At 42.5% G+C, this 72,089-nt stretch overlaps 1 non-coding gene across 1 annotated transcript; it reads left to right on the forward strand.

Moving 5' to 3' along the window:
- The first annotated feature begins 33,906 nt into the window (after window positions 1-33,906).
- Window positions 33,907-34,025, forward strand: LOC145408871 (5S ribosomal RNA). The gene has a single exon (XR_013898989.1). It is a non-coding gene; the product is annotated as a 5S ribosomal RNA (ribosomal RNA).
- The last annotated feature ends 38,064 nt before the right edge of the window (window positions 34,026-72,089 follow it).

Below are 72,089 nucleotides of genomic sequence, written 5' to 3' on the forward strand. Positions count from 1 at the left end.
ACGCCCTTGTGGCAAACTGCACATGGCCACTCTCCCTCGTCTTAGACAGTACCGCCACCAGCCCTAGATATAATCACTTTTGTTTTATCTGCATTTACCCTTAAGCCCTTGTGCCCCTTACCATCTCTCCACTTCCTAAATCTTTCCTCCTCCTCCCTTTCGTTTTCTGCAGTCAGCACCAAATAATTATCATACAACATCTCCCACGGGAGTCCGTTTCTGAAGTCATGTTAGAGGGCTTCAAGTACCATGATAAACATTATGGGACTCAAAACTGACCCCTGATGCACACCAACGTTCACGGAAAACTCATCACTCAAATCTCCATTCACTCTTACCTAGGTGCGAGCACCCACAAACATAGCCATAACCACCCTAACCAGCCAATCCTCCAAGCCAAGCTTTCTCATTGCCCACTTCACCACCTCTCAAGGGACTCTGTCAAAGACCTTTTCCAAATCAACAAAAACAAAATACAGATCTCTTTTCTTACCAATATAATTTTCCTGAAGCTGTCGAACAATGAATATGGTATCAGAAACTGCATCTCATCAATATTCACTCTTTCTCTAATCATACCGTCTAAGAATCTCTTCATTACCTTCATTATCTGATCTAAAAGCTTTATACCTCTATAATTTCCTTTTTCCAGAGCATCGCCCTTCCCTTTATACACACATACAATTACACTCTTCAGCCAATCATGTGGGACAACACACTCATAAATAATCATATTTATCAGGTCAGTGACTAACCTCACCCCTATATCTCCTGAGGCCTTCAACATTTCGGCAGTCAACCCAGACACACCTGCTGCCCTCCCCACCTTCATCCTGCCTATTGCCTCACTCACAGTAGCAGCATCAAAAGCCAAGGGCCAAACACTGGATCTGCTGGCTCCAAACCTACCCTGTCCTAGTCAATCCTCTCATTCAATAACTGGTTATAATGCTTTCTCCATGCATCTTTAATATCCTCACTGTTCACCATTACCCTTCTTTCATCATTCCTCACAGACTGCTCACCTACAATATCCCGATTATCCCTCTTCATCTGATTTGCTACCTTAAATAACATATTTTTCCTTTCCCCATGATTTAGGTTATCAAATAAAAGTCTCTGTGACTCAAACTTAGCCCTGCATACCTCTCTGATAGCCCTACGCTTGGCAGCCAAGTATTCCTCCTTGCTACCACCCTTCTTCAATTCTCGGAAAAGCCTTCTTTTCTCCTTAAATGCAGCTTCTACACCCTCATCCCACCACCAAGTTACTTTGTCTTGGTGGGCCTCTTGTCCAACCGCATATTACATCAGTAACTCTCAAGAGATTTTCTTTAGGGCTCTGGACTGTTCATTAACGCTTCTGTCTATGGCTCCCTGTTCAGCCATCACTCTCCTCATCTCGCTATGGAAGGCTCTCCTTACTACTTGGTTTTCCATCTTCCATACACTAATTCCTCCTAGGTACATAAGTCCTCTTTTTCATCGCTTGTTCTTTAAGCACCATATCACAAATCAATAGTTTGTGCTCCTGCACACACTCCTCACTTCCTATAACTTTAACATCCCTCACTAACCTCCTGTCAGCCCTGCTAACCAGAAAATAATCTGTCTGACTGCCATTTCCCCCAGACTCATACGTAATTAACCTACTCTCTTTTCCAAAAATGTGTGTTGCACACAGTCATGTCCTTTGCCCCCCTCCCCCCCAAACTCGAGTATCTTTTCCTCTTCTGCATTCCTTACATATACAGTATATATATATATATATATATATATGTGTGTGTGTGTGTGTGTGTGTGTGTGTATCTCATCTCTCATCTAATCTCATCAGCCGTTTGAGTGTCCACTGCAGGACCGGCCTATCCCGACCGAAGTGGGGACGATACAGCCAATGTATCTCTACCAAGTGGCTTAGGCTGTCTGGTAGAGGCTGTATTAGGGTGAGAAGTGCTTGTAAGTGTAATTGTTGTGTTGGATTGGCTTTGGATGTGTGTGTAGTCTGTGAACCAAGTGTAATCGGCCCACCCAAGCCGACTGGGTGCAAACATACTTTACAGTATGTGACACTGGTTCAACCACAGCACCCCTTGTGTCCGCCAATGCAGTACGTGGCATGAAGAATGCTCCCAAAGTTTATTACCCTGGTGGGGCGCGAACCCTCGTTCTTCAGTGTATGAACATGTACACTTTACCACTGTACTACAGAGGCTATGCATACAATCTCTTGGTGTCCAGTCTGTCAACCTCTTGCTTCATCGGTTATCCCTTATTCTTGCTACATGGCCTGCCCACCTCCATTTCTATTCTTTTATAACTTCTATAATATCTTTGACTTTAGTTTGCTCTCTCACCCAAGTTGATCTTTTCATGTCTCCTAAAGATATTCACAACACTGACCTTTCCATTGCTCTCTGAGAACGAATTAGTTTATTTTCCATCGATTTTGTCAGTTTCAAAGTCTCACAACCATAGTTCATAGCTGGAATTATACATTCGTTATTTACTTTTCGTTTCATACAAACTGGCAAGCTACTTTTCATCATGTCTCTCTGTTTACCGAAAGCTTTCTGTCTAATTATTGTAATGCGTCTTTTTATTTCGCTATCTTTATCTTTCGTTAATTTTAGTATTTGTCCCAGGTAATTGTATTCCTCGACTTCTTCAAGAATTTCTCCACTTATGCTTATGACGCTGTTTGGTGTTTGAAGATTAAACATTACTTTAGTTTTACTCCGGTTCATCTTTAGCCCTACTTTCAGACTTTCTCTGTACAGGTCATTTAACATTTCTTGCAATGTCTCTGCTGTGTCTGGGATTAGGACAATGCCATCTGCAAATCTTAAATGGTTTAGCTTTTCTCTATTTATGTTCACTCCTTTGTTTTCTCAGTCTGACTTTCTGAAAATACTTTCTAGGCATGCTGTAAATAACTTTGGTGAAACTGTATCTTCCTGACGCACATCCTTCTCAGTCTTAATTTTCTCTGAGTCCTTATGTAATTTAACTGTAGCAGTTCCCTGTTTATATATGTTTTCGAGCAGTTTTACAATGTTCTCATTCACTCCTTGTTCTCGCAATGAATATATAATTGCTATGTGCTCCACTGAGTCGAAAGCCCTTATGTAATCAACAAAAGCTAAGCACAATGGTTTGTTATATTCTGTAGTTTTCTCAATTAGCTGATTCATTGCGTGTAGATTATCAGTAGTCGAGTACCCGCTTCGGAATCCTGCCTGTTCATGAGGTTGGTTTTCCTCCAGTTATATATATATATATATATATATATATATATATATATATATATATATATATATATATATATATTATATATATATATATATATATATATATATATATATATATATATATCAGATTAGCAAGTGATCTGACATGAGAGGTCCAGCTGAGGGCATTGTTAAGTGAGACGCCAAGAATTTCAATACTTTTCGAGATGGGAATACTAGTACCGTAGTATTGAAGGTAATATACAAATCTGGCAATATCTGTCTGTTAGTAAATTGTATATACTTGGTTTTACCAGCATCCAATAAGACAAGGTTGTTTTGTCCCCCTGCATTGATCGTAGATAAGTCTTGATTTACGGAGATGGCTGTACTGAGAGTTAGAGATATTAGACTTTGTAAATGGATGTTTGAGTGTGAATGAACTATGAAGTGTTGAGTCATCTGCATATGAATGGATGGGATTGTGGGTGAAAGATAAGAGATCATTAATATGAACCAGGAACAGGGTTGGCGCCAGAACTGATCCCTGCAGCGCGCTGGCGTTAATTGAGTGGAAATTAGAATATACATCATTACTCTTATTTTTCTGTCCCTGAAATATGAGGAAATCAAGGGGACAAAAGACGTTATTCCATAGCAAGGGAATTTGGAAAGCAGGGAACGGTGCCATAGTCTGTCAAAAGCTTTAGAAATATCAAGGGTTACTAAGTGGAACAATTTTGGGAAAGTCAAGTTCTAGTACTGGGACATTCTGGCTGATTTTCTCTGTGACAGAATTTCTGGCAAATGTACTGGCAAAGATATCTGTTTCCCATGCAGGTCATTTGTAATGTTGCCACCTGAAGATTTTAGTGGGGGAATCGATGATGACTTGTTAAAGTTGTTATTCAAAGAACTGAGAGTTGACCAGAATATTCTGTTGTCATTAAAGTTGTTAAGTAGTTTTGATGCCTTATTTTGAAGAAAGTTTGATTTAGCAAGATTTATTACAGCTTTTGCATGGTTTCTAGCAATTTTAAATTGAGAGAGTGATTCAGATATTTTTTATTTTAAGTTAGAGTTATATGCTAATGACTTTTGGGCTGTTGCTCTGGCACAGTTGCTATCAAACCATTTTGGAGATTTCGATCTTTTAGTAAATTGTTGACTTGGTATGAATAAATCCATACCACCTAGTATTAAGTCTCAAATGTGGGACTGGGTAGAACTGGCATCACTAAAGAAAGACTGCCATAGAATGTCAGCAAGATAATTTCAAATTCCATCCCAGTTTGCCGTATCAAAGTGCCATCGGGTCACCCTGACAGGTTCAGAACAGGGAGGTTTGGGGGGGCTACCTAATGAGGCTTTGATGAGATTGTGGTCAGAGGATCCAAGTGGTGTCAGTACCTCTGTCCTGTATTGGTCTGGATTGTCAGGAATAGATCCAAGAGATGGGCATTATGGTCAGGATTATCTGGTATTCTGGTTGTTTGCTTTACCAGCTGCATGAGATTAAACGATTCTGCAAACAGCTCGCACTCTAGACCAGCATCGTCAGTCCTGGCAGAATGCAATAACCATTCAACATTATGTACGTTAAACTCACCCAAAATAGTAATTTTGGTGCTAAGGGCAAGGTTAAGGTTACTCAACTGTGCGGATATGGAATTGAATACACTGGGTTCCAAAGAAGCATTGGGGGAGCGATAGACTACACAGATATATTTGGTAATATTTTGACATTTTAGTTTATACAATGTGTAACCAAAACTGGGTGAACTGAAGTTTAAAATAGTGTCAACTGCATATTGAGATTTGATATGACAACAGGTGCCACCCTTGTTACGGAAGTTTGTGAGATGGTAACCGGGAAAACAAAATGGGGATATTTCAACAGAGAGTGAGATTTGTGGTTCTGTGAGGAATAGGGCCAGAAGGGATATGGACTGTAGGAAGAAATGAGCTGAACTTAAATTGGTGCTAAGACCACGGATGCGGGTAAAGAATAAGGCCGCACCTCCACTTCTCCGCTGACGAGCATGACTGGAAATTGCAATAGTTGCTGTCGGCACAGTTGCTTTATGGCGACTGGGAGGACCCTGTGCCGCCAGCCCTACCCTGCCGGTGGTGGCAATCCGAGGTGCTACCTCATTTGATAGTAATAATGCAGCGGCCATTGCTAAAGGGAGTGTGAATAGAAGGTGTGATATCTAATGTGCATCTAGTGTGGTCTAGACAGTTGAAGGTAGAGGTATTAAGAGAGTATGATGGCCTACTCTCTGTGTAAATGAAAGCACTGAAAATGTTCTGCAAAGGGAGATGGTCAGGATCAAGTCCTGAGGGCTGGTGAAACGGAAGCTCCATCTCTCCCTAACACCTGCTTGCCATCCACCTCGGGAGTACTGCCCTGATCGACTGGTGTTACAGTTTATCTATCTATCTATCTATATATACAGTATATACTGAATATATATATAATATATGTATATATGAAAAAACGAAAGGAAATGAAAGACAAAGAAAGACGAAATAGAACGAGCAGAATTAAATAAGCTTATCAACAAAAGACAAAGAGAAGAAAAAGAAAGAGAAACATGGTTCAGATCAAAGAAACCATCAAAAATGACTGGGGTCACAGAGTATATGTTATAGAACAAAATATACTCAAAATTGCATGATAGATCACTGGTGTAAGTTTTTGCCATATGTCGCGTTACACGCTGTATATATATATATATATATATATATATATATATATATATATATATATATATATATATATATATATGTATATATATATATATATATATATATATATATATATATATATATATAGTTTATATATATATATATATATATATATATATATATATATAGTTATATATATATATATATATATATATATATATATATATATATATATAGTTTATATATATATATATAGTTTCATCGTTTCATTTTTAAAGGCTCCAACATGCTTGCATGTGTCGGCCTTGGTCACCTAATGGCGGTTTTCCACGCTGCACGATCTATTGCAGCCTCCCTGTTCAGTCCCTTAACTCTGAGGTTACACTTAATGACCTCGCCCCATGTCTTTTTATATCTGCCCCTCATAACCCCACCCCCAATATTAACACTTCTCTTCTCACCTTCCTCACCCAGTTATCATCCCCCATCCTCTCCACGTGTCCAAACCATCTCAATCTAGCTCTCCTCATCACAACACCAATACACTCCAGTCCCATCTTACCTCTCAACTCTTCCATCATAAACCCAGCCCCCCCAGACGTTGCACGCAGGGATGCACTACACATCCACCTAATCTTTGTCATTTCTGTACGTCTGATCCGGCGAATATCCTCCTCCTTTACTGCCCAGGTCTCACTACCAAACAGCATTACACTCCTAACACATGCTGCATACAAAGACCCCTTAGCACGTAGGGAGAGCCCTCTTGATGTCAGGGGAGGCAAGAGCTCCCTGAACTTCCAACCACTTCCCACCCTAGCCCCTCCTCCAGCACACATTTCTCCCAAATAACAAAAGTCTTCCACACAAGAGATTCACCAGCAAGCTCAATCCTTTCACACCTGACAATCTCCACCTGCTGTCCCCGACACGTCGTACACATAAAATCAGCATTATCTCGCAGTCTACCTCTGATACCACTACATCTCTAGTGCACCCATTTATCACAAACACCGCACAAGATAGAATTACTTCCTACGCTCTTGTGGCAAACTGCACATGGCCACTCTCCCTCGTCTTTGACAGTACCCCCACCAGCCCTAGATATCATAACTTTTGTTTTATCTGCATTTACCCTTAAGCCCTTGTGCCCCATACCATCTCTCCACATACAGATAAGGGCTTTGATGTTAGTGGGGTGAGGGGGGAGGGATCACTTTTATACTGTATGTATAGTTTCACTGGTTGTTTACCAGATTTACTCTGCTTGGTAAGGTATTCTTTTGTACCTACCTGTGGGGGCTCTGATAGGTGTTAATATGTTGTGGTGTCGGGTGGCTGAGGGTGGTGGTGGGGGAGGGGGTGACCTCGGGATGAAAGAGGGAACGGTACCGAGGGTGAATGAGTGACTCTACATCAAAGCTTGTGAGTAACTGTTTTTACAGGTCATCCAGACTGGGAGTGTTTAATGTGGTCAGGGCGTGTTGGTAAATCATACGGTATATGTGTGTCATAGTATAATTTTGGAAGCTCTTTTAATCACTTTTCACTCAGTTCTGTCTGTGTATTTGTGTGGGAGGATGACTAGGACTGGCAGGAGTAATGATTGTTTAGAGTACTTTGAAGGTGTTGTATATGTTCTTCGGTTCGTTTAGGGTTCTTGCTGGTGAGGCTGTTGTCTATGGCGATGCCAAGGAGCATGACATCTTTCACTTGTTGGAGGACATGACGGCCCAGTGTGATGTCAGAAGGCACGATGTTGTTTGCCCCAGGTTGATGTATATGAGCACTGTCGTGGTATGGTTTGCTGTGACATCATTTTTGGTGGTCCAGTCTCTCAGTTGTTCATGATATCCTGCAGTGCTCCAAAGTCAGGGGATGTGTTGTCAGTAGTGACACCAAATGTGGTCATTATCATAACGATGGTTTATGTCCCTAAGAGCGCCAATAATGATCATGAGAAAGCACAGAGGACCCATCTTGGTGCCCTGTGGTACACCGCAAGAGGGGAAGGCAGTCCCCCTAAAACTTACAAGTCTATTTGGGGGGAGGGAGGTTGTTGGGGGTGTTCGGGATGGTGGTTCAAAATATATAGTTAGTGACTGAGTAGTTGTGGTGGTGAATGAGATTGCACGCGTAGTTGTATTGATATCTGAGTTTTTGTTTACGATGGAGCATGAGTGTTTGATTGTATTTTTTTGTTTGTTTGTATGTGTGCCTGTATTGTCAACAAAGTGTACGTGTGGTTGTGGTGGTGGAGGAATACTGTATGCGGTTATATGTGTGGTTGTGAGCTTAGTTGTTTGTGTAACAATGACGACGTTTCAGCGTGCAGTTGTGTTAATAATTCAATGTGTAGTAGTGAGTGTGGCGGCTCTGGTGACTGAGTGTAATGTGAATATGTTATGACTATGTATCGTCGTTCGTACCACAACGTTGCGTGACTGAGCGATATATAGGCATTATTATGAAATGACAATATGTAAAAATTATAGACATTAAAATATAGGTGTTGACATGAATAACACTTACTCTATGAGTCATGTCTGATGTACTCTGTAAGTCATGTCTGATGTACAAGGAAAGTCGAACACATAATCAAGCTAAGATGTCTATGTATCACAAACTCTTTAAGCCAGACAATACAGGTATGTCATGAGCATGTAATATAACCAACTTGAGCCAGTTATCTGATGTCATGGAAAACTACCTGTGGGAAGGTACCAGACAGACATACCTATGCACTGGTCGGTATATACAGGCTGGGAAACCGGAGACGAGAGCAGAGAAGGAGAGAAGGGGTTGGAGGAGGATAGCTAGGTGGCTCACCGTCTTGCTACGTTACGTTACCGTACATTACGTTACACTAGCAAGTCATCTTACACTTTTGTACAATGAAACCCCGTAATCCTAAGGAGTGACTGTAACTCACCTCACTTAAGGTAAAAGAATACATCAGAGCGGGAGGGTGAGATAGAGAGAGCTCCCTTTTACCCTACCTGACGACGCACCATTTACTCGCAGCGGCCCACACACTTCAGTGGTGATGCAGGTGCAGTCATTCATCACGATACACCTACAGTCTCTCTCCATCCAATCTAACCCCTCGGCTACGTTCATCGATATGTAGTTCAGTGTGGTGGCTCTGGTGACTGAGAATGTGGTGATGGCAGAATGTGTGGTGATGGTGACCGAGTGTGGTGGTGGATGAAAGTATGGTGAAGGCTGAGGGTGTGGTGGCGTTGGTGGCTGAGTGTAGTGGTGGTGACTGAGAGTGAGATGATGGATGAGAATGTGGTGGTGGCGGTGGCTGGGAGTGGTTGTGCTGGTGGCTGGGAGTTGTGGTGATGATGGTGGTGACTGAAAGTTATGGTGCTGGCGGTGGTTGGGAATGGTGGTGGTGGTGGTGGTGGTGGTGGTCGTGGCTGGGAGTGGTGGTGGTGGTGGTGGTGGTGGCTGGGAGTAGTGTTGGTGGTGGTGGCTGGGAGTGGTCGTGGTCGTGGTGTTGGCAGGGAGTGGTGGTTCTGGCGGCAGGGAGAGGTGGTGGTGGTGGTGGTGGCAGGGAGTGGTGGTAGTGGTGGCAGGGAGTGGTGGTTTTGGTGGCAGGGAGTGGTGGCAGTGGTGGCAGGGAGCGGTGGTAGTGGTGGCAGGGAGCGGTGGTAGTGGTGGCAGGGAGTGGTGGTTTTGGCGGCAGGGAGTGGTGGTGGTGGTGGTGGTAGCAGGGAGTGGTGGTGGTGGTGGTGGCAGGGAGTGGTAGTGGTGGTATTGGTGGTGGTGGTGGCAGGGAGTGGTGGTGATGGTGGAGGTGCCAGGGAGTGGTGATGGTGGTGGTGGTGCCAGGGAGTGGTAGTGGTGGTGATGGTGGTGGCAGGGAGTGGTGGTAGTGGTGGCAGGGAGTAGTGGTGGTGGCAGGGAGTGGTAGTGGTGGTATTGGTGGTGGTGGTGGCAGGGAGTGGTAGTGGTGGTATTGGTGGTGGTGGTGGCAGGGAGTGGTGGTGATGGTGGAGGTGCCAGGGAGTGGTGATGGTGGTGGTGGTGCCAGGGAGTGGTAGTGGTGGTGATGGTGGTGGCAGGGAGTGGTGGTAGTGGTGGCAGGGAGTAGTGGTGGTGGCGGTGGTGGTGGCAGGGAGTGGTAGTGGTGATGGTGGCAGGGATTGGTGGTGGTGGTGGTGGTGATGGTGGCAGGGAGTGGTGGTGGTGATGGTGGTAGGGAGTGGTGGTGGTGGTGATGGTGGCAGGGAGTGGTGGTGGTGGTGATGGTGGCAGGGAGTGGTGGTGGTGGTGATGGCAGGGAGTGGTATTGGTGGTGGTGGTGGCAGGGAGTGGTATTGGTGGTGGTGATGGCAGGGAGTGGTATTGGTGGTGGTGATGGCAGGGAGTGGTAGTGGTGGTGGCAGGGAGTGGGGGTGGTAGTGGTGGTGGTGGCAGAGAGTGGGGGTGGTAGTGTAGTGGTGGTGGTGGCAGGGAGTGGTAGTGATGGCGGCAGGGAGTGGTAGTGATGATGGTGGTGGTAGTGGTGGCAGGGAGTGAGGGTGGTACTGTAGTGGTGATGGTGGCAGGGAGTGGTAGTGGTGGTGGTGCTGGTGGTAGGGAGTGGTTTGGTGGCTGGCAGTATGTAGATGAACCTTCTCCCGTTAATCCCCTCTCCACAAAACACAGACACGGCTGGTGAAACAGGGAGGGGTTGGCGGGGTGACCGGTGTTATGGTGGTAGCGGTGGGTATTGTAGTGGCAGTGATGGGTGTTATGGTGGTAGCGGTGGGTATTGTAGTGGCAGTGATGGGTGTTATGGTGGTAGCGGTGGGTATTGTAGTGGCAGTGATGGGTGTTATGGTGGTAGCGGTGGGTATTGTAGTGGCAGTGATGGGTGTTATGGTGGTAGCGGTGGGTATTGTAGTGGCAGTGATGGGTGTTATGGTGGTAGCGGTGGGTATTGTAGTGGCAGTGATGGGTGTTATGGTGGTAGCGGTGGGTATTGTAGTGGCAGTGATGGGTGTTATGGTGGTAGCGGTGGGTATTGTAGTGGCAGTGATGGGTGTTATGGTGGTAGCGGTGGGTATTGTAATGGCAGTGATGGGTGTTATGGTGGTAGCGGTGGGTATTGTAGTGGCAGTGATGGGTGTTATGGTGGTAGCGGTGGGTACTGTAGTGGCAGTGATGGGTGTTATGGTGGTAGCGGTGGGTACTGTAGTGGCAGTGATGGGTGTTATGGTGGTAGTGAGTGATGCAGCGGTAGTGAGTAGTGCTGTAGTGGTAGTGAGTGGTGTTGTAGTGGTAGTGAGTGTTGTTGTTGTGGTAGTGATTGGTATTGTTCTGGTAGTGAGGGGTGTTGTTGTGGTAGTGATTGGTGTTGTGATAGAGAGTGGTATTGTTGTGGTAGTGAGTGGTGTTGTTGTGGTGTGGTAGTGAGGGGTGTTGTTGAGGTAGTGAGGGATGTTGTTGTGCTAGTGAGGGGTGTTGTAGTGCTAGTGAGTGGTGTTGTAGTGGTAGTGAGTGGTGTTGTAGTGGTAGTGAGTGGTGTTGTAGTGGTAGTGAGGGGTGTTGTAGTGATACTGAATGGTGTTGTAGTGGTAGTGAGTGGTGTTGTGGTAGTGAGTGGTGTATTGGTAGTGAATGGTGTTGTAGTGGTAGTGAATGGTGTTGTTGTGGTAGTGAGTGGTGGTGGTGTGGTAGCGAGGGGTGTTGTTGTGATAGTGAGGGGTGTTGTTGTGGTAGTGAGGAGTGTTGTGGTAGTGAGGGGTGTTGTATCAGTGGTTCGTTTAGTAGTTAGCTTCTTAGCCGTGGTTGTGGTTGGGTGTGGTGACGGTGGGATAACTGTGTAAGGGGTGTGTGGGAGGCTTGTATCGCAGTGTGTGGAGTGTGGCCAGTGAGTTTTGAAGGTGCTTAACAGTAGGCGTGGTGTTGAGAGTCCGTTGTATAGGTGGCGTTGCAGTGAGTGTAGTGTGAGCAGTGTTTAGTACAGCATTTGATGTAGGCTTCTGTGTCCAGTGACTGTTAGGTATGTAGCAGTAAGTATAGTGTGGCCAGTGAGAGGTATGGGAGAGGTGTGGAATGGCGTGTGAAGGTGATACAGATGTTATAACAGGGAGCGTAATGTTGGCATTAAGTCGTAGAAGTGGTGTATGATTTAGTAATAGACAGTGAAGGGTACAGGTAGTGTTGTAGTGGTGTGTATTGGCGCTGTTTGAGAGTTGTGTATGTGAAGTAGCAGTGGTGTAGTATGGCGTAGGTGATGTACAGGTGTGTGTGAACTGGTGTAAGGAAGTCGTGCGACAGTGTTAGGGGATGATGTAGGCAGTGTAGTAGTGAGTGTGGTGTGGTTTAAGAGGGTTGTGGGACAGTGTGGGGGCGTGGGGTCAGGGAGTGAAGGAGAGAAAGTGATGGTGGGAGGTCACTCAAGGTCAGCCAGAGAGGTGGAGGGGACTGACAGATACCGTGGCGAAGTAAGCAAGATGAAGTGACAAGCGAGATATAATGGAATTCAGACGTCACAAGTACCTGTAACGGACCTTGTCACTCCCAAGGCTGTATTCTCACTTCTTTGGAGGCTTACTTCACTGACACTTATTCCTTACGGGTTTATTTTTACGTGTAGTTTCTTCATATTTCAGTGTATTTCATTTGTTAAAACAGTGTCCGGAAGAGAAAGCTACGAATATGATAAAAGATAACTGTGTCGTAACTGAATAATAAATATCTATGGAAGAAGTGTAAGAAAGGTTTCGAAGCTCAAGGGAATATAGCCCAAGGAGAACCGGTTGTGCGATACGAAAGTGGGAACATAATAAAACAGCGCGGGATATGCATGGAGGATCTCTGTCATTATCATTATCGCCATCATCACCATCATCATCATAATCACCATCAGGAAGTATGGTAGTATTAGATGTCACTATAAAATGACCACCGTCAGTATCATGCCTATATTAAGTTAGTTACCCATCAGCTTCATTCACTGAGTAGTGGTTATTACTGTGGTGAGATCCCACTTGGACGATTCTCATTCAGACGATCGTCTGGTTTCAATCGATTTTGACATCGCACTTGACGATTCCAAAACGATTCCCATACGGATGGCTGAAGTTAATAATAATTATATACCGTACCTCTACGAAATGCTGTCAGTATATATAATTTTTTTTTTTGCGTGTTTGTATAGCTACATAAAATTATAAGTAGAAATAAATATACTGTTTATGTCAAATAGCAGAGCCAGTGATGAGAGGAATATCCTGCACGTGTTTGGTTAAAACTAGTGTTTACGGACACACGATCATCACGTATAGATACATATATATGCACCCGTTTATTATATAATATATATATTATACATAAATATTGTATATATTATAACTGAAACTAATTTTCTTGTAGGGAGATACATATAGAACCGGAATGGCACTCAGTAGAGCGTAAACTTCTGCCAAGGCCCAACATGCAGTTCTTTTTAATTCAGTCATGTCTAATCCAGTATGGAAAAAGACAACTCCCCTATAAAAGCATATTTAATTCCGCTAGATCCGGAATTTTATATGGATCCGCGCCAAACTGTACACATTCGTAGATACCAACATCCTAAATATGCCTGATTTTTTTTTTTTTTTTTTTTTCATCAAGATCCATGCAATATTCACTGAAAAATTTACGAGAATGTCGAAAAATGCCCAATCTCGCGATGTTAAAGAAAGTTAAAAAATAAATAAATAAATCTGGATCCGCACCTTTACACGGATCCGCACCAAAATTTAATGGAGTCTATTCTGGTCCAAGGCCCATTCTTCTACCAAGTTTCGTGGAAATACGTCCAGTAGTTTTTATGTAATCTTGCCCACAGACCAACCAACCAACAAACAAACAGACAGGGGTGAAAACACCCTCCTTGGCGAAGGTAATAAAAATACCGTATATGCAAATGGCAGTGCTGCACACGGAAAACGACATGCGCACTTTAAAAAAAAAAAAAAAAAAAAAAAAAAGGATACATAAGTACTGTATCAGAATCAAGTATTTATCAGTCGAAGATAATAGTCACTTAAAAGTATGGTAAAATATGAAATCCTGTATTTACATTTCATTAAGAAGCATTTTCCACAATGGAAAGGAGCCTCACGAAGAAATTAATAAAAACCTCTTCACTGTAGCCACTTAGCAGTATTATGTAACTGCTGATCCAGATACTGGAAAAATGAATTTTAACTAAAATAAAAGATTTTATATTTTACCTTAATTTTAGGAACCATTATCTCTAACTGATGAATACTAATATTTAATATAGTACACGTGTCTACTTTTTTTGTGAGTATTTTGCTTTTTGTCTCAAGCACTGCAATTTTCACGCATGTTTAAACACACACACACACACACACACACACACATATATATATATATATATATATATATATATATATATATATATATATATATATTACAGTTACTTCAACAAACAAGGGATGAGGTTATGGCACACCTAATGTCTGACTTGGCTCGTATCTCTGACTGGGGTAATAATAAACTTGTTGTTTTTAATGCATCAAAGACTCAATCCTTACACCTATCAACCCGACAAAATCTTCCACAGGTGTACCCACTAATACTCAGCTTAATCCTGCATCATCCTTGAACATGCTTGGGGTTTCATTCACTTGGGACTTATCTTGGAAAGATCATATTACATCTCTGGTAAAATCTGCTTCCAAGAGTTAAGATGTGCTAAGCCGACTCCGCTCCTTCTTTACCCCTACACAATTGTTGACTGTATGCACGGGTTTTATCCGCCCCTGTGTAGAGTACAACTCTCATGTGTGGGGAGGCTCCCCACATACAGCTATTCTCAATAGGGTGGAGTCAAAGGATTTTCGTCTGATTAACTCTCCTCCTCTTACTGGCACCCTTCAACCTCTGTCTCTTCGCCGCACTGTTGCATCTTTATCTCTTTTCTATCGCTACTTCAATGGTCACTCCTCCTCTGAACTGTCTGCTTGCATTCCTCCACCTCTACGACGGGCGCGTAGCACCCGTCTAGCAGCAAACTGTCATCCCTTTTCTGTCCAACTCTCTAATGCAAGAGTTAACCGTTACTCCCAGTCCTTCATCTGTGCAACAAGTCAGCTCTGGAACTGTCTCTCTCTCTCTGTATTTTCTGCTAGCTATAATCTCCAGTCTTTCAAACGCAGTGTGTCCAGGCATCTCGAAATTATCGGATCTTGAATTTGGCTCTTGTATTTTGTTTTTCTCTTGGAAGGAACAGTTATTGCGGGCTCGTGGCCTTTGGTTCCTTCTTCCTAGCATATATATATATATATATATATATATATATATATGTATATATACATACAGTGCACATATAGATTGATAGATAGGTAGATATACATATATACACGCATTTTGATGTATCCTATTGAAGAGGCTCCACAACCACCCAGGATGACAGGGCTTCCCAAAATACACAAGCCCTGAGTTCCAGGGCGACCAATCACGTCAGGTATTGGCAGTGCACCCCAGAATCTAGCGAAACAATTAGCAAAATCATTATCTTGCAAGTTGGTTTCTATAGGTAACACACATCAGAAAAACTCAGATCTCATTAACAGACAACATAAAAATAGATTTCAAAGACAAAGTATTAGTGAGCTTCGATGTGACGGCATTATTTACTAGTGTTCCTCTAGACGGACCACTGGAAGCCATGAAGAAAGTGGTACATACAATGAGCAGTGAAGAAATTTTCCTACTGAAACAAGACTGCATAGAACTATTATCATTCTGTGTCAGGTTCAGTTAATTTACATTTGATAATCTGGTGTACCAGCAGCATATCGGCCTTCCCATCGGCAGCTTTTGAACCCAGTGTTATCCTTTATGTTTATGGAAATGTTGGAGAAAGATAAGCCACCAAATGTCATAAAGACTTTGTAGTTACTTGTAGAGAAGTATATTTTAGACTTGTGGTCGAGCGGCTTTTATATCTTGTAGTAGCTTCCCCACCAAATGTCATGTAGTGACAGGAGAGGTAAAGAATAGTATGGGACTATTTTTATTTGTCTTGGAAATATTAACAAGTCTCTCACACGGAACGAGTATAGTCCCGGGTAGCTACCTCCCTGTCTCGCTATCTGTCTCTCTCTCTCAAATCGCTAAGCCCTTCTCCCGTGACCTGTCTCTAGGGTCGCTTGTCTCCTTCTGAGGCCTGTCTCCCTCTCGACCTCTCTGTTCTAAGGCTAATCTCCGTCTGAGCTCTCTTTCCTAAATTCTGGTGTAGCAGGGGTGTGTCACGTGTGTTCCTCGTGGATGGACTAGGTCTTTGTTCACGAGAGGACTGCTGACAGCTAACTGCATCATCTCCTTACTGGCCGCTGTCGTCAGCTTTCCTCAGTGTTAAGAGTGTGTAAGCATGTTTAGCACTGCTCGATTCTCGCAGACACAACACCTTCTCATCATCTGACTCCCTGCTTCTATCTATCTATTTATCTATCTATCTATTATGTAGTCCTACAGTCTAAGATGTGGTGGCGTTCTAGCAATCCTGCCAAAGAATACTAACGTTAAAATGCCTGAAGAGATTAAACGAGGCTCATGATACGATCGAATTCACAGATGAAAAAGAAGAGGAAGGACGTATTCCGTTGTTAGATGTGATTAAAAGGAGAACAGATCAATGACACGGACACTCAGTATATATAAAGAAAACATACTAACAAGATTTTACACATGTCTTGTCTGATCACAAAAGCAGAATCAGATAAGGTGTCATCATTGGATTTTGTCTCAGAGCCCTCAGGATCTGCAGCCCGGAATACCGGAAGATGAATTTAAATAATTGTATTAGACAGTGTCCTGAAACATGGTTACAACAGAGTTTTGTTCATAAAACTGAAAAGAAAGACACAACAAATAATGGAAAAGAGGGATAACATTAGTGAAGCTAAATGGATTATTCCCCCGAGCTACACCTAGATAGAGCATATAGCCCTGGTAGGGTTACAGGAGAGCGCTACCCTTCCCAGCAAAGACAGCTACCCGGGCGCGGCGCAAACTCTCGAACTCGCGATCTCGAGTCACACGCTTTGCCTCTGAGCCACCCCGCTCCCCAAAAGTGGAGCTACAGAAATAATTAAAAAATATATAACAATGCCTGATTCTAAAGAAGCTCAAATAATTCAGAGGTTTTTATACAACGAAGTCCAAGTTGTGATACCGTCGGGTCAGAAGTGAGGGAGGTCATGGGTAGGAAGAGAATCTGGATAAAAGTGACCTGAGTGTAGTGTACTAGATCCCATTCAGCCAATGCCCGAAGATATGCATCAGCGAGACGTCCAAAGATGTACACGTGTACAACAACACAGAGCTTCAGTAAGAAGACATGATACATCAAATGCAGTAGTACAACACACTGATGAAAACGATCATCTTCCACAGTGGAAAGGATGGTGTATAGTTCACGAGGGAATGAATAAATACTCAAGAAAATAAGTGGAAGTAGTCCATATAATAGTTCATGTAATAGTACAGACTACAGTCAACAAATGCGCAGGATTTGTAACCTGGAGGAAACAGTAGCAGATGCAGCCAATAAAGAATGAACTAGTCGACGAAAACATTGAAGAGAAAAGGGGAGGTAACAACCAGCGTCATGTGGGATGACCGTGACGGGAATGACTGGCCATGATTAGATGGGACGATGAAGGAGTACGAGCCATTCGCAGGAAAGGGAGCAACCGCTGTGTACAAAAAGCTTGAACGTTGTCAAATGTGTTTGTTATTTCCTTGATAAAAGTACAATACCGAAGCGTATAAATAGATACATGCTGATGACTTTCCATATGCTCCATTTTCTCATATTTATATGTATATACTCGTATAATGATATTCCCGATTCGCCTGCTGCGCCCTCCAAGCAACCAGCCACCAGTACATATACCCGTGTGTGTGCATATGCAATATATGGATAAACAGATAAATATAAGATGATTTCTATGACTAACAATACCCAGGAAATCCTCGGTTGTCATATTAGAGTGTTGCTTGTCACCAACTATCTTATCTTTTTTTGTATGTTTGTCCCTCAAATATAAGGCAAGTCCCACGATCTTCAGTAACAGTCTCCGTCAGTATGACCCGGTCTGGGGACTAAGCGTGTGTATTAACTAGGAGAAATCCTTGGTGTAACATACAATACATCAATGTCATTTAAACAACACATCACAAACATTAAAAATAAAATAACACCAAGACTCAATGCTTTGAGGTCACTTGCCCAAACAACATTTGAACACAACAAAGAAACCACCACCAGAGTATACAAACAATACATACGTTCAGTGATGAATTATGCAAGCCCTGCCTGGGCTTCTAACCTGACCAAAACACGTTACAACACTCTACAGACCATACAGAACAAGGCCCTAAAAATAATCACAGGCTGCACAGCTACTACACCCACAGACCACCTACATCAAGAAACCAAAGTCCTCAAAGTCAAGGATCACCTAGACATGAAAGGCACCCAGTTTCTTGCTGCAGCCTCCACAAACCCACAACATCCACTACAGTACATGGCAGCACATCCACCCACATCAAGGAACATCAAAACAACACCCAGCACATGATACCATACACAAATACTGTCATCTCTCCCCCCTCGCCCACCTCAGATGAGCTTCCAGAAGCATATCCACACTCAGATCACTCGCCGCTCCATTCAGTCACTTAAAGACAACACACAGCTGCATGCACGGCCTCCTGACATCCACCCTTCTGAATCCTATCTTCCTCGTGAGGACAGGGTCCACCTGGCCAGGCTGAGATGTGGGCACCATCCAGCCCTCTTAAGTTACCAGAAGAGGCTGGAAGACTCCGTCGCTGATGCCTGTCCAGGATGCAACACAGCACCCCATACTATTAAACACATTATGGAAGACTGCATCGCACACAATCACCTACGCCAACAATACAACATACACTCTTTGAGAGCTCTGTGGGAAAGCCCGGTCTCGGCCATGGCCTTCCTAAGGGACTCGGGGCTGTTCGGCCAGACTGCCTAGGGAACAACTACTACTACTACTACTAGGAGGAAGAGTGGAGCTAAGGAACATCCTATTTCAGTCACCAGCCAAAGTTACCTGCCTTCTGTTTACACTATGACGGTCAGCCACCAAACTGCCTAGTTTGCTTAAACTGCCTTTTTAGATCGAAGAGGCGAAACACTGAACTAGTGGCTTTGGCACTTAAGCAGTGGGCATTGTGGTATCTCTGTTATGCAGACATTTACTGGTTAAAGGAAACATTTCATACAACTAGAAAATAATGAAAGCAAGAGAAATTAATATAAAAATAACTTATGATACTAAACTGATCAAACAATATATAATAGATGACAGACCTTTACCTGTACTCCTCATCCTCATTCCTCTGTCCTTTGTCGTCTTAGCCTTCCACCGCCTCACAACCACCCGCCTCTTTCTTTATCAGACATAGTTTACCAATCTATTTTTTGGTATGAAGAAAAATCACCCCTCGGTAGATTTCATTATCGTTCAGTCATTATTCTTATTTTTTGTTATGGAAATATCAGGTATTGCTTAAGCACTTATTTTTTCCGTATACATGTGTTTCGAGTAACCTCAAGAGCTTAAACAATACAGATACACATGTCATCCTCTTCATAAATCTACGTATGAGAGAGAGAATAATATAAAGAACGTACTGATTGTGGTGGTGGAGAGATTACGTTAATAGAGAGGTGGCCAGGTGTGTGGGCAGACGGTGAGTGACTCCGGCAGGATAAGAACAAAGTCATGGCACAGTACCATTTCAGGGACTAGGTAGAGTATTCTCTTACTCTGTCTGTTTGGTCTAACTTCAGAGATGGGCAGGACTGTTTCAGATTAGATGTATTCGTATATGTTAGGAGTATCTAGAGAAAGGAAAGAAAGTATATGCTGCCTTCATGGACTTGGAGAAAGCATATGACTGAGCAAATAGGCAAGGTATGTGGAAGGTAATAAGAATATATGGAGTGGATGGGAAATTGTTGAGTGCAGTGAAGAGTATGTATGAGGTAGCTAGTGGTGAGCTAAGTGAGTTCTTTGATCTAAATGTGGGACTGAAACTGGGATGTGTGATGCCTCTATGGTTGTTTAATATATACATGGATTGGGTTGTAAAGGAGGTACAAGGTAGGGCAGTGGATGTGGGGGTGGGTCTAATGAATGAGGGTGAGGTGTGGAAGATTCCGGTGTTGCTGTTTGCTGATGAGACAATATTGTTGAGTGAAGATAAATGAGAGTTGCAAGGTTTGGTGAATGAATTTGGGACAGTGTGTATGAAGAGGAATCTGAAAGTTAATGTAAACAAGAGTAAAGTTATGGTGTTTGAGAGGAATGAAGTCACAGAATGCACAGTGAGGTTGGATGGTGAGGATATGGAGAGTGTGAGTGCGTCCAAGTACTTGGGTAGTGTGATGAGTAAGGATGGAAGTTTTGGGGATGATGTGCTTGAAAGGGTACAGCAGGGAAGGAACGTTCTTGTTCACTGAAAGCGGTGATGAGAAATAGTGAGGTGAGTATGGAAGTTAAGAAGTCACTGCATGATAGTATTGTGATCCCTACCCTGATGTATTGAAGCGAGGCGTGGACCTTGTTAGAGGGGAACAAGTTAAGAGTGAGAGCAGTGGAATGAATTACCTGAGAGGAGCATGTGGAGTGACATGGAGGGACAGGCTGACGAATGAAGAAGTGAAAGAACGTTGTGGGGTGGATGTTGATGTGGATGTGATTGAGAAAATTAGGAGAAATACACTGGAATCGTTTGGGCATGTGGAGAGCATGGAGAATGAAAGACTGACTAGGAGGGTGTATGTAGATGAAGTGGAGGGAGGGAGAGGGAGGGGGAGACCGAGGATGAGGTGGAGGGATTGAGTTGAGAAATATATGAGGGAGGGGAGAGTGAGTTGGGGGAGGGCAGTCAAATGGTGGGTGATAGAGCGAAGTGGAGGCGTTTTGTCTGCAGCCACCCATTGCGGGATTAGGGCGTCGGGCATTAGATAGATAGATAGTATGTTAGGCATGGACTTTTCCACATTTCAGCACAGGATAAAAAGTACATAAAATATTGAAGGTGGTATATGTCCTCTCAGTTTTATTGAAACTGTCGAACATGCTGCCGTTTTGTACTCTAATAAAGAGAAGTATGAAAGCTTAGTACTGTACCCATGAATGGTGTATATATATATATATATATATATCACCATCATTGCGCCCGGCAAGCCTAACCTAACCTCCTCAGTTCTCAAATCCCAGTCCCACCTGCCTTCGCATTTTCCCATGCATTGCCATGGTTCCCCTGCTTCATCTGTCATGCATTGCCCCCTGTGGTGCTGGCAGAAGCCTGCACGCATGGCTTGACTGACACCATGCAAATTAATGCCTTGGATGGGTGGGTCACGACTCAGGCTCACCGGAGGAAATGGGAAGAGAGACAGTGGTGTTTACTTTTGCATTACAATTTATTTTCACTGGCGGTTGTTTGTGGAGATTTATGTAGCAAGACAGGGTCCGGAAACTCGTGGGTACGAGGCCCTGACACACCCTTTACACTGTAGGGGGAATAAAAAAAACGCTGAACTGTAATTTGGGTCTCGTACTGCCCCACCGCTCAGCCGGAACAACTTCACATTGGTAACAAGAATTTGTGCTCGGCTGGTTGATCACACGAGTGTTTGTACCTCATCCACAGACACCACCTTGCATCTCTCCCGTGTTATTATTGTTATTTGGTTGCAGTATTGTAGCTGTTATAATTAACACTTTTAAAAACCTAAATAGTTAATGCAGCTCTTAACATTTACTGCTGTAGTAGCTTTTGATGAATTCATCATGGATCTGGACTGATACTGATACTTGTTAATGTAGCTGTTTCTAGTGAAAGTCTCATACGTCTTCTTGATAGCAGTATAATTTTTAGCTTTTGGAAGACCAGGATATTCTGATTATCAAGGTTCACGTAGCTCTACTGATACGTATACAGCTTTTGTACACTTGTGATTATTAGAAAATCTTAGAATGGGATGATTCAGTTTTTCAGTCTGTTGATCCCTTCGTCATTAGGTCTTCCTTTGAAAGTTTCATCCAGGTATTTATCGCCATTATCAGTCAGGGAGAGGTTGAAATCACTTGCCTGCAATAGGAAAAATCTTAAATTATGACTGTGACTTCTCTTCTTGTCACTCTGCAACTGACTGTCCCGGCTAGCAGACGCTGTGCCTCCACCTGGACGGGTGCACCGCAGTGTTGTTCCTGAGAATGGAATTACAATCATGTTTGGTCACTGCTTTGCTCTGGGAGACCCGGACTTATCTTCTTTGCTCGCCTATTGTTTGTACTTCAGTGTGGCTGATGGTTTTATGAGACATTTTGTTAACGATAATAGTGTAAATCACTGCCAGAGTAGGCTGCATCTCCAAACCCTTCACTAACCCCTTCAATAAGACCATCTTTTATTTTGCTCTTGTTATAACTGAAAGACTAAATTCACCGTAAGTGAAACTTTTCGAACCGGAGAGGCTAGTTACGAGTTACGGCGAAGCTCTCGCGAGTCTCTCGTCAAGTACAGTAGTAGCAGTTTCTCACATATGAGCTGCCCAACCTGGCCCGGCTCAACCCGGCCTGGCCCGATCGTAGCGCTGTTGAGTAGGTTATATCTTTGCAATCACAGGGCGATCACTGCATGGTTTGCACCATATGATAGCACCATTCTTTAAGATTTGTTTTGACAGGTTTATCACACCCTGGCAGTGCACGTGGCACGTAACACGCGCCAAGTGCAACATGTTGAAAATCTTCAAAAGAGGGCCACAGGCCAGACAGTTTGCCGTAAAGGCATGAAACTTGCCAGGTAGGTAGCCATCACTATACTCTAGGCATCCTCATGGTGTAAGGCGACATATCAATGCTTTTGGATTGAAATGGTCTCGCTCGTACCTGACAAAGGCGTTGTACTGTTTATAACTTTTGTTATTTCTTTTCTATGAGGATGCTTTCCTAAACGGAATGAAATCGCGTGGTATTAACAAGAATACCTTTAAAGGGGGGTCACTGCGGTGATGGGGCTAACTCTGCAGACAACAAGATTACAGGAACCAAGCCCCAGAAGCCCGCAAAATTGTTCCAAGAAAAAATCAAGAACAAGAAAATAGATAGCTAAATCCAGTGATTACGGCAAAAATTATAAGTAACGAATTGTTTTATGAGGGTAAATAATGGTTCCGACATCAGTTATACACGTCTAGAGCAAGTTCAGGTCTTTATCTTCAAACGATTATACTGGATAGGATTCATATGAATATGTTAAAATATTTGTTCGGCAGAGGTCAGACACTTAAATCCAGTGACGTATTTTTCGGTTTATTCTTGCTGCCTCCAGACGATTTCATTCAGCTAAACAAAACGTCCTGATAGTGAAAGGGTCAGTGGAGATTATATCACATTCTTTCCAGTTCCAAGTATCTGTTCTGAGCTAATATCGTCTGGAGATAGCAACAGTAAATGATAAGACATGTCATCCGACTGAAGGGGTTAGGGAAAAGTAAGCCAGAAGTCAGGACCAAACATCTAGGATGCTTTAGCTTTTTGAAAGACATTAATGTTACTTATTGTACGGTACTTTTTATGCAGTTCATGTTACCGGTATATCAGGGTTGTTCAGAGTTTTTTTCAAGTTTTTTGTAACTCTTGGCTTACAGCCACTTAAATGCCACTGTCCAATTCCACCTGTTTCCTCGTATTCCCAAGTTGACGGCAGATATAGTGATCACACCTGACTCCTCCCTCCCTCAATTAGTGTCAGATTAGTTCTGGAGCATGTAATGTTGACAGCAACTAGTGCGGTCGGTGACTGCGTCTGCTGGACTTCTCAGAAAAGTACAACTAATCACATGAAAAAATTGGCTACGCTTGATAGCCTTCGGGTTTGTGCAAGCTGACTACGTTAGACGACTCTCAGGATGGTGGAAGAGGGCTGAGTCCAGCAGAATTTTTGATAAACCTGATTATGTCAGATAAAAAAAAAAAAAAAGTGCATCCTAGAGCAAAATTGAGGGGTGCTGACCCTTTTGAGAAACGGTAATCGGACTTAGATCTCCTCTAAACATTCGCAAAAGCTAAACACCACCACCTTAAAATTTCAAGACTTACCTAACCTCGTAACAGAGGAAGATTCCCGCAATATGTCTGGATAGGTTGGCATGTGATGCTGGGTGCCTGGCTGGCTGATGTAGGGTAATAGCTCCCTCAGTAATGTAGGGACTCAGTAACTCACTGACATAGGCACATCTTGGCCAGTCACCTGAAAGGGTCCGGCAAATAGAAAGCTGACAACAGCAACAACTGTGATTCTGCACACACACTATGCCCTCAAGCCTTGCTGTGGGCATGGCTGACCACCAGTCATGGCAGTATCAGGCCAGGAGGTGTCCTCAGTATGGCTCAGGCTAAACAGCCTCATTTTCCGAGAAGGGATACAAAGGTCACAACTCTTCGTCCTCGGGACACTCCTGGCGGCTCTTGACAGTCACTAGTTTTTAGGAGGGGAGTGGGGAATGTGATCTACGTCATGTGTTCTGGGGTCTGGCTCCATGGAATCAAGGTCGGCGAGAATCATTAATAGCTGTGTTCGCAGAAGGTGATAGGCTGTTGACAGGACGAGCTCAGCTGCACAAGGCTTTGGCGGGCTATATAGATCCAGCCTAAACTGAACTAGGTTTAACTGCAATACTTGACAGTAGATTAGATTACCAAAGAATGAAATATTAATAAGTTTTCACGAGGAGACGTTAATTCGGAAAAGCCATACTACATTATTCTAGAGCAAGTATTCAGAGGAATAATGGATCTAGAATAGATATGATTCGTCTAGCTAAGCTTGTGTAGTCAGGTTGGAAGAGTATAATATATACTGTATGTTATAGGTACACTCTGCCTGCGGTACATACATGCAAAGGTCAACCTGTCCTTATCAGGTTACCGTAGGGCAGGTCTGTTAATTAGGAGTTACGAATGAGCCATAGCTCTTTTAGATGACTTCATTCTTCACTCTTTGGTTTCACAGTCACAGATTGCTCGTTTGGGTGAATTACAGTATAAGTCCGAGTGACCTAATGAGGGTATGAGTGGTGAGCTCGCTCCTCCCCGGAGGAGCTAAGGGCGGGTGCTCACTCACTAGTGATCTCTTGCGGCAGCCGTAATGATGAATGCGGGGGGGGGGGGAGGTAGGAGCGAAGAACATTAAAAAAACAGTGCCGGAATGAGATTTGTGAGGAAAGTAACCGAGAGGGAAGGTATGAAGAAAGATGAAGAAAAGAAACCGGGAAGGAAAGAGGTGTGGAGCCAGAGAGAGAGAGAGAGAGAGAGAGAGAAATATATATGAAAATGTATGGGCCAGAAGAGGAAGGTTGAAGGTAGGTTGAGATAACGGAGCTGGATGAAACGACGAGGATGAATGGAATTAACACTGATGACAGGACAGTCACCGGCGCTGATATATGTATAATGAAGAAAAACTATGAATCATGGTTAGGATTCCAAGCTTAATCAAGATGAGGTAAGCGATGTGTAAAAAGTTCATGCAAAAGTGCACGGGAATGTAAATAAAAGAAAGAAAGAAAGAAAAAAAAAAAAGATCAGAGCATAACGGATCCCTGCACCACGATGCTCACACGATCATCCACTGTTTGGTTGTGTTCACCAGCTTTATTTACGGAAAATCCCACGCTCCCCGCTACGCTGGCCTCCCATTGGCTCTTTCTCACGTCTCCTGCCCTTTCTTGCCGCTCGTCTTCCACGCGTGAGTTGGTTGCTGTCTCTCATTTTTCACACTCGGACGTGGAGTAAATTAGATAGATATTAGGTATGGGAAAAGACATGGTTACCAGTATGGCGAAACATGTACACAAAATCAACCATATCACTAGGGAAAGAACCAGCTAGCTCAAAGTAACATTTTGTTTATAAGTTTTCTTTAATATTATGACTGGAGCAACTCTTGCCATAACTAAAGTAATTACGGCCTCCGTCCACTATACAAAACACCATCCTTGCCTTTCTGGTGTATAATCAAGGAAAATATATACATAAGGTGGGTTTGTGAGCGTCGTGATCCTCACCGTCTTGTTTAGGGGGCTTGGTGGACGGAGTCAGCTGAGGGATCAAGTGCCTCCTTCATGAGCCTCGATTGTGTGTTTATGATTTCTGTCCGGCTCTCGCTGGGAGAATTCACTCTAGGGGAGACGATGATAAGAATGAACATGGGAAACGGTTACAAGGATGTTAAGTTATATCATAGCCATTTTAGGTTGTGTATCTCCCCATTTTGTGTATAGTTTGACCTCAAACTTTCGTCCGTCCCGATTTACACGAATTTTTGTTGTGTAATAAATTTTGGGCAAATAACCAAACTTGAAGCTACAGCATTCATTGTATTATGCTTTATTACGAAACAGCAGCTGTAGTAGTTGGTGTACTAGTATGTGGCGGATTCACTTTCATTATAGAAAATGGCACGAAAGATTTCGTATCTACCCATGATTGCAATCCATCAGTGACAGTGCAGGAGAGACCTCAGGATAGCATTACCTGAGCACCACCATCCACGCTATTGTCACTGTGACAAATTCAACCTCATTTTTCGATTGAGGGCTCTCTGGCCACGCTCCTGGTCAGATATCTAGCAACGGAAAGTATGAATTAAGAAATAAAAAGCCGTGCCAAGACACAGCAAACCCGTCCCCGGTAGTCATTTTAGTGCTGACGTACAGACACAACAGGATATCTAATCGAATATGTCACATATCAGATTAAGTGTAAATCGGGCGAAAATTGACAATTTTATGCCCATTTGAAATTTTAGGCCTGACCAACCTGACACTGACCCTCCTCCTTCTAACTGGGGGATGACCCCCCTGATGTAATGAGGCTAGGATGCAGATTTGAAAGATGCACATTTAGGTTTTGGTTTCATGTCAAAATGACGAATTTGAAATGAGTCATGGCGAAAAACTTTTTTTTTTTTTTTTTTTTTTTTTCTTTTTTTGCCTACAGCCTGGGCCTTGGCTCAGCTTAGCCCAAAATTTAATCAGGCGATCAGAAGGTCATCTCTGTAATTTTAGTCAAAATCACACCAATAGTTTTCGCGTAAAGTTGTTAACAGAGACAGACAGACAAACAAACAGACAGACAGACAAACCAAGTGAAAACAATACCCGTCCCCGAGCCCCTCCGGGGCGGGGACGGGTAATAATACCGAACACTATCAAATGCATTATATCTTGGAGGCCAAAAGAAAGTATGGGTTAATAGTGGTAGTAGCTGCAACCTCAGGTTCATCTTAGCGTGAACCCGGTGGATTTCAGGACAAAGCTGCCTTTCTGCCGTCCATCATCCTCCTGCCGGCGGATAGGAAGGAGACTGAGGGACGCTTGTACAACTGGACAGATCCACTGCTCAGTTAAATCGATGCCATCATGTGATGGCGTCCCTCTCCATCATCAACGTATGGGTTAAAGGAAAGTTTTGTAGGAGAGAAAGTGACTGGTTGACGGAAGCTCAGTCATCCTATGGTTTGGGTAGGAAAGAAAAGTGCTGTTGTGGGGACCTTTTCTTGAGTGTGACTTGAGATGGTGTCACCATCAGCAACTGGTGACGTGACCTCGCTGCCGCAGCACAGCAGCGTGTAGGCTATATAATACTTGATGGTGTGGTTTCTTGTTTTGACGTCACAGTGGGTTGCATCATTTAGCAGGAGTTGCCTATTGTTGTTGGTGTTACTCTCCCGTGGAGCCTGCCGCCTAGTTGACTGCGTGGCGTTGTACTGATGCCTTGCTGATGCCGAGGGACTCTCCCTACCGGTGTTTTTGTGTATCATTGTCTACTGTGGGTTGTTCAGATATTAAGTTTTCGTAGTAAGCTTAATCGATCATAGATTTATCGGTATTACTCTATCAGCACTATTGTTTGGTCGAGCATCATTAGGCTACCAGTGTAGACCTTAAGCAATATCCTTGTCACAAATTTCAATGTTTCCTCCTCCGAAGAAAGGAGGAATTGTGGTGTGGAATTTTTTTTTTTCTCCGACAAGGAGAGTATGTTTTCACTCCTGTTTGTGTGTTTGTTAGTTTGTTTGTTTGTTATCAGGATTACTCAAAAACTAAAAGAGAGATTTGGAGCGCATCTCTCCGACATGGGCAAAGTAATTTCCAGACCACTCTTCATGATGAGTTAGGTTTTCTCATCACTGATTAAGGTTTCGCTAAAAGTGTTTTCCGGATCAAGAATCTGTAATACGATCCGGATCGGTCCCAAAAGTTAATCAATTGCTCCCTAGGGCATGGGCTATCTAACCACCAAATTTAGTCCAGATCTCTCTTTTAGTTTTTGAGTAATCCTGCTAACAGACAAGCAAACAAACAGGGGCAAAAACATACTCTCCTTGTCGGAGAGAACAATACATGAAAGTGGCGCAGCCAATAAATATTGGTGCTACATCAGTCCTTCTTACACTTCTCATAAATTCCGTTTTACAACCTTGATCGAACATATCACCTTGTTTCCCCCAAGATTGGAGGATTATGTTGTCATTGGGTCTGTGTGTGTGTGTGTGTGTGTGTGTGTGTGTAGTGATGAAAGTGTGAGGCTGTGGTGATAATGTGCATCGTTGGCGACGATGGTGTGTTGTTGTTAAATAGTAAATAATTTGTTGATGAGGTGTGGGTCATTAAAGCAGCCACCCTACGTCTAGCATTCGGTCCTTCGCGAGTAATAAAGTGGTGGCGTCAGTTTTATGATATACAAATTAGTTTAGCCCTCAGAGTAAGTGTGTCAAGGCTCCCCTCCCCTTCCTCCTTCCTCTCCTCTCCTCCACTCTCGCCCACCTCAGTGGTATGTGTTGTGTTGTAGTGTGTTTGCATGTCATGTGTTTGTGTTGTATGTTGTACTGAGTGCGTGTGTTAGTGAATTGTATGTTACTGTGTTTTGTTGTGTACCGTTTCGTTGGCGTGTTGTGTGGTACTGAGTTATGACGTGTGCTGTTGTGTTGTGCCTTGTACTGCTGAATTGATGTGTTCTGTGCTCCTGTGTTGTCGTTTTGCTTGCTGCTGTGTTGTATGCCATTGTATCGTTCTGTGTTGTGTTGTTTGCTGTTATATTGTGTTGTGTGCTGCTTTGTTGTGTTGCTGTGTTGTGTGCTGCTTTGTTGTGTTGCGTGTTGCTGTGTTGTGTGCTGTTGTTTTAGTGTGTTGTGTGCTGTTGCTTTTTTGTGATGTGTGCTGCTATGTAGTGTGTTGCATACTGCTGTATTGGCTTGTGTGCTGCTGTGCCGAGTTGTTTGCTTTTGTCTTGCGTATTGCATGTTGGTGTGTTGTGTGTTGCTGTCTTTTTATGTGTAGCTTTCTGTTGTGTTCTTCGCCGCTGTGTTGTTGTGTTGTCCAGTGCTCTGTTATAGTGTTGTATGCTGCAGTTTTGGTCTGCTTAGCTTTTTTGTTGTGTTGTGTGTTGCCATGTTATTTGCTGTTCTGGTGTAGTGTATAGTGTGCTGCTTTGTTGTTGTGTTGTGTGTTGTTGCTATTGTGCTGTGTGTTGCTGAATTCTGTGCTGCTGTTTTGCCCAGTTGTCGTGTTCTTACGTTTTGTTGCACTCTTGATATGTGCTGCTTCTACTGCTGCGCGCTAACGTGCATGTGTGTGTGTGTGTGTGTGTGTGTGTGTGTGTGTGTGTGTGTGTGTGTGTGTGTGTGTGTGTGTGTGTGTGTTCTTGGTCAGCGTCGGTGGATGTAGTATGATAAATCAGGATCCTGTTTCGTCAACGTGGAAGGCTTCTTTGCTGCTATTGTTCTCGCATGTATTGAGACATATAGAACGTTAATATTTTTGTGCATTTTATAGAACTGAAGTCAGTGTAGGAAAAACAAAGAGCAAATGATTTATGTAAAATATATCGCTAGACAGACATGCAAGAAGGCCCTCCAAGTCCAGGAGAATACGACCAACAGTCGGGTAGGAGGCGTACAGTATTTGCTATTATTTGGATAGGGTTGTTGCTATGTAATTGATTAATTACCTAAATGAGCATCATAAGCACACCCTACAGTATATTTTAAGCACATATATTCGAATTAACTTGTACGTGTAATGCTTTTTTTTTTCTTATATTATTGCCACACTTGCCCAAAACAATTTCATACAATGAAGAACGCAGAGAGTGTAACGCCCACGCTCAACAGCTGGTTTAGCGGCCGAATACATGACTTTTGTCAGTGACCTTGACCTTCGATAGATTACTCTTATAACTGAATCTATTCATTCTTGTCTAACCCATAAACGTTCCACATACTTTGGTGTAATGTCTACAAAAAACAAAGCAAAAATTCTAATGCACGAACAGATTTTTATTGTAACAACACGTAATGTGAAAGTGATGCTGAGTTGTGTTTATACGTTATTTCTCTGTGACGAGTCTCGCCGAGCAGTCTTCCTGTGCGCATACCTTTTTTTGTCACCGTTTGGTCACTGATACCATATTGTCAAGACTGCATACTTGCTAGGATTATAGGATTCAGTACTGGTAAGCTGGTATTAGCTGGGAGTGCAAATTGTTCGTACATGTTGGCGGGTCTACAACCAATTGTGACTGCTATAGCCAAATTCAAATCCCAGCTTCACACAGGGATTTAGATCGCCTCTACCTAACCGTTTGACTACCTCATCCCCGTATAGCTTTACGTCATTATGTCTATACTAAACAACAGTAATGCGACAGATACTGTTTACGAGTCTTTCCTTGCCCTGTGTGCAATTATCTGTGATGTAACAAATATTGCTTAAGGAATAAGAAACGTTCTTCTCTTACATCGACGAGTTGAGGTTGATAGCTCATGCTTACTTGTAAGTTTTATCTTACAAAGATGACGGATGTTACAACTGGAACAGAATGTGCATTGTCGTTAAGTTTATATATGTACAGTATAATCATAGACATATACGGTAATAAGTAAGTACAGTATGCTTATAATGCAAATTACGTGAAAGAATGACATAGGACTTTTGCGTAACGGCCCTTGCTATTAGTCATCACATCAGCCCGACAAAACTGAATAAGAATACGACAAGAAGATTAATGCTTTGAATATTTACTTCATGTATTAAATATGTGAGCATGTAGGTAAGTAACTCGTTCCTTCTTGTGCTTCATCTTCAAAACACGCACTATCGCTGAAATCCGGTACTGTGTGTCGTACTTCACTGCATTATTTACTATCCTGTCATCCATTAAAATAATATAACAAAGGCATCAGTCCTGAGTTTTTACTCACCCAGAATTATCAGACTGAACCATATGGACAAAACATTAGCCAGATTCAGCTTCATCGACCTAATGACTAATGATACACCTCTTGTTGATTGCACGTACACCATTGCGTTATTGTGCATAAAGTAATGTGTGTGTGTGTGTGTGTGTGTGTGTGTGTGTGTGTGTGTGTGTGTGTGTGTGTGTGTGTGCTCGCGCGCCCAACCTGCGGTGCAGTAACGAGGTGTGGCGGCAGTTAAAATTCTGGATCTGATTACTGTTTGTTTGTCATGGTCACAGTGTGTGTGTGTGTGTGTGTGTGTGTGTGTGTGTGTGTGTGTGTGTGTGTGTGTGTGTGTGTGTGTGTGTGTGTGAGAGAGAGAGAGAGAGAGAGAGAGATTGCTGCTCTTGTATTGTCTGTGTGCGTGTTTTATAAAGAGGTATAACTTTTACCTTCCTTCCAATGTCTTCCTCTTTTCCAGCTTCAACCACTCTCCCCAGCCCTTCTTTCAGTTAACCATACTTAACATCTTTTCAATTCATATTCTCGCTGTATTTCCTTCTTTACCTCTTCCATTTCTCTTCCAGTCTCTTGTTTTGTTACTTTGTTACCTTTCTGTCTCATTACCTTTTGTTCTCTTTCATCGTTACTTCTCGTTCTTTCCACTGCTTGTTCTGTTCTTTCGTTGCCTCATCTTACCACCACGTGTTGTTCCTTCGTTACCTGTTTCCTCCCCTCTCTCTACCTCTTATTCTATTCCTTCATACTTAATCCTCTCTCTCCACCTCTTGTTCTATTCCTTCCTTACCCATCCTTCGTTGCCTAGTTCTTTCTACTCACCCTTTATTCTCATCCTTTGAGTTTTTCTTTTTTGTACCTTCACCTGCGCCTCTCCGTCTCCTCCCTGGTGTGTAGTGAGGGCAGTGGGTCGGCCTGAAAGTCCAGCTCACTGCAAGACCCTCACCTCTCCCCACACCTCCCCCTCCCTCCCTCGCTGCTTCATCCACATCCTTTCACTTTCTCCATTTTCGACCCCTTCTCTCCCACTTTCCTTCTTCTTTAGAGTTCTGTTTCTTCTTCTTTTCGATATATTAGAAAAGGATATAAATGCCTGACACTTAAGAAAACATATAGTAATTTAAGAGAAAACATTTTATTTGCATTATTATACTGTATGTACTTTAATTAGTAATAAAGCCTTACCGGTATGTACTAATTTGGTAAAAGTTGGAAGGAACGGATACAGGATAGGAAGGCAAGAGAAATGTGAGTGAAAGGTTGGAAGATGAGGATGCAGTTGCGGGAGGGTGGACGGGGGGGTAAAGGTTAAGTAGCAAAGAAAAACTGAAGGCGAGATATGAAGAGGGTGATGCAACGCAGATGGTGGTGGTGGGGATGGGGAGGCTGAGATGGCCTGTGTAACCGTTTATATAAGTTAGAAATATTTTAGTGCTTCTGAAGTTTATTGATGACAGTTGGTTGCTTAAGAACATTTTTTTTTTTAACAACCCATAAGGTAATGTTTGGCATCAGCTCTCTCTCTCTCTCTCTCTCTCTCTCTCTCTCTCTCTCTCTCTCTCTCTCTCTCTCTCTCTCTCTCTTTCCTTTCAACTGCTTTGAAAGTAATGCCAGTAGGTGTACAGCAGATACTCTCCACCACGCGTTGTTTCAACAAGTACAGAACTACGAGATAGATGCGGGACCATATGGGGCTGCGTTATGGTAAATACACTGAATGTGGCCTCTCTACAGCGAAACACCTTCACTGGACAGCAGAATGAAGCACTCCATAGAGTTTTGCAAGAATGAAGCACAATGCGTGTGAAAACCCATGAGATATGACTTACTGGCTACGCCGCTCTTAAAGATGGTTGGATATTTGGATGGCTAACCTGCAGGAGGCGTTAGGGTCTGTTAATACTGAAATAGGAATCACACATACCCTGATGCAAACTGTCCAGTCGTGTAGGGCAGGGAAAAATTTGAATGTTAACAACTGTTTTGGTTAGATCACCTGGACATTTCGTTTCTTTGCCTGAAATGATGCATATAGCAGTGAGAAACGTTATTACCAGTATGCGGCCCAAGAAACGGGATATTATTCCAACTTTAAACTACACAGTTGAACATTTTGCGCCAAAATATGAATTATTTGTAAATGGTTTTGAAGGCTTCATAACACCTATTCCCTAGCGATTTATTCCTCATACGTCCCTGTTAAAACGATAAAAAAAAACAATGAAAGCTCATTTGCAATATACAAAATACAGTGGCAAGGACGAGGTGTTACGATGCCTCCCATGTCAACTACAATACGACCTCATGTCCTATTTTGACTTCAGTGTGATGTGGCCCCTATCCTTTGGCGTCAGTTGCTGTAGTATTCTTTGACACATTGGGTCTGCCGCGAATGATGTAGATTTGTGTGTGCACAATGAGGATAGAATGGCGTCTAGATTCATAGCCTGTGTGAGCTGCTATAACATATCATTTTATTTTTCCAATGATCAGTCTAATGTGTCGCGATTATTCTCATGCACCACCGGTTGCTCTTACCACCGACGCTTTATAAGTAAGACTAAAAATGTGTCATTTAACTACTACAGTTTGATGACAGTCGTTATTTCATTCTTGATATATCTAGAAAGGCCATACCAATGCCAACGGCCATACCACGTTGAGTACACCGCTTCCCGTCCGATCAGCGAAGTTAAGCAACTTTGGGTCTGGTTAGTACTTGGATGGGTGACCGCCTGGGAACACCAGATGCTGTTGGCATAACGTTCTCCCTACGTGTCAAGTGGGGTTGGTGGAGGATTAGTGCCCCTCCCTGTAAAACAATTAACTCTAAACCTTGCCCCCCCCCCCTGTTTGGGATACATGCCGTCTGGCAGTGAATGAATGAATATATCTAGACGATTTTATTTAGAGTACAAGAGACTTTTCGACCTGGGGGTTAGATATATATAATTTAGGTTTCACTGACCACCGCGGTACAGAAGGTTTCTCTTAAGAAAAAAAATAATCCATTATAATACGTCACTGACGACGGGTTAAAGCCAAAACTGCAAAGAGTAACTAATCCTTAACATAACCGACCACTCATATGCATCAGAAGATATAAAAGGACGCAAAACCTTGCATTTCCGTTCAGATATGCCAGTTAGAACAAAAATCAGATTTGCCTTGAGCCATATCTGCCCATTATTTTCTAACAAAAACAAGTCAGTCGTCAGACAGGTACAGAAAACTTTACTTCAGTTCGCCATGAAAAAGTATCATTTACAAGTAAGCTAGGTTTATATAGGGCGAAAATTACAGAGATGAATAGTCCTTGGTAGAAATGGCCACCTGTGCTGATACTGTAAAAGTTAATAATTTATACAACACCAAAAATACATTCCAGTTTCATTCATCAAGACCCAGTGTCGTAAAAGTTGCATGCAGAAACGGGTTTATGGTATGGATGCTTACGCCTAATGATATGAATAAGGGAATGACTACATTCATATTACAGCAGGATTTATCCCGTCTTCTACACAGTTCATTTTGAAGTCGATCTAAGCCCCCATTCCCACTCTCAACCTCCCCCCTCCCCTCCAGTATTATCACACGAGTCCTGAAAGTAATAAACCGAGCATTACACAATGTATATTATTATTAGCGTTCTAGTGGTACTGTGTGGAGTAGATCCCTCATAGAGTCTGACATGCGAGATATTTTGGGGAACTGTCAGTTAATAATATTGGCTGACTACAAAACCTCCGGCACAGCCTTAGCAGCTCAGCGTATCTGAAAGGTGTGATTGATTAGACGGGGGAGACAGACAGACTGACAGACAGATAAACAGACAGACAGACAGAGGGAAGGGGAAGGGGGAGAGGAGGGGAGGGAGAGGGAGGGAACGGGAGTAGTGGAAAACAAGAAAGGTAAGGAGAGAAGTGAGAGACAACTGAGCAGCGGCCACCCACCACTCACGGTGAGTCACCACAAGGACACACGCACAGCCAGTCACTCATTTGTACATACACAGACATACTTAACGCATACCTAAGTCAACACACGCACACACACATATACACGCAGATAACTGTGCAAAGTAGAAGGACTAGCGCAGAATCGCTTCCACTTGGGATTGTTATAAAGAAACACCGTGTAGGATTTCAACTGAAGTAAAATTTAGGCTCGATGGAAGTCAGTGACAACGGTAAAACACTCAAATGAATCAGAGTGGATTTTGGTCTTCATCTGCAGAAAAGGTGCTTGAACTTAGAGCAACTGATCGTAATTAAACGCCTTTTTCATACACTAAAGCAGCTACACACTCCCTCTTCTTGTTGTTGTTTACCTGAAGGGTACAGGTGGATCCCAAGGAGATATTCTTAATTAGCGTATGAAGGGAGTTGGAATATTTGAACCACCTCTTCAGATCCTTTGAAAACTGCGGACTATCAAAACTTCCAAGCTTCCCTTGAACTTTCAAGAAACAAGCTTCATTTCCGGCTTTAGACTGATGCAGGAATCCTGGACCTGAGTCATGACTTGGGCAAGTTAAATTTAGTCTCTCCTTTTTAATGTACATACAAGAGTGATGAATATTATTATTGGCCTCCCACACTAGACTTGATAGTGTGTGTGTGTGTGTGTGTGTGTGTGTGTGTGTGTGTGTGTGTGTGTGTGTGTGTGTGTGTGTGTGTGTGTGTGTGTGTGTGTGTGTGTGTGTGTGTGTGTGTGTGTGTGTGTGTGCGCCCTTTCCATCTCACCATCGCCCCTCTACACTCGTACATTCTCCAACCTCCTCCTCCTCACCATCCCCTCCCTACCTCTGAAACCTCCTCTGGCCTGGTGGGTGGAAGAATCGACCACCCACATCGGGGCTTCCACCACCACAAGTAGGTATTGTATCACTGCCACCATTACCACTGCCACCTCCACTTCAGCTGACAATGTATCTGTCTCAAACACTACCACTACTGCTACCACCACCACAACCACCGTCATCACCACCACCACCACAACTACCGTCAATATCACCACCATCATCACAACCACTGTCATTATCACCACCACCACCATAACCAGTCATTATTGCTGCCACCAGCACAACCACCATCACTGTCACCACCACCACCACAACCGCTACCGTTATCACCACCACAACCACTGTCATAATCACCACCACCACTACAACCAGTCATTGTCACCACCACAACCAGTCATTATCACCACCACCACATAACCAGTCATTATTACTACCACCACCACAACCACTCATTATTGCCACCACCACCACAATCAGTCATTATCACCACTGCAACCATTGTCATCATCACCACCACCATCACCACAACAACCAATCATTATCACCACCACCACCACAACCACTGTCATAATCACCACCATCACAATCACTGTCACTTTCACCATCACCACCACAACCATTGGGATCATCACAACCACCGTCATAATCACCACCTCCACCACAACCACTGTCATTTTGCCTATCACCACAACAACCACTGTCATAATCATCATCACCACCACCACAGCCAGTCACTATCACCACCACCACAGCCAGTCACTATCACCACCACCACCAAAACCACTGTCATTATCACCACTACCACCACCATCATCAAAACCACTGTCACCAAATTATACCGCCAGCCATCACAACTGTCATTCCCTCCTCCAGCGGAGCTGGAGGTGGTTATGTATTCACCCCTGTTTGTTTGTCTGTTTATCCGCAAGACTTCTCAAAAAGTTATTGATGGAGTTCAGTGAAATTTTGTGGATATGTAGGTAATGAGCTATGTTAGAGTTGATTATATCTTTTTTGTAACTGAGTTCGACTCCCAATTCAGAATTTTTTTTTCCCTTTGTCCTGAAGACTTCTCAAAAAGTTATTGATGGATTTCAGTGGAAGTTTGTGTGTAATAACTAAAATGAAAGTTCGCAAATTAATCACTAGTCTGGCCTGGATTCGAAACTCGCGCACGTTACTAAGCCAAACAGAAGAAGCGATTTTATAGACCCCATTACACCCCGCTCTCATCTCTTTGGAGGTTAATTTGGTGAGTTTCGAACGCACATGGTAGCGTAGCATTGGAAGCCACCACTGGGGACGCTGCGAACCACACTGAACAGCTCATCCCCGGGATGTAAGGACAAAGACGCTGTCAGCTAACCAAGGAACAACATCAAATTGTCAACCAATCCTCGGATCACACCCCACACCTCTGCCAACCAATGTACAGTAATAACTGAAATGAAACTTAATAGATTAATCACTAGTCTGGTCGAGATTCTATCTCCGGCCCCTGCGCTCCAAAAGCGCTCAGGTTTGAAGCGTGGGGGCCTGAAATCGAATCCCGGCCAGACTAGTGATTAACTTGTTCTTACGTCTCTGGGGATGAGCGGTGTAATGCGGTGTATAAATGACCGCGTTGCCCGTGGCCGAAAGAGGGGATACTCTTTTTGAGTCAGTGGTAATGTGCGTACATGTGAAGCGCTATGGCCTGAGTTCGAATCCCGGGCAGTACAGCGTCCTTAACTATGGCCTGAGTTCGAATCCCGGTCAGTACAGCGTCCTTAATTTGTTAAGTTTCATTTCAGTTATTATATTGGCTGACAATGATTTGAAATGTGAGGCAAGGCTTGGTTGGCAGTTTGATGTTCCTTGGTTAGCTGAAAACGTCCTTGTCCTTACATCCCAGGGTTGAGTTGCCTGATATGGTCTGCAGCTTCCCCAATGGTGGCCTCCAATGCTACGCTACCATGTGTTCGAAATTCACTAAATTAAGCACCAAGGGGAGAAAAGAGGGGTGTAATGGGGTCCATAAATGCCCCTGTTGCCAATCGATGAAGAGGGGATTCTATGTTTGACCCAGTGGTATCGTGCGCGTGTTTGGAGCACGGGGGCCTGAGTTCGAATCCCGGCCAGACTAATGATTAATTTATGTTTCATTTTGGTTATTACAAGAGCATGTGTGGATCATGGACCAAGGAAGATTTTATTAAATTTTGGTGATGATCTGAGTTGCATGGTATAACCGCTTTGGCGTAGGTATGCCTCTCTCAGTGTGCCTAACTTGTCACTGTTACAATCACCGTTCCTACTTCTGTTACCTCTACCGCCAATGCCATTGGCACTACCACCATCATCATTGCTTCTACTACAGCTTCTACTACTGCCACTACTGCTGCTGCTACTGCTATTACTGACGCTGCTGCTGCCCTCGAAGTCGCCGCCACCACAATCACTCATGATCACGAGTAATACTATCACTGTCACCGCTACCACCATCACCACCACCACTGCCGCCACACTATTCCCACTAACATAGCCATAATCATGCCACAGCCAATTATACTATTGATATATATATATATATATATATATATATATATATATATATATATATATATATATATATATATATATTGTTACGGAACAGAGAAAGATAATGAACACTTCAAGTGAGAATACTAAAAATCACTACTGTCCCGCAAAGTTCCAGGTTCAAAATAAAAGAGTTAGGTAAAATTACAAGTTAAAGTTTAATGCTCAAACTAACAACAAAACATTCAGGACTCATAAGGATAATGTAATGGCAAAAAACAGGTTAAATATATGGGTAACTACAATAGCCTCTATTAACACGAAATTAGCAAGTGTAAATTTATCTAAGTCAGCCCTGATAAAATGAGAAAACCGGATAATGCTCAGTGAATGCAAGATAAATTATTACAGATACAAAATATTATTAATGATGACTGACATAAAGAACCCTACATGAATTACAAAAACTTCACTAGGCCTACAAATTAAACTTATGCTATACAGTACAAGAACAAAATGCAACAACACTTATACTCAAATTACACAGCTGCTAGATGGTTGGAGACTTCCTGAGCACTCAATAATAACTGTACAGGGGAGGACAGAGATGTGAACAAAATGAGGAGCAGATCTAAGTGGCAATTAATGTAGAGACTGAGCTCATTATATAGGGGCCGGCAGAGCTTGATACAACTTGTAAGAAGGACGCGCAAATGAAGCCATGAGGACAAAGAGTTGACAATCCCGCTCTGAACAACAGAAAGGACGACTTACTCTACTATAACGGTAGAAGGGGGGGACTGAGGCAGAACACGCTCGTGATCAAACATGCAGCATACTGTGCATTAAAATTACACAAAGGATGATGAAATCATAGGCTATGTAATAATATATACATATATATATATATATACATATATATATATATATATATATATATATATATATATATATATATATATACACACACACACACACACACACACTCACGCACACAGATAGATAGATATTTTATTGACCACAGTTACATTTGTCTTTACATTAAGAAAAAATTATATCAACACATATAGTAAATAAAATGTGAACTATTAAAACGGAAATTCATTCTGCAGTCCACAAACTAACTTGAACAAGAAACGAAGAAAATGAAAATGGTCGGTCATCATCATGCCAGGAACCAACAAATATACGTATGCTCTATGGGTATAATTAAGAATGTCGTAAACAAATTTACATGCAACATCATTTGCGTACTTGCCACTGAAGAGCTCTTGTACGCAAGTCAAGCCTGCATTTTGCCTAATATCGCTCGTGACAGGACAACTCTCCACAACGTGCCTTTCTGTCTGAACCTCTCCACATACTCACAAACGCTCTTCCAGTGGTAAACGACCCCGTCCCCGCCTATTCCATCGTCCAGTCTCAATACACAGTCTATGACCCGACACACGGAAACGGGTGAAAGCCATTCTAAAGCGATCGTTCACCGTATGACGGTCCTTGTATTTACTGTGGAGCGTAAAGTTGGGGTTCAAGCTACGGTACACTGCACACCTTGAACCACTGGATGCTGTTATACGTGCATACACATTCTGCATGCGAGCACTCATATCTTACACGTTCGTATCTATGAACCCTCTAATTGTCCTGCTCATCCCAGAATTACCTCTAGTGACAATATCAATAGCAAAAATCAAGGGATCGTCTGTCAGACTGGATCTCTCTGATACCATTTTGGAGTAAAATTTATGTTGCCTAAATCTAACCAAGTCGGTTAACGAAGGGTATCCTACCTTGGCATAACAAACATCATTCGAGGTAGCCTTTCTCACTCCCAAGAGTTGCTTAAGGGCCCAATTATAAAGCTTAATGATAGGTTTTAGGTCGGCTCCCACCCATGACTCGCAGCCATAAAGTAACGAAGACATCAACGCCGCATCGAATACCCTTTGCTTCACCACAAAAGGCACGTCATTGTTCTTTTTAACAAACGATACGAACTTGAGCACGTGACATAATTTGCTCTTTGCATGTAACTTGAGCGCGGACGAGGCAGATCCGTTGCTGGTGAAGGGCGACTCCAGGTACACGTATGAAGTGCAGGGGGCAATAACTAGCCCATCCACCCGCAACGGCTCTGCCTCCTCCTCTGTGCCGCCTATGACAAAAAACTTCGTCCTTGATTCATTGATAATCATGCCATGATCTTTACAAAAGGTATGCAGTATTCTAAGTTTGTTCATCATGCCCCCCGTGGTCATGGATAACAATACTGTATCATCCATTAAAACTAGAGTATGGAGCCAGCCCAGGAACCCGTCAGGTGCGCACCCCTGCTTGAGCATCCTAATGAGCTCATTCATAAACACTATGAAGAGAAGGCAAGACGTGGGTGAGCCCTGCCGGACCCCAAGCGTGGCAGTCATGACGGCTCCCCCTATCACCGACTCCGTGACACCATACATAGCCACCAATGCAGCCAACATTACCAACCAACAACCCATACACTTTAAAATCATAAATAGTTTGTTACGAGGGACCAGATCATAAGCTTTACTAAAATCAACAAAGGTTATAAATAGTTTACACTTTTTCCGGCGCACCATGTCCGTGAGAAGACGTAATGCGACGATGTGCTCAATACACCTGCGCTTGCTCTGGGCTCCCGCCTGCTCACGGAATGGGCGGAACCACAGATTTAGTCTGTTGCAAAGAACCATATCAAATAACTTAGCAAGAGAATTAATGACGCTAATACTCCTGTAATTATTAACATCAGATCTGCTTCCTCTTTTAAAAACAGTAAAAATCATAGCCCTCACCCACGACACAGGGTACATGCCAGACATAAAGACCGCATTAAATAATGTGGTAATGGTTAACAGCCACTGGGCTGGCAAGATCGTGAGGACACCAGGGGTGAGCCCATCTGGCCCGAAAGCTTTGTCCACTTTCATTCTCTTAACCTGACATTCCACCTCTGCAGATGAGATGGGGCCATCCAGCACCGGCATCGTCATGTCGGTGCTGATGTGCAGGGACAGTGGGGCGGGGTTGGGGTTCAGCAGCGCTCAAAATGAAACTTAAAATCCTCATCGCTGGGGAGATTTGCCATATTACACCTGGACATCTCTAAGTCTCCTTTCCAGCTAATGGCTTTCCACACCCTAGCATCATCAGCATCACGCAACAGCCTCTCCCATCTACTCAAGTGTGTATCACCCCGACTTACACTCGCCACAACCGTACTCCTGCTGCTCTCAGCGCACTCATATAGTGTGTCTGACACGTTCTTAGCAAAGGCATTGATATCATTACCCACGTTAGGAATATCCGTACGTGCAATGTTAACAGCAAACTTCTGCCTATCCATGTTAGCAAACCTCACAGGTTTCCTTGCCACACCATACCTCGCGGCACTGCCATACAGCACTGCGTGGTCCCCCAGTTATTCAGCCCTGGCCAAAACGTTGTCCAAATGCGTCCCTGGATTGCTCATAGATATATTGATGGGGGCTTGGTCGGAGGGAAGATCTACCCACTTAATGACCACAAAGTCGTGAATATGTTCTACTAAACAGGGAGATGCAATACATGTGTCTAACTCTGACACCCATGTGTCACGTTTCCGATGTCTTACTACTGATATAATGTCTATGTTGAGTTTTAAGGTTATTCAGCACAAGTAGCTCATTGTCCAGACATACTGATGATAAAAATCCTGCATTATCGTTCATTGGACCCACGTCATCTTCAATGATGGGGTAAGAAATATTCATACCTGGCAACTCATACATCGTTGCCAAGTCTCTCACAGCCTTCCCAAACCTGGCATTCGTGTCTCTCATAATCACATAGCCATTCCTCATGTGATTAGACATCTTTTCCTGGATTGAAGCAAAAGCATCAAGGGAGTAGTACTGGGAGTCACACGGGGGGACATAGCAGAAACCAAACATGACATGCTCAAAAATGCTAAGCTGCAACCATACTTGATCACCTATACTTAAATCAATGTTATGAACAAAACTGCTTAAATGGTTTTTGACTAGCACCACAATACCAGCTCGGTCCATAGTGCCCACTGTTTTCCCACGGTAGGACACGAACCCAGGCAGATGGACGGGTAGGGTGGTTTTAACTTCGATGAGTGCAATTATATCATAAACACGCAACATACGAACCACGTTGACTTTTTCTAGCTTTGTGTATACACCATTAACGTTCCATGATACTATCTTATTACTTTCAGCACACTGTGATCTCTTTACAAAAACTGCGGGTTCCAAGTGTCTATGACTTCACCATCGCAGTAGAGCTTGCGCTGCCGCGTGTCCAGCCTGATATCGCACCCTACATTATTCGGCCGTTCCTTTTCCCTCGCCTCCGTCTCGTGTAGTCGCTGCCACTCCCTCCTCACGCCCGGATGGACGTCCTTCTTAACGTAAATCTTAGAGTATTTCTCTCCGGCAGTCTTGAGATTTTTGGCATTAGCGAGGATCCGCGACCGCATCTCCTTGTCCCGAACTGTAAGCAGCAGGGGTCTGTTACGCCTCCTTCCGTCAGCCTCCGCACCCAGCCTCCGGTGTTGACACTCCACGCCAGCCACGCCCACCTTCTCCCACACTCGCTCCAACTTGTCTGTGTCCGTGACCGCACCGTCCAGCGCCTCACCCTCGTCCGGCAGTCCCAGCACCACGACGTTCATCTCCCGCTCCTTCCGATCCAGCATCTCTAAAAAACGTTGTTGCTTCGAGATTATCTCTGCCTGCCTGTCAGTTCTGTCATGCAGTTCGGCGAACTTCTTGGCGACGAAACTCTCAGGTGATGTTATCACTTTCTTGAGCTCAGCCACGTGTTCTATTTGTATTATTTATATTACGGCATATGACATTACCATGATTCACAATTTCACACAAGTGTAAATATTTAACAAATAAAATTATGCTTTTTAAACAGCGCGGGAATGTGTTTACTGCTACAGTGGAGCCATCTGACGGAATACTAGGCTTTTCAGAAGCACCCCATTGCATTCAACTTCTCATCAAGCGTCCTCAGTACGGGTGTTTCATCCCCCTCTTGAGTAGCTAATATCGTCTCTATCAGCTCTTCTTTATTAATTCTTGCCAGCTGATTCCGCTGCATCTTCATCAGCTCGGCCAAACTCCTCGCCATATCGGCGGTAAAATAGCTGTTTGGTGTTTGGGGCCGAGGTGGGGAGGTGAGGTGAGCAGGGGGGGATGGGACGCGCAGCGAGTACCAGACAGCTGTGACGTCACGGCGCCCTACTGCGCATGCGCAGAAGCCAGGATCAGGGTCGAAGGGAGGGTATAGCCTGAGTATTTCACTTTTATGAGGCTACAGCGACTAAGTCCAGCTATACCCAAGACCCCAAAACTTGACTACTTAATCCTGCACAACTCACGGAGTTTTAAGACCACCTCAGGGTTTTGTACGAGGTTCCTGGTCACTGTAGGCGCTTGAAAATAACGGAGCTCCTCTGCACAGCTTGTTTATAGCACACACACATCCAACAAAACTCCGAATCCTGACAGGCAACCAGTGTGAGTTCAACAGCTCACATTCTGTGTTTGGTTCAGTTTTCTTTTCTCCGAGGGGCTGTTATGACCACGTTTATTCTTACCCAATTATTTTCAGTGAAATGTAGTATTGCGCTCTGAGTTAGCGTGTGTGTGTGTGTGTGTGTGTGTGTGTGTGAGAGAGAGAGAGAGAGAGATTAATATCATATGAGGGGGTATTTGGCCAGTATTTTAGCCCTGCAGTGCAAGACCTAACAAGACAGTCGCTTATAACTAATATTGCTTCCCCAACCACCATTACTACCGCCCCTACCATTGTCACTCTCACCACCGCCACCTTTGCTACTATTATTAGTAGTGATTGTAATACTAATACAACAACAACGTCAGCAATAACAAACAACAACAACATATAATCATAATTATTGGTATAATAATAATAATAATAATAATAATAACGTAGGAAATCGCCTATTGTATTACGGAAAATTATTTAGCCTGTCACTCAGTTAAGAGTTACATAAGTGAAACACTACATTTAGTGGGTGGATAGTGGGTACCGTCACTGACTTACAGTCTTGATATAATATGTATATATAGCAGTAATGTTCAGTGTATTTAAGATTCCGACAGAGGATATCTATCTATCTATCTATAGCCCGACGCCCTAATCCCGCAAAGGGTGGCCGCAGACAAAACGCCTCCAAGTCACTCTGTCACCCACCATTTGACTCCCCTCCCCCCAACTCACCCCCCCCTCCCTCATATACCTCTCAACTCCATCCCTCCACCTCATCCTCGGTCTACCCCTCCCTCTCCCTCCCTCCACCTCACCTACATACACCCTCTTAGTCAGTCTTTCATTCTCCATTCTCTCCACATGTCCAAACCACCTCAGTGTATTTCTCCTAATCTTTTCAACCACATCCACATCTACCCCACAACGTTCCTTCACTTCTTCATTCGTCAACCTGTCCCTCCACGTCACTCCACATGCTCCTCTCAAGTAACTCATTTCCACTGCTCTCACTCTTGACTTGTTCCCCTCTTGCAAGGTCCACGCCTCGCTTCCATACGTCAGGGTAGGGATCACAATACCATCATGCAGTGCCTTCTTACCTTCCATACTCACCTCCCTATTTCTCATCACTGCTTTCAGTGTACCAACAACCTTTCTTCCCTGCTGTACCCTTTCACGTACTTCATCCCCCAAAGTTCCATCCTTACTCATCACACTACCCAAGTACTTGAATGCACTCACATTCTCCATATCCTCACCATCCAACCTCACTGCACACTCTGTGACTTCATTCCTCTCAAACACCATAACTTTACTTTTGTTTACATTAACTTTCAGCTTCCTCCTCCTACACACTGTCCCAAATTCATTCACCAAACCTTGCAACTCCCATTCATCTTCACTCAACAATACTGTATCATCAGCAAACAGCAACACCGGAAGCTTCCAAATCTCACCCTCATTCATTAGGGCCACCCCCACATCCACTGCCCTACCCTGCACCTCCTTTACAACCCCATCCATATATATATTAAACAGCCATGGAGACATCACACACCCCTGTTTCAGTCCCACATTGAGATCAAAGAACTCACTCAGCTCACCATCCACTCGCACCGTAACCCTAGCTCCCTCATACATACTCTTCACAGCACTCAACAATTTCCCCTCCACCCCATATATTCTTAATACCTTCCACATACCTTGCCTATCTATTCTGTCATAAGCTTTCTCCAAGTCCATGAAGGCAGCATACACTTTCCTTCCCTTCTCTAGATACTTCTCCACTAAACATCTTAGAACAAATATCTGATCTACACACCCTTTTCCCTTCCTAAATCCCCCTTGTTCTTCTCCAACTAGCTCCTCTGTCATATGCCTAACCCTATCAATGAGTATTCTACCATATATTTTACCCGTCACACTAAGAAGGCAAATACCCCTATGGTTACCACATACTTCTTTCTCCCCTTTTCCTTTGTACAGAGGAACAATTATACCTGATTTCCAGTCCTCTGGAACCCTTCCCTCTTCCCAAGCCAATCTACACAACTTCCATATCCACTCCACAACAATCTCACCCCCATACCTAAGCATTTCACCACACACTCCATCAATTCCTAGGGCCTTTCCCAGCTTAATCTTCTTCATCGCTCCACTACTTCCGACCTACTGATCTCTTCCTCCCTCCTCTCATCTCTTCTTCTCCCAGCCATTCCCCAACCACTTATACTCACACTGCTCTCACTCTCTACATTCAACAAATCCTCAAAGTGCTCCTTCCATCTCCTCAATTTCTCTCTCTTCTCCACCAACAATCTATTATTCCTATCTTTCACTCCCCTACTATTTCCCCTTTCACACTGCCTTACTTTCTTTACCTCCTTCCAAAACAATTTCTTACTCTCCCTCCATTTCATACTCAGATTCCTCCCAAACTCTTCATCCACTTTCTTCTTACTCTCCTTCACCAGTCTCTTAACCTCCATTCTCCTGCTCACATATACCTCTCTCTTCTCTCTCTCATCTTCTTCCCTACCTCTACTCGCCAACCATTCACCATATGCCTTCTTCTTTTGTTCCACAGCTCGTTTCACCTCATCATTCCACCATGCTGTCCCTTGCACACCCTTGCATCTACTCCTCACTCCACAAACCGCCTCACACGCTGCGCTTATCTCTTCCGTGAATATCTTACATACGTCTTCCACCCCTTCCATCTGCTCTAGCTCATACCTTCCCAATCTTTCTTCCACTATGCTCTTATACTTTGTCCTTTTCTCACTATCTTGCAATTTCTCCACTCTTCTCACAGGAGCTGCTTCCTCCTGTCTTCCCCTTCGTCTCCTCAACCACTTTCTTTGCAGCTCTACCTTGGCCATCACTAAGTGATGGTCCGAGACTCCATTCCCCCACCCTCTCCACACCCTTGCATCCAACACTTGTCTTCAACAACATTGCCTTTCGTTCAACAAGTTCACCATCCATCCTCCTCATTACTCTCCATGTATACCGGTGGATCATCTTATGACGAAAGTACAGTAGGTGTTGGCTATTGCCAACCCCTTACCAGCACAGATGTCCACCAAAGCACTACCATTCCCATCTACTTCAGCTGGCACACCCCACTGACCAACCACTCCATCCACTCGTACATTCCCAACTTTGCCATTCATGTCTCCAATCAACAGCACTCTCTCGCTCCTCTCAAACTTGTCCATACATGCTTCTACTCTCGCCCAAAACTCATCTTTCACTCTTGCCACCCGATCCTCGGTTGGAGCATACACACATACAATCGCCCATGCTTGTATACCTACTTTCATCCTCACCCATACAATCCTTGCACCCACTGTTCCATACTCTCTTATATTCTCCTTCCACTTCTTGCTTATCATCAGACATACTCCCTCTCTTGCCCTCTCATTCTCACTGACTCCCGCACATATACCTACACCGTATTCCCATTCTCTCATCCTTTCACCTTCCATTTAGTTTCAGTCAATCCACATATATCCACTTTTGCATCCTCAAGCACCTGGACAATCTCTCTCTCTTTCACTTCATCATTCACTCCTCTCACATTCCACGTTCCTACCCTCAGAATGTCCTTTGTCCGTTCCTTAGTCTATATAAATCAATTCGAAGTTATTAAGCATTGCAAATATTTGGGCCCAAACGATGATTATTACGTTTATCTATCAATCTATTTATTTATCTGTCTATCTATATAGGTAGATAGATAGATAGTGGTGGATGAGGGTGCCCATCATCCACTCACCCGATGTAGGGCTACCCTTAAGAAAGTCAATGCGGGGTGAAAAAATCGGTTGGTTTCCTGTAAAACAGGAAAACATTTACTACGCTGCTTGGGAACCATATAACCAAATGTACTTGTTTTCTACGTGTCAAGTTAATGACAGTGTGGGATGGTGGAGGGCTAATGCCACGCCCTGTAAAATTACAAACCAAAAAATCATCCACAAAATCTTGGACCCGGACAAACCAACTGTTGACGACAATGGATGGACAAGGGACATTCCAAGGGTGGTAACGTGGAGGATGAGAGGTGCGAATGATGCTGTGAAAGAAAGGGGGATTGTGCAGGTACTTGAGAATTCAAAAGTAGATATATGTAGACTGACAGACATCAAATGGAAAGGTGCGTGTGTGAGAGAGTGGGAGTATGGATTTGGTGTACTGTATATGCTGAAACAGATGGGAAAGAGAGGGCAAAGAAGGGTGTATGCATTGCTGTATGCAAGAGATGTAAGGAGAGCTTATGAGAATATGGATAACTGCCTCAAAGATTGTTACAGGTAAGAATGAAAGTAGGAATACATGCGTGGGCGACTGTCTGCATGTACGCTCCGACAGAGGACTGAGAGGCAGGAATAATAGATAAGTTTTGGGTAGATGTGGAAGCATGCTTGGAGTATCAGAAAAATTTAAAGTGTTTCTGCCTGGAGATATGAAAGGAAAAGCAGGGATGATAAAGTAGATAAAATAGTTGATCGGTGAGGTGTACCCACTGAAGTGGATGGAAATGATAGTGCTGTGGTGAACATTTGTGCAGGGAAGGGCTTGGCAATAACTAATACCTTTATCAGGAACAAGATCATAAGCAAGTACACAAGGAAAGTAATATGAAGGATGGGAGATGATTTGGATCAAAATTAAGGCAATGAATGAAAATGTCTGTCAGATGGAGGCGGTGGAAGAAATTGTAAGGTATTCGCAGAAGAAATCTGCGCAGCATGTGAGCTAGTGTGCAGGGTGAAGAGAAGACCTAAGGATATGAAAGAAACAGCGTAGTACACACTTCACCCCAGAAATAAACAACAATACGTTATAGCTTATTGTATTGTAATATTTGTCTAGACGAATTTTAAACGTATCAATAGATTTTGCAGTAACTACTGTTGCTGGTAGCGTATTCCATTGTTCCACTACACGAATATTCGAGTAAATTTTCCCTGTATTAGTGTTGCATCTCTTGTTTGTGAGTTTCATTCCATTAAATTATCTAGTCACAGTATCATTCTGTTACGAACAAACTATCATATCTAACATCACCAACTTTGTTTTGTCTATCTATCTCTCATATCTATTGCCAGACGCCTTAATCCCTTACGGGGTGGCCACAAACAAGTCACCTCCACGTCGCCCTGACCCCCACCATTTCACTGCCCTGCTTCCAACTCACCCCCCTCTCTCATATACCTCTCCACTCCATCCCTCCACCTCTTTGTTAATAATTTAAATTGCGTTAGGTCTCTGAGTCGTCGCTTTGTGTCTGTGTGTGTGTGAAAACATATTTAGCTTCTTTAGTCGCTCTTTGTTGGGTAAATTTCGCAGCGATGGGATCATTTTTTTTTTTTTTACTGCATTTCATCTCTCGAGTTTGTCTTCATCCTTAAAGTTTGGGGACCAGTGCTGCACACAGTATTTCCGGTGTGGTCTGACTAATAGCGTAGAAAACTCTGGGATAACATGGGCATTTTATAATAGAAGTTCCATGCAATGAAGCCGAAGTTTGTTTTGCTTGTACACGCTTTTGAGTTTTTGAGGTCAATACTTATGATAACTCCTAAATCTTTCTCGCCTTTTACTTCCTTCAGGGGTATCGAACATGTGGAATTCATATTTAATGTTTTTTTTGTCGTCGAAGTGAATTACCTTATATTTATCTACATTAAATTTCAGTTGCTATATTTCTCTCCAATTTATTAACGTGTCCAGGTTGTTTTGTATAGATTCACAGTCCACACTCGTAATTACTCTTCCTCTAGTCTTCGCTAAGCTGCAAATTTCGCAACCTTGGAAACGAGTCAGTGTTGTCGATCACTGATATAAATATGAAATGACCGTGGAGGAACTCCGTTAGTTACTTTTAGCCACTGCTTATTCGCCATTTATCACTACACGCTTCTTTCGATTCGTTAACTAGTCACCAGTCCATGAACTTTATTTGTTACAGAGGCCGTGACCTTATGATTTTTCTAGTAGTCTCAGAGGGAGGACCTCATTCAACGCTCTCTGGAAATCTAAGTAGATGACTTCCGACGGTATTTGTGCTTCCCAGTTATTATATTTTTTTTTATTTTTTTATTTTTTTTAAAGGCAGATTTGCACAGTAAGTCATGATCTGTTATTGTGAAACCTGTACTGATTTTCAAATATTGGCGCTCACCATCCACTCACTCGATGTATTGCTGCTGTCAGGTGTCTGCCCTTTCCTCTCCTCCATCCTTCTTTCCTTCCATCCTCTTCTGTCTTCCTTTCCTTCATTCTTTCCTTGTCCTTCTGCCTACGGGTAACTTTACACTCCCTCTTCTGTCTTTCTTTCCTTCATTCTTTTGTTTTCCTTCTGCCTGTGGGTGACTCTGCTCTGAGTGACAAGCCAAATGGTTTCCTGTACACCAGGAAACCATTTACTACGCTGGGTGGTAACCATATAACCAAATTTTGGCGCCTGGTGGTTTAGTGGATAATTATTGCGCTCTAATTGGATCGAGTCGGTGAAGGTTTATATCCAAGGTGTGGTTGGGGTTGATTGCTCATATAATGCCACTCAGGGATGAGTGACGCTGGTCACTCTCTTCTTAAATGTCGGGACCAACTGCCTAGCCCCGGGCTCCTACGCTCCTCATGGGGCAATGTAGGATTGGATGATGGATGGCATTATATTAGCGAGTTTCCATTGATTCTGTACTCTACATTCAGTTAATGATTTATATAATATTATACTTACAAAAATGGCTATATGTCTAAAGCATTCATGAAGTACGCGAGGAGATATTTGGTCCATTCCAGTTGATTTATTTGGGCTGATTTTCTGAAGACTATACCTCATGTCCTGTCACTTCTTTGTTAATTTATCATCTTCTAGTCCTGAAAAAAAACAGTTGTGTAATGGGAAAGTGTACGGGTACGCTGTGTTCTGTTGTGGAAACACTGTGAAAGGAATCGTTCAGAATTGTTGTTATTATTTGGTTGTCATGACCAGTATCATCTTCAAAGTTAGTCGAAGGTTTATGATGTCTTTTTCATTTTTTTCATTTTCTTTCTCCTTCACGAGAATTTTTGCCTCATAGTCTTTTTTAGTCGTTCGGATAATTCTTGTGCATTGCTGCTATTCATTCATTCATTGCCAGACGCCATGTATCCCAAACGGGGTGGTAAAGGGCTTAGAGTTAATTGTTTTACAGGGAGGGGCACCAATCCTCCACCAACCCCATTTGACACGTAGGGATGCCAACAGCATCTGGTGTTCCAAAGCGGTCACCCATCCAAGTACTTTATAATATTCGGTTCTGTCATCGAGATTTCCCATACATTTATATTATTTATATGCCTTTCTCTCGCGACCAATGAATTCCTCAACATTCTTCGACATCCCGGCTGGTTTATTAGTGTGACAGTTTCTGCTGGAAATTCTCGGTGTATTTTTTCTCTCGACAGACGTCAGCTGACTAGTGAATATTTTTATATTTCTGCATTGTGATCAACCTGCATTAACTTAATCCAGTTTGTGTTGGCTATATTGCTTCTCATATTGTCGAAGTCATTTTTTTTTTTTTAAGTTAGGAACAAAGAGGCTATGTAATTAGTCATGCAGTTAATATTAAGTCTGATGATGTTATGGGTGCTGTCATAAGAACTTTCACCATCACACAAATTTTTTAGATCATTCTCTGGTACGGCAAATTCGAGTATATTATTACCACGCGTCAGTGCATTCACTGCCTGACTGAAAAATTTATCGTCAGCCATTTCTAGCAACTTGTCCCTCCGTTCTCTGCACTCAAATTTTTCCAGTCAGTATTCGGGTCATTGAAGTCCCCCAGTATAGATACTGCCATCCTTGTTTTCTGTGGCTGGTTTTTGTTCGTCTTATATTAATTTATCACTTTTCTCATATAGCTTGAGCGGTCTGTATACTACACCAAAAACAAAACAAAATATTTGTTACTGTCTGAAAATTTCAATACACAAACATTCGTATGCTTCAGTATCCAATTTACTGCTCTGTATTACATTTATGTGGTTTTTAATAAACAGTACCTGTAAATTAGAACTCCCTGCTGGTATTGTGTAGTCGGAAGGTTCAAATATTTTATAGTTTTGTAGCGTTACTACTCCAATAAAGAGCTTGCCACGGAGGTTTAACCATGATTCTGTCATCATAATTATGCTGGAATTTTCGACAGTTCCATAAGCGATTAATTTGTCTTGCATTGAAATAATACTTCTTGCACTGAAATACATTATATTCATTGTACAGCTGAATCTAGTAGGGATGTGAGTCATCCTAAAATTGGTCCTGTATAATCGTTTAAATTCTCAGTCCAATTCTGCATCTCTCCTACAAGCCACTGATGTGATGTTCCCTTCCTTCCCAGAAATCCCCTGATTGTCTATCTGCTCCTGGGATGCGGACAGGTCCACCTGATTCTCCTGGTAATCTGATTTCACCTCACTTACCCTGCCACAATTGGCTTCAGGAATGGGATTGTTAACAGCTACAACATAAACTGTCTCTCATTCAACCTCTCAATTACTGCCTAAATCATGCCTGACTGTTTCATTTAGAGCTCAGTCTAACCTAGTATTTCCTACCCTATTGAGATGAAGGTCGCCTCAACCATCCAAATTCTTGTCATGACTAAAATTGTCCCAAACATGAAAAAGCATCATACTCTTCTTTCCACACACACATTCCAGCCTACTGTTGACTCCTGTCATTCTACTGAGAAATACAGAACCAGCATCAGATCTTGTTAACAGACCACAGACAACCAACTCCCTACGACGTTCCTTGAACTTTTGAATAAGATCCCCTATCCATCCAAAGCATCTCCTCTGACCTGCCTGAAGGTACATTGTAAGTCGCTACCACAGTAACAAAGACCGAGTCCTCCGATATGTTGCCGAGTAAGTCATCAAATCTGTATCCTACACCCAGAAAAACAAAAACGCTTCCTCCTAGAACCCTTAGTGCAAAACTCCTTCTCCTGGTGCCTGAACAACAACTCCCTAACAAGTTTGAGACTAGGCTCAACCTACATTTCATCTTCTAGAACATGAAAACTATTCCTAAAAGATACACTCCTATCATTGTTATTTACCTTATCCTTGCATCCTTCCTTGACTGGCTGGAAGCCATCAATATCATCTAGCCGGGTCTCAACCTTCTAAGGTAACTACCTTGCCGAACACTTCTGCTTCCACTTCCTCTGCATACATACTCATTTTCGCAGACTGTTAACCTGTCACTTTGCACGTTAATTGCCTCATCGGTTTTCCTCATATATAGACTAAACCTACTCGCTAAATTCCAGAGCAGACACAGATACTCGCCTTCTTCTTTCACCATGAAGTCTCATTTAAACTCCCTAGAACACAAACAGCAGGAAAATTGTTGGGCAGACGCCATCTTACGGGGAGCTTCGGAAAAACTCCGAAAGTACGTCTTCACCTGAGCAGGTCAGAGGTCAGGCCGATCAAGGGTCATACATTCCAGGTCAGCCCAAGCGGGTACCTACACTCACATAACTCCCTAAACATGACGTTAAATGTCCCTTCACTCCTCAATCAATTTGTTGTTTTGTGTGATAGTTTTGTATTATTATTATTGCTATTATTCACGAGTTCGGTATGGTTAAAAATTAACCAGAAATACATATTGGTTCAGCTTAGAGGCCCAGAACACAGCATTTCAAAAAAAATAAATAAATAAATAAACTCGCATAAATAAGAACTTATGGAAGTCATAATCTGTACGCTGGCATTCCAAGGACTGATCATAATCATTCCAATCTTTACCAAAGCTGAGGAAAATGGTAATGCGTACCTCTGGGATTTTATATATTATTAACTTACAGAATAAAGCAAAATATTCTTGAACACTTTCTTCCCTGCTTCTAGGCAAATGGGATCCTGTAATGACCACTCTTCCCCATTATCTGTAATACATCAATTAATGCACTGATATGCATTAAATACAGTTCTGAGAAAGAGTGTAACGAAGAAAATGAAACAGAGGCTTCCTTGTCATCTCTGAATGGGAGATCAGATGCAGTAAATGGAAATGAAGATTCTGTACATTGATAATTATCTTTGTCTGCGGTGTTTTTCAGCACTACCTTTGGAATCTGAGTTTGATACTGAAGATAGGGAAAACCAGCGAAATATGAAAAATGGAGATAAGGACTTGAATGCAAATATTGTCACAAAAGAAGAGGGTCTAAGCTGGTATTTTGCTCCGAGATGAGTGGGTGCTGTGGGGTGGGTGATGTCATTACCCCACTACTCTCCCTCTCTCGATCTGATCTGGTATGTATGAGCATTGAGACTAAGGGAAATAGTAAAGGGGGGGGAGAGAGATAAAATAGGCAGAATGTTGGAAAAGGAAGAGAAAGTAAGTACATGGGGGAGGGGGAAGTTTAAGGATTTGTCGAATATAGAGAACGAAAATTATGCAAGTTTAAGTGGTTGGGCAATGGCTGGGAGAAGAAAGACCAGAAGGAAGAAATTAGTAAGATGGAAGTATTTCAAACATGGAAGAAAGTCAGAATGGGGAAAGCCCCAGGAACTGACGGAGTGTGTGGCGAAATTCTGAAATACAGATATAGGGACAGACTGGACATGGAGGATATCTACATTGGCCTGAGAGGAATACAGAGTTCCAGGATACTGGAAGTCAGGTATAATAGGTTCATTATACATAGGAACATGGAAAAGAGAAGTGTGTGGCAATCATTCGAGTATTTGTTTTCTCAAGGTAATAGGAAAACTATATGGTGGGAGACTAGTCAGAGTTAGAGAGATAACCAAGGAATCAGTTAGAGAAGAACAAGGGTGTGTTCGGAGGGTAGGGGTTGTGTAGTTTAGATATTCATTCCAAAGTGTTTCATGGAAAAGTTTCTGTAGAAGGGAGAAAAGTTGATGACTGCCTTTGTGGACCTGAAGCATATGGCAGGGTAGATAGACCAAGACTGTGAAAGGTGCTGAAAATATATGAAGTAGATGTAAAATTTATAAAATGTCAAGAGAACGCTAGTGCTGCAGTGTGTGTGCAAAGTGAACTAACTGAGTTCTTGTATTTGAATGCTGGATTGAAACAGGGATGTATCATGTCCCCGTGGTTGTTCAGTAGACATAAGGATGACATTATAAAAGAGATACAAGATAGGGCAGTGGATGTTGGATTGTCCTCTGTGAGAGAGGGCATGGTTTGGAAATTGCCAATGCTGTTGCTTGGTGATGATTCTGTATTGCTAAGTGAAGATGAATGGGAGTTGCAGGGCTTGATGAATGGGTCTGGAAGTGTATGGAAGGAATGAAATCCAAAAGTGAATGTAGCTAAGAGTAAAGTTGTGGTTTTTGAGAGAAATGAAGTCACAGAATGGAGAGTGAGGCTGGATGGACAGGAAATGGAAAATGTGAGTGGCTTCAAGTATTTCGGTGCTGTGATGAGTAAGGATGGAAGTTTAAATGATGAAGTGCATGGAAGGGTACAGCAGGGAAGAAATGTTGCTGGTTCACTGAAAGCAAAGAAAAGTAATTTAGAAGTTATTAAAAAAAAAAAAAAAAAAAGTCACTGTTTGACGGTTTTATGATCCCCATTCTATCGTATGGAACTGAAGCTTGGACCCTATTAGTAGGACAGAAGTCAAGAATGAGAGCCGTAGAAATGAGTTATTTGAACGGAGCATGTAAATTTACCTGGAGAAACAGACGAACAAATGAGGAAGTGAAGGAACATTGTGGTGTCGATGCGGATGTGACTGGAAGGGTTACGAAAAATTCTCTTATATTTTGGCCATGTTGAAATGATGCATAATTAGGTGTGATTGAGGTCGAGGGGGGAGGAGGGGGAGACAAAGATGAGAGGGAGGAGTGGGGTGAAGAGATTTTTGAGAGCCGCGGGTGCTAATGGAGGAAAGGCAGCCACATGGCAGCAGACTGGATGGAATGGAACTGATTTATTTGTCGCGACCCCTTACGGGATTAAGGCATCTGGCTATAGAGAAATAGGTAGATATACTGAGTCTGAATTATGTTTATTCAAAAATTTTCTGTTTTACAAAGTTTAAGTGGTAGGTGAGGGCGCTCACCATCCACTCGCTGGATGTAGTGTTGCTGTCAGGTGTTTGCCCTTTCCTAACTTCCTTCATTCCTTCCTTCCTCTTCCGTCTTTCATCCCTTCATTATTTCCTTATCCTTCTGCCTACAGGTGACTTTACTCTCCTCTTGCTTTCCTCCTCCTTCTGCATATGGGTGACTCTACACTGAGTGACAAGCCAAATGGTTTCCTGTACACCAGGAAACCATATACCACGCTGGGTGGTAACCAAATAACCATATTATGGCGTCTGGTAGTTTAGTGGATAATTAAGGTGCTCCAGTCGGACTGAGCCAGGGTAGGTTAACATCCAAGGAGTGGTTGGGGTTTATTGCTCATGTAATGCCACTCAGGGATGAGTGAGGCTGGTCACTCTCATTTTAAATGTCAGCACCAACTTGCCAAGCCCTGGGCTCCTACGCTTCTCATGGGGCAACACAGGATTGAATGATGATGATGGTGATGAGAGAGTTGAAGATGGTGAACGTGCCTACCATCCATTCACTTAGTGTAGGAGTACTATCGTTGATTCTACACTGAATCACAGACTATCTAGTTTACTGTAATTCAGGGATCATTTACTGCGTTAGTTGGTAACTATATAATCAGATCGATGGCTAGTAGTCTAGTGGGTTAAAGCGCTCCAACCCAATGGGACTTACGAGGGTTTACATCCAAGGGTTGGTTGAGATTTATTACTCAATGCCACGCAGGGACGAGCGAGGCCGTTCACTCTAGCCTTAAATTTCTTGTGTAATTGCCTAGCTCTTGGTCCTAAACTCCTGATGGGGCAATAAAATAAGTGGATTAAAGATTTAACTGGAATAATAAAGTATTTCTAATTTAAATACCATATCTTGCAACTGATTATGGATGGGACCGAAAAGAAACCCGTTATTTACAGATATATGGAAAATTTTATTTGTTTTTCAGATTATTTTACAAATATTTTACGCCGTGGCCACATTTGCATAACCATAATTACGAGCGAGCGAGCAATGTTTCCTCTCAGTTAATATTGAAAATGGGCGGGCCGGCCCGACCCGACCGTCATGCTAAGCAAAACAAATAACTTTACTGCTACCAGTACGTGAAATAGGGCTGAAATTTTTTCTGCATGTGATACATTCATTCAATAAATTTTGTTTTCAACTAAAAACTCACCCATAAACGCGTAGGAACTTCTTGGAATCTCGAGTTTTCCAAAAGAGTGTTCAGCTCTAATTGGTGAACGCCTCAGTTACGAAATCAAATTTTAAAAGATTTTCGTCACAACACTGTGTTTGGGGGCACCAGCTCTAGTAATTAAATCTCGAAAATTCCGCCTATAATTTTATATCAGGAAAACTGTGATAACATGACGCTCGTCATGCGCTCACAACGCAACTTTACTGGTGTTGTAGTGTTCTTTGCTAAGTTGCTATGAAAACATTGCCTAGCTTTTGTAAAGCAAAAATGCTTGATATATATCTATATCTATATAGACAGATAGATATAGATAGATAGATAGATACATAGATTGGTAGATAATATATATATATATATATATATATATATATATATATATATATATATATATATATATATATATATATATATATATATTATTGTACTGTATTTTCACTAAGTTTGTCAACAGTAATATAAATAGTATTGTATTTACACTAAGTTTGTCAGTGGTAATATACTCGTATATAGTACTGTATTTAATTTTGTCAGTGGTAATATACAGTATATAGTATTGTATATATGCTAAGTTTGTCAGTGGCACCCTCTAGCTAATGATATACACAGTTTAACGTATTTTCAAAAGATACACTTAACTCTTCAGCCTGATGACATTTGTGGTTTAACCTTACTACAGTCCTACGATTTTATAAATGTTAGGAGTAACGTTTCAAACTAAAACTGTTAGATATACGTATTCTTCACCAGTGAAGTGTGCTTTGTGAGCGCGAGACGAGCGAGCTAGCGCTATGTTATCACAGTTTCCCTCTGAGTTATTGTTTCTTCATGATGGTAGCTGAACATGAAAAATATCTTAGAACGAAAGACATTTTATCACACACACACACACACACACACACACACACACACACACACACACACACACACACACACACACACACCAGTGGTAACGCTCTCGCTTGCCAACTGGTGGACGGGAGTTCGCGCCTCGCACAGGTTGCGAAAAGTTTCACTGACGAAGTGGGTGGTTACTGTCCCCCTTGAGCAAGGGGACGGGTGTGTGCGTGTGTGAAGGTCACAGCCTTGCCCTTAGATCGGACTATATGAGCTCTCAGCTCCCTTCCGGGAGGGTAAAAGCTGACGATCACGACCATCAAGTGATCCTGACCGACCCGGTGAATTACACACACACACACACACACACACACACACACACACACACACACACACACACACACACAACCTCCGCTGCCAACTTGCCATGTCAACGAAACTGGTGTTATAAAGACTTGGTTATTAATGAGATGATTAAAGCTATAAATGGGGTGTTTTCCCATGGTGATTTCACCATCAAAACATAGTAATAACGTTAATGTGCATTTATAGGCAGAGTCTTCGATATTTTATTGCTAGTGTTGGTGCCAAAAAACACAGTGTTACGATAGAAAATCTTTTTAAATTTAATTTCGTAATTAAGACGTTCACCGACTAAAGTCGAGCACTCCCTTGGAAACCTCGAGATTCAAAGGGGTTCCAACGCATTTACGATTGAGTTTATAGTTGATAACAACGTTTTCTGAATGAATGTACTGTATCACATGCAGAAAGAATTTCAACTCTCCTTGTCATAGTAAAGTTCCTAGCTTCTGCTTAATGTGACGGTCGGGTCGGAGCGGGCCGCTCATTTCCAAACCTAACAGAGTAAACATTGCTCGCTACCTCGTAATTGATCCTTTCACTGCAACGTTTCTCCAAGAAATAAATAACCTCTTCTGGTAGCAACAACCATAAAATAATGCTTCATTAGACTGAAGAGGTAATTAGTAATATAATAATGATTTAATAAAATATTATGGTGGGTCAAGGAGCATGAAGAGCATTGAAGATTATGTTTTAGAGAAAATTACCTGGTGGGTGACATGGAGGTAAATATAATGCTAATATCGTAAATATACATGTAGTTTCCCTAGGTACAGTCGGCAAGATTTCCGACTGGACCACCTGGTTGCGGGATTTGGCTAACGTGGCAACAGCGCGCGCCCGTGTGTGTGTGTGTGTGTGTGTGTGTGTGTGTGTGTGTGTGTGCCCGACATTTTTTCGGATCGCTAAGCTTCATCCTCCGAATTACATTATGTGACCATTGTATTATGCTATGATATAGGCTAATAAATATTATGTGATTGGGATAATGGGCTGTGTACTATACTATTTGTAGTCTGAATTATATAAAATAATTCCCTTGCCTTGCAGCGTGAACCACGATACAGGTTGAGTTGTGGTTCAGAAACAGAGGGCAAGTTCACCCAGAAATGGCGCGATGTAGGGGGAATGGGGGAGTATGGGAGTAAGCAACCTACAGTTATATATTCTTAGTCATTACAGTATAGTTATCAACGTGTCAATGTCATCCTGTGCCCTGATTGATGATAAACCTATTTACTTTTATTATCTTTATATAGACCCGATTACACACTAGGATACCCCCTCCCTAGTTAGCGGAAAACATGCCCTGCTCCACCGCCTCGACTCTCTCTCTCTCTCTCTCTCTCTCTCAACCTCCTCAGCTGGCTATCAGTAGACACACACACACACACACACACACACACACACACACACACACTTTATCAGTTTGTGCTAATGCGTAATGACGTTGCATTTAGTATGTTTACCTAAAATTTAATACTGTGTCAAAATACAAGTGCAATACATAACCACCTCACATGGCGGATTACGTTAACCAGTAATCAATACTTATTGTTTCAGTAATAGTCATGGGGTAACCAGACCCACACTGATATTTTCGTTAATGCTAAAGGTAATCGTGTGTTCTGTGGCGGATACCAGTTAGTGGGGAGGTGGCCGCTGACACCTCCAATCCTCATAGCTATGGTGGTGGGTTGTAGTGTCACTGCAGAGGTTCCTCTTCCTCCAGTTATGTCAATAATTAAACTTAACATACTGATGAACAGCCATTTCTTATGAAAAATACTATCTATCTATCTATCTATAGCCCGACGCCCTAATCCCGCAAAGGGTGGCCGCAGACAAAACGCCTCCAGGTCACTCTGTCACCCACCATTTGACTCCCCTCCCCCCAACTCACCCCCCCCCTCCCTCATATACCTCTCAACTCCATCCCTCCACCTCATCCTCGGTCTACCCCTCCCTCTCCCTCCCTCCACCTCACCTACATACACCCTAAATGGAACTATGAAGCATATTGTGGGAGCTTTCCAGCTCTCACGCACCAGTCACAGTCTTGGTCCTTTGTTTCAGTATTGCCAGCCTGACAGTGTGCAGTGTTAATGAACATGCTATTAATATTAGTTCTACATGCTTATTTACATTTAGAACAACAGAATTCAAAGCAGGATTTCATTCAGTACACAGAATGCCAAATACAGCATGTGTGTGTGTGCGTGTGGGTGTGGGATAATACGTTTGGTGGGGGTGGGAGGAGTGTAGTGAGTATGAAATGTGTGTCATAATGGTAATATGGGTGTGTGCATACGTGGCTAAGGAAGTCCACGACTGATATGTAATCTTTGCCTTTAACACTTGATGACACACACCTTAGTATTTACTTAGGTTCTATTTAAAAGTCTGTAGCATGTTACATTATTATATTATTATGATTTTGTTTTGGGAGCGAAACCTGAAACACCATATAAAGACAAACACTGAAGTATTATAAAACTGTGATATGGAATCCATATTTTATGAATAACTATTTCTTGCAGGAGAAAATAATGTTATTTTAATGTTCATTATAAGATTACACTGTAGGAGCATCTGTTTTTAATGGTAGCTTACCGGATTCCAAGCGATCAGTTTATTAAGTTATACTAGAGCATAGATTTATGCAATATATCCATTATATATTGTATTAACTATGTCATGGAGGCTCACACAGTGGACTTTCACGTAAACTACTTCGAAAAGGCAGCAAGTTCAGTGTTTAATAGGATACGAAGTTCACGTATTTTTTGATGTGGTTATAAATCCAGCTGTCCTTTACTGGCCAATGTAATTCGTTATAAAATGAGAGTGGTCAAGTGTAAAACCAATACTCTATGTCGCATAGTAGTTTGAAAATGATCACTGATAATAATTTATGATTACTGTATGACCCTCCCGAATGACCACACCCAGAATCTTTGTTTTATTTTTTTTAATGTTGGGCCACTTGGAACAGATATGAGTAAATGACACGATTGATTGATTGATTGATTGAAAATAATCAAAATCTGGCGGCGCAACTGCCTGGGTCATATGCCGCCGGATGAGAAAGTAAAAGACACAGCAAAATAAAAAGTGCCTATTCAAAATAAAGTTAACATCTGTTAGTAGGAATAAAACACTAAAAATAATAATAGAATAGTTTATAAAATAACAATTATTTATAAAAATGGAAGGAGGCCCGCCTCCTGAAGAAAACTAAAAACATCAGTAAAATCATTAAAGGCCTCACCAAGCATCGAGGACAAACAGTAGGCACCATCTGCCAGCCCATGCCTATGAAGGAACCTCTGACGCAGGTCCCCCAGACTCGGACACTCGACCAGCAAGTGACAAACAGTAAGGGGAACAAGGCAGTCATCACAGTACGGTTGAGTCTCACCACACATGAGGAACCCATGTGTAAGCCGAGAATGCCCAGTGCGAAGCCTAGCAAGAGCCACCTCCAGTCGCCGAGACATAGAGGGAAGAACCCTTGGCACAACCACTCTCTGAAAAATTTCTTTTAGTTTATTATGAGAAACACCATCCCAGTGTCTCTGCCAACACGAACGAATTGCGTACCGCAAGTAAGGTGTTACATCAGTAACAGGAAGTGGGTAGTCGGTTGGGGGCTGTTGGGAAGATGCAGCTTTAGCTAAAATATCTGCCCTCTCATTGCCCACCACACCAACATGTGCAGGTACCCAACAAAAGTCTACACGGCGGCCACGACGGTCAAGAAGAAAAAGCCACTCTAAAATTGATAAAACCAATGGATGGGATGCATTAACAGACTCCAGTGCAGACAAAGCACTACGCGAGGCACTAAAAATCACAAAAACGGATTGGGGGAGAGTAAAAATGATTTTAACAGCATATAAAATTGCAGTCAGTTCTGCCGTATACACTGAAGTAATGCCAGGAAGGCTACCACCCCTACTAAATGAAGGGAAGACAACACCAAATCCTACTCCAGTATCAGTCTTAGACCCGTCAGTGTAGACGGGGACAGAACCCTCATGGATGGAGGCATGTTCTAAAAAGAGAGAGAGGGTAACTGACACGATAGCCCACGTGTTTTTATTGAATATAACCCAGCCAGTATGAAGTTTCTTGATTAATGTGATACGTGGGTGTATGGTTATCAGGTAAAAGTGAGAACTTACACACACACACACACACACACACACACACACACACACAGAATATATATATATATATATATATATATATATATATATATATATATATATATATATATATATATATTTGGTGGTGAATTGTAAGAATTATGGTAAACAGGCAGGTTGAGGAAAAACTGGAGCGTGTGGAAGAGCAGTAGGTAGAGCAGTAGGCCAGAGTATAGAGATGCGTTGATAGTCTTCTTCATATGACTGTTACCAGGGATTTTGTATTCATAAAATTTAATGACAGAGAAAAGATTTCTGCAGGCGACAGTGTTCTAATGCATATGTATAAATTTACTGACGATATTTTTAACGACCATAATTTTATACTGTATCACTAAACAGTTTTAATATTATTAAAAAAAAATTTAGGGATCAACTGATATTCATAGTAATAATACGTCTAGATGAACGCATATTACCAACACTTGCACCACTGTTCATTAAGCCTTACAATCCTCATAAAATAAACCAAACAAATAGTGGATAATGAACCTTAACATGAAAAACGGTGGTTTTTCCCAAAGCGTCAAAGATATTAGAAATGAAACTATATGAGCGATGTATGAATATTCTATTCACGTGCAGTGACGACCGTAGGAACATCTTCGAGAAGGCCAGAAGTGGACACGTCACCTGCAATGTCTGGGGGGGGGTGTGCATCCATGGTATGGGTGACGTCACTAGGATAGAAGGGAGTTTCGCTGCTAAAAAATACATTGAAATTTTGCAGGATTTTTTCCTCCCCTCAGTTCAGGAGCGGAAATATCCGTTTCCTCCCGGCCCTATAATTTTTGTTCAGGACCGCTGCCCCATCCACACGGCGAGAAGAGTCTCGGAATGGTTTACAGGTCGAGAGGACTTGCAGCTGCTCGACTGGCTCAGTAAGGAAGCAGACATGAACCCCATCGAAAATGTATGGGGGATTATGGTTAACTGTTGGGAGCCTGAGAGTGAACTGGCCCACAATCACGCCTAGTGGGAACAGTTCAGAAGCCAGAAACAGCTCATACGGACCATGTCGCCTCTATGCAAACAGACTGAGAGAGGTGATCGAGGAGGGTGGGTTACTTCCTACTAATGAATGAGTTCCATACAAATCTTATTTTTTTTTTTTTTTATTATCCTCTGATTATAATGGATATTATTCCATGCAGTATAACAATCTAACAGTAACTTTAATAACTTACTATAACTTACCTGACAATATAACTGATACGACACTATCTTATACATTTTGCTCACTGACATGATTTTTATTACGGGGACTTATACAGGAATTAGTGACGTTTATGTGCATTTCTTAACGCAACTTTCATGTTACAATTGCAGTTTTTTTTCCATTAAAATATGAAGCTTTCTTGACTGGCACAATCACAACTCTCTAGACATTTTGCCAACTCGCTAGACATCTTGCCACCTGTTCACATGCCAAAGGTGCTGTTTTCCAGTCGTGATAAAGATTTTTAATAATTACTCAGGAATAAGTTGGTCAGTGTGTGATCAATAACAAATACGGGTAAACTACTAACAATTGCACTTGCTGTCTGCTCGATGTAGTTTTAAGTGAACGTCCACAATGACATCACTTATAATACAATACATAACATAACTCAAAGCTAGAGTATAACGTAACATATTGATCAAAGGAAATCCGATAATCTAAGCTTAAGAATCGCTGCACCTACAACGTAATTAAACAGATGTTATAATACGGTAATATTTCTTCCTGAAATATTGTTATTCATGTATTTTGCCACACATAATGCATTTTTTTGTATATACATTTCAGTGTTTGTCTTCATATGCTGTTTCAGGTTTCACCCCCAAAACATAATCATAATAATATAATAATGTAACATGCTACAAATTTATAAACAGAACCTAAATAAATACTGAAGTGTGTGTCATCAAGTGTTAAAGGCAAAGATTACATATCAGTCTTGGACGTCCTTAGCCAAGTATGCACACACCCATATTACCATTATGACACACATTTCATACTCACTACACTCCTCCCACCCCCACCAAACGTATTGTCCCACACCCACACGCACACACACACATGCTGTATTTGGCATTCTGTGTACTGAATGAAATCCTGCTTTGAATTCTGTTGTTCTAAATGTAAATAAGCATGTAGAACTAATATTAATAGCATGTTCATTAACACTGCACACTGTCAGGCTGGCAATACTGAAACAAAGGACCAAGACTGTGACTGGTGCGTGAGAGCTGGAAAGCTCCCACAATATGCTTCATAGTTCCATTTAGGGTGTATGTAGGTGAGGTGGAGGGAGGGAGAGGGAGGGGTAGACCGAGGATGAGGTGGAGGGATGGAGTTGAGAGGTATATGAGGGAGGGGGGGTGAGTTGGGGGGAGGGGAGTCAAATGGTGGGTGACAGAGTGACCTGGAGGCGTTTTGTCTGCGGCCACCCTTTGCGGGATTAGGGCGTCGGGCTATAGATAGATAGATAGATAGATAGTATTTTTCATAAGAAATGGCTGTTCATCAGTATGTTAAGTTTAATTATTGACATAACTGGAGGAACAGGAACCTCTGCAGTGACACTATAACCCACCACCATAGCTATGAGGATTGGAGGTGTCAGCGGCCACCTCCCCACTAACTGGTATCCGCCACAGAACACACGATTACCTTTAGCATTAACGAAAATATCAGTGTGGGTCTGGTTACCCCATGACTATTACTGAAACAATAAGTATTGATTACTGGTTAACGTAATCCGCCATGTGAGGTGGTTATGTATTGCACTTGTATTTTGACACAGTATTAAATTTTAGGTAAACATACTAAATGCAACGTCATTACGCATTAGCACAAACTGATAAAGTGTGTGTGTGTGTGTGTGTGTGTGTGTGTGTGTGTGTGTGTGTGTGTGTGTGTGTGTGTGTCTACTGATAGCCAGCTGATGAGGTTGAGAGAGAGAGAGTCGAGGCGGTGGAGCAGGGCATGTTTTCCGCTAACTAGGGAGGGGGTATCCTAGTGTGTAATCGGGTCTATATAAAGATAATAAAAGTAAATAGGTTTATCATCAATCAGGGCACAGGATAACATTGACACCTTGATAACTATACTATAATGACTAAGAATATATAACTGTTGGCTGCTTACTCCCATACTCCCCCCTTCCCCCTACATCGCGCCATTTCTGGGTGAACTTGCCCTCTGTTTCTGAACCACAACTCAACCTGTATCGTGGTTCACGCTGCAAGGCAAGGGAATTATTTTATATAATTCAGACTACAAATAGTATAGTACACAGCCCATTATCCCAATCACATAATATTTATGAGCCTATATCATAGCATAATACAATGGCCACATAATATAATTCGGAGGATGAAGCTTAGCGATCCGAAAAAATGTCGGGCACACACACACACACACACACACACACACACACACACACACACACACACGGGCGCGCGCTGTTGCCACGTTAGCCAAATCCCGCAACCAGGTGGTCCAGTCGGAAATCTTGCCGACTGTACGTGCAAAAATATAAAGTACAATTGGCTGACTGATTGACTGACTACTAGGAACACCAGCAGCGCCACCACCGGTATCATTATCCGTCACTCACTAACAACACCACCATCACCACAAAGACAACGATACCGCAATTCAATTTGCTTATATATCTGCCACGCCAGACCACTTCACTGATACCATAATTACGAACACGTGTACTTCACATGTAATTATTATACAGTAGAATTTGCATACCAGTACAGTTATCGTCATTAATATTCATCTCTTGAGAGAGAGAGAGAGAGAGAGAGAGAGAGAGAGAGAGAGAGAGAGAGAGAGAGAGAGAGAGAGAGAAATAACTGAGAACGAATGTGGACTGATGTGAAATTGACAATGCGAACACTTAAAGTGACAGACATTAAGACAAGATGACCATAGTAGTGGTTGCTATGTATGTGTGTGTGTGTGTGTGTGTGTGTGTGTGTGTGTGTGTGTGTGTGTGTGTGTGAAATTCAGCGATTGCTGTGTAACTGCAGCGCCATATAACTGCGTGACCAGCAGTTTATGTGTCTCAGCGCGACTGAAAAAGACCTAGCTAGATGAGAAAACGTTGGCACGTTTATTTGTGTGACAATATATGTCACTTTGCATAAGTGTGTGTCCTGACTGATCATTTTCAACGAGCGTTATTGGTTTGTGTGTGTGTGTGTGTGTGTGTGTGTGTGTGTGTGTGTGTGTGTCTAACTATCTGGCAATGAAAATGCCCAAAACGTTTTTGGGCTTGCCACGAAATCGGAAGGAAGGAGATAGACAAAAGAAAAATTATCAGATGATGAGAAAACAATTTTGAGGAGGAATACTTGTCGAGGCTTAATCCACTATGTTGCGGGCAGTATTTTGTGAGTAGGGGACACTCTTAAACACATGCAAGCGTTATTACCAATACAAGCACCCAAGTAATCCCCTCGATTACCCAATGCAACCGTGATTTACAATCCTAGTTCATGTTTTGAGTTCCCATATATATATATATATATATATATATATATATATATATATATATATATATATATATATATATATATATATATTAGGGTGCTTTTACAAAATAGAGGGTAAATATTCATTGAAGTGTATCATAATGCAGAACTCATAACTTCCTGATGTTCTCTTAAAAAGTTACTCATGCAAAATTTGAATGAAATTCATTAAATTTCAGGGGTTACCCAAAGCCACCAAAGCGTTACACAATGTACGCAGTAACCGAAGAATACAACACTGCCTGCCCCAAATCCTTTTCATCATATACTGATGTCTGCAGAGCCATGCTTAGACGGGTGGAAAGTGGACAAAGTGAAAATCCTCCCGGGCTGTGTGTTGCATGACTTCATCGGACCATGGTTGGAAAAGTACTGCTGTCTCAGGCGCTGGCTGCAACGCCTCTCGTGTACTCGCCGCGTACGTCCATAGTTGGCCGTAATTTACGGATTGTCTAAATGGTTTTAATATTGGGGCGCTTGTACTGATTTTGGTCCACCAGTGCTGAGAATGCAGCTCCAGGCAGAAGTCCCGGAATGTGATGATGGAAAGCGAAGTAAATGAGATCTCGCCCAACGTCCTGTTTGGTGCAAACACACACACACCACTACGATTTCCTGAGTTGACAGTTGTTGCGTCATAGCGCAAAGTTTTGATTCTGTCTCGTACACCCCAGTCATCCATCGTTTTAGTTATCACTTAGATATTACAGTAGCTTTGTAATTTGTCAGCACTGAGACTGCAAGTAGTTTGCAGCCTTTATCTAAGAATTGGTTAGTGGTTCATTTTTTCCTCTGCAAGTCAAACCCATCATTAATTTTTCCATCCCAATATACAGGACAAGTGGGGTTCTCTTCAGCACGTGCTTCCCTGTACTGAAACTGACTTTTACAAATCCCGCTTAGATTATGACGCAGCTCATCCGCATCTTGTCCCATTTGAAGAGCAAGAGGAATAAGAATATGGCGTGCTGACCTACCACTTGCTGTGTACGATCGAGAGCTGTTGCTACATCGGAATTTATTTCAGTTGTACCTGTTTTTCTTTCGTTGATGATTTGCTGGCCTCTGCTCTAGACATAGTTTTTGGCTCTGCGCTTTTACTTGAAGAAGGTGACGTCAATTGTGAAGTTGCAGTAGCAAATCTGAGTGTTACAGTATTTCTTGTTCTTCTCTTTCGCGCATTTCTGTCTCATCTGTTGTTCGTTTCAGCATCCTGGCTGTCATTTTGGCATCTTCTTTTGACTCTCATCTTCCTCTTTCGGCCTGTCTCTGAGCAGTCAAAAATTCTTTTGTCATTTGGAATACTGAGTGGAAGAGCAGCCTTGTGAACAATATCAAACGGATCGTGTAATCTCGCCATGAATTAAGACTGGATCCACAAGTTTGTCCCATTCATCTTTGAGGGGTTCTTGCGAAGACGTTACCATTATGCAGAAGATCATGTTTACAGACATCGGGTGCGTACTTCGTCTAAAAAATTTTATCGTGCCAGATTTCCATCACTGTCCTGGATGTGATTATAATGCTCTCTTTTTTTTTCTTCACAGTGAAGATGAAACAGGAGCTTTCAGCACCTCACCCTCGATAGAAGCTTCTGTCTGGGAGAGGGAGGGACTGGTTGATCCAACGAGCTAATTCTAGGCCATGAGGCAGCATAGGGTGGAACTTGTACCCCCCCCCCCAGGATCCTCCGTGGGTGGCCTCATTTTGTTCAGGAGACACTTCTGGTCACAAAAACATGTTAACAGACATCCATAAGGATCGAAAAAAGTTATGGTCAATTTTTCAAGACTGTCGCCATGAATTCAGGCATAATCACTAATTCACCCAGTTATCTTACAGACGACATATATTTACTAATTTATTGGTCAAAATCACGTTTTTAGTTACCAGAGTGTTCAAAAATTACGTAAACCGTGAAACAGTCTAGGTTTTGCTATATAGCAATATATCTAATCAGAATATTGCACATAAAATGATAGGCCATGAGCCCCCCCCCCCCAGGATCCTCCGTGCTTGGGGAGTTTCCATTGGCCTTTAGTAGCAGCACGGTATAAGTCCTGACCCAGGGACAGAACTAAACGGCTAATCTTTGCATTGACTGGACTTGTCACATCACCTGTTATAAGAGTGAAAAGAAGTTTCTCCAGATCTTTTGGAAATACATCATCCTCTTGTCTCTGGCAACTGGAGGCCAGATTGTTGATCCACATTCCTTGAATTTTCTCATTATGTTGTCATGCAGTTGGAGTGCAACATCACTGATTTTCTCTGTACTACTCAGTTCATATAGCTTTTGAGCAAGAGTATCCATTCCAGTTGAGGATGCATACACGACACATGACTGGAATTTTGAACCTCCAAGCTGCACAAACGATAACTGTTTCCCATAGTGCTTTGTGAGTTTCACCATCAAATTTTCTATCCGGTATCTAGGGTTAGCAAATGGAGTTTCTTCTAGTGCAGCAGTATATCTTACTTTCAGATCTTTCAGAAGCATCACATCTTGACTCTTGATTATTCTATCTTCTATTATAGCACACACTTTACGAAAGGCACTATTATGGGTTGCTTCCATGTCAGTTTGTTGCGACATCTTATTATTATCTGTGCTAAGTCAAAGTGGCTTTCGAGTATAGTCTTTGCGACAGCTTGGATGATACTGAGCTTCACATGCAAACAAGTCATAACCCTTAATCTTCCTTAATAATGGGTAGTCATTTTCAGATTCTGCTGACTGGAGAACTGTTTCACCTCCACCAAATTCAAACTTGGCAAGTGGTTCTGTTGTCCATGCACCTTTCCTTTTCACTTTGCATCTTCCATTTTTGTCACCAAATATACACTCTGCAGGGAAGATAAGTCCTATATTTGATTTATTCCTCTGAGACCTGGATGTTGAGGGACTTTCTTCAGGTATGCTGTGATTCAGGTTGCCAGTAAAGCGTTGATAACAGTCCCGATGATAACCTAAATTTTGTTCCTCTAAATATAAAGAAGGGATTTGTATGCATATTTCTGACATTCTGTACGGTGATCCTTTGGGCTGCACCATCCTGCGTCTACATATGTCCTGAAGTTTGTTGAAACTTTCTTCAAAAAGCACTGTGAATTTATCGGTAAGTTCTTCCGGGAAAATGTATAATACACTTTGGTGAAAGATCACCACTTTCCTTAACAGTCTCTAAACTACCACCACCACCATCTAAGTCAGGTTCCCCTGTATGTGTTTTCCTTTGGTTACTCATGCTTCTAGCCCAGACATGCACATGCAGCTACAACCAACACCTGGAAAGGAATATTAGCACACATCTATCTTTTATATATATATATATATATATATATATATATATATATATATATATATATATATATATATATAAATATATAATTTGGGCGACCATTAAAATTTTAGAGGACCTACCCAAAGACCAAGCATGCTTTATTTTCTGTTAGGTACAAGTACCTGTATGGTTAAAAATACCCCAAGCTTATTATTTAACTATCACAACCGTGCATGGCAAGGGCTGGCAGCAGTATATACACCTGTAAATGAGACATACGCACATGTTCACTGTTTGAACTTTTTTTTTTTTTTTTTTTTTTTTTTTTTGTCCGACTCTGGGCATAGGCTTCACAGCCTGCTCTCAAGGCCCAGTAGTCCTCCTACATACCATACACCTCTACATGTCACCACTTCGGCGCTAACACCCACCGTCCATATTGAATACATGCTAGGGCTGTCTCATACGGGACTGGTGTATTGGAATTAGCGGGAGTATTGTGTTGGTAGGACCTCTCAAAATGGTTGCTGAAGTGAATATCATGCATATAATAACAATGAATAATTCATGCATAACAACTAGTGTTCATAGAAACCGTTGTAAATATGTGTATTCTTACTTTCAAAAGAAAATATAAACAATGCATTTAAGTATTCCTGAAAAAAAAAGTCATTTTATGTGCAATATTCTGATTACATGAATTGCTGTATAGCAAAACCTGGACTGTTTCACGGTTTACATAATTTTTGAACACTCTGGTCACTAAAAACGTGATTTTGACCAATAAATTAGTAAATATACGGTATGTCGTCTGTATGATAACTGAGTGAATTAGTGATTATGCCTGAATTCATGGCGACAGTCTTGGAAAATTGACCATAACTTTTTTCGATCTCTATGGATTTCTGTTAACATCTTGTTTTTGTGACCAGAAGTGTCTCCTGAACAAAATGAGGCCACCCACGGAGGATCCTGGGGGGGATACAAGATACCTCCCCTGGCTCATGGCCTATTCGGTTCTTAGAACGAGTTCCAGTGGCCATTGGTACAAACTCTGAATCTCAAATCCTGAAACAAACACAAGCACAATAACAAACTGTTCTAATTCAGTACCCGATAGTGAAAAAGTCACACACACACACACACACACACACACACACACACACACACACACACACACACACACACACACACACACACACACACACACACACACACACACACACACAAGGAAAAAGACTGAAACATGATGTAGATACATTGTCACAAGCGTTTCCGGCCCTTCGGACCCTGGGTGTCCATGCTCCTGTGGACGGCTTTCGGGCTTCGCCCCCTTCCCCTGACGTGCAGTAGATGGCTACCGAGACTTGTAGGTCAAAAGCTGCAGCGAAGCTG

Source organism: Coenobita brevimanus, chromosome 78, assembly GCF_032717465.1.
Source record: "Coenobita brevimanus isolate Jiangsu-jjx chromosome 78, ASM3271746v2, whole genome shotgun sequence".
NCBI classification, from domain to species: Eukaryota; Metazoa; Arthropoda; class Malacostraca; order Decapoda; family Coenobitidae; genus Coenobita; species Coenobita brevimanus.